The following is a 72,089-nucleotide window of genomic DNA, read 5'->3' as shown; positions in this document are numbered from 1 at the left end:
TCTCTCTGACAAATAAATAAAATCTTTAAAAAAAAAAAAAAAAAAAAGAAGAAGAAGATAAACTGGGAGAGAGCCTCTATAAGTCAGCTACCAGAAAGTGATATAGTGGCAAAGAGCAAAATTGGAACTTTTAGACTTCTTTCCAGTGGAAAACATCCCTGCTTAAAAGGTGCATAGGTGGCAAAGTGGGACAGAATCCTAGGTGGGACAGGGTGATCTCTCCGTGGGTCCCCAGGGTCACAGAAAGAACGGAGATGTGTGAGTGCAGCAGAGTTCCCAAGGATTGGAGCAGGAAAGCAGGCTACAATCAGCAAGCCCGGGGGTGGGCTTTCAGCTAGGCATTGCCATAAACCACAAGCCCAGGCATGATCAGGTGACTGCTCTCCAAGTAGGGGCCCAACAAGTGACAGAACTGCAGCAGCCCTCCTCCCTCCTGCAGGAAGATTGGCATGGGTGCACACCTCAGGAGCCTACAGCTTGGCACAAACAAATGTCACTGACTGCTTTTCCCTGAGGGTGCAATGAAGAGTGGGGACCATGATCCTTCAGCTCTGGGGCTGGAGATTGGGGCACTGCCATTTTTATATTTTTTTCATCCTCTAAAGTGGCATGGAAAGCCTTCAGGGAACAAAGCCACATAGAACAACATGAATCCACTTACACTGAGCCTGGCCTCTGGCAAGGGGTGGTGCAACTCCACCCAGACAAAGACACCTGAGAATCAGTGCAACAGGGCCTCCCCCAGAAGACCAGAAGGAACATCAGGCGAACACTAACTTTATGGGTCACACAGAACTAAAAAACTCCTGCACTGATTTCAGATCGCTTCAGATTTATCTAGTGTGTATTTTGCTGGATTTGTGGTTGATATTTTTTATTTTGTTCCTGTTCATCTATTTTTCTCTGGACAAAATTACTAGAAGGAGAAATTCACAGCCAAAGAACCAGAGGTAATATTCTCTGCCAGAGATTTAATCGATATGGATATAAGTAAAGTGTCTGACCTAGAATTTAGATAAACAATTATAAAGATACTTGCTGGGCTTCAAAACGCATTAAAGACACTAGAGAATCTCTTAGTGCCAAAGTAAAAGAACTAAAATATAATCAGGCTGAAATTAAAAATGCTTTAACTGAAACGCAGCCTAAAATGTATGCTCTAATGGCTAAGGTAAGTGAGGCAGAAGAGGGAGTCAGTGACACAGAAGACAAAATAATGGAAAGTAAGGAAACTGAGGAAAATTGAGAAAAACAGATAATGGAACATGAGAGGAGGCTTCTAGAAATCGGCACTACCATAAAGCAAAACAATACTGGAATTATTGGGGTTCCAGAGGAAGAAGAAAGAGAGAGGGACAGAAGGTATATTTGAGCAAATCATAGCCAAGAACTTCCCTAATCTGGGTAAGGAAACGGACGTTCGAGTCCAGGAGGTAAAAAGAAGCCCCCTCAAAATCAATGAAAATATATCATCACCCCAACATAAGATAGTGAAGCTTGCAAATCTCAGGGATAAAGAGAAAATCCTGAAAGCACTAGAGACAAGAGGTCCTTAACCTAAGGGGGTAAAATCATTAGACTAGAAGAATACCTATCAACAGAGACCTGGCAGGCCAGAAATGACTGGCATGATAAATTCAGGGTAACAAATGAGAAAAACATGCAGGCAAGAATATTTTATCCAGCAAGGCTCTCATGCACAATGGAAGGAGAGATAAAGAACTTCCAGGATAAACAGGGGGGGAAAAAGGAACTTATGATCACCAACCAGCCCTGCAAGAAATATTAAAGGGTATCCTGTAAGCAAAGAGACAGCTCAAAAGTAACAGAACAGAAAAGATCAGAGACAATATACAAAAACAGTGACTTTAAGGTAATACAAAAGCACTAAATTCATATCTTTCAATAGTTACTCTGCATGTAAATGGGCTAAATATTCCAGTCAAAAGATGTAGGGTATCAGATTGGATAAAAAAGGAAGATCCATCCATATGCTGTCCACAAGAGACTTATTTTAGACACAAAGTTACCTCCAGATTGAAAATGAGGGAGTGGAGAATAATTTATCTTGCTAATGGACATCAAAAGAAAACTAGAGTAGATATCCTTACAGAAAACAAATTAGACTTTAAATCAAAGACTGTAGTAAGGGATGTAGAGGGACACTATATCATGCTTAAAGGGTCTATCCAACAAGAAGATCTAACAATGGTGGTATAGCCACTCTGGAAAACAGTATGTAGGTTCCGGGAGAAGTTAAAAACAAAGCTACCCTATGACCCAACAATTGCATTACTAGGCATTTACCCCAAAGATACAAATATAATGATCTGAAGGGGCACATGCACCCCACTGTTTATAGCAGCATTGTCTACAGTAGCCAAACTGTGGAAGAAGCCAAGATGCCCACTGACAGATGAATGGATTAAAGAACATGCGGTATGTATGTATGTGTGTGTATATACATACATACATATGCAATTGATAATACTCAGCCATCAGAAAGGATGAATATTTGCTATTTACACTGACATGGATGGAACTAGAGGGTATTATGTGGAGCGAAGCAAGTCCATCAGAGAAAGACAATTATATGGTTTCACTCAAATGTGGAATAAGAAACAGCCCACAGGATCATAAGGAAGGGAGGGAAAACTGAATGGGAAATAATCAGAGAGGAAACAAACTATGAGATCCTCTTAACTACAGGAAACAAACTGAGAGTTGCTGGAGGGGAGGTGGGTGGGGGGTGGGGTAGGGAATGGGGTAAGTGGGTGATGGGCACTAAGGAGGGAACATGAGGTGATGAGCCCTGGGTACTATATGCAACTCAAGAATTACTGAACTCTACATCTGAAACTAATGATGTACTTACTGTATGTTGGCTAAATGAATTTAAATTTTTTTAAAGATTTTATTTATTTATTTGACAGAGAGAGATCACGAGTAGGCAGAGAGAGAGGAGGAAGCAGGCTCCCTGCTGAGCAGAGAGCCCGATGCAGGACTCGATCCCAGGACCCTGAGATCATGACCTGAGCCAAAGGCAGCGGCTTAACCCACTGAGCCACCCAGGCGCCCTGAAATGAATTTAAATTTTAAAAAAAGAATTAACATAAGTCATCTTACTGGGAATTATGACCCTAAATTGATATAAAACTTAATAACAGGTATAAAACTTCAAACAGTACCTGTCTAATGTCTCTGTCCAAGTCCCATATTTCTGGGAGTGGGGAGGACGCTGACTCCGAGAAGGGAGTGAAGGCAAAGCAGGCCAACGAACTGACCTGTCCACCTCAATCAGGCATCAACAAACAAAGCATAGCAAGATTAATGGCACAGCACAAGTGAGGAGAACTGTAAATGTCCACCTAGGAAGATGTAAAATGTAAAACTCAATATAAATATATCGTTACTTCAGAAGAGCTTGGCCATCCACTCTGTTAATAGGCAAGTTCTGTGGCAATTTTCTGTGGTAAGATTTTCTTGAGAGAAGTCCTGACATTCAGATAGTGGCTGCTTCCTTGGATGCTAACTTTTCAAAACTTTGCCAACAGAAGCTAACTACTCTAAGTTTGCAGACCAGTCCGATACTGGGACCAGTGTCTATCATGGAGCACATTTTTTAAAAATGGAGCTAAACAAAATTCTTGGAGAAGGCCAATCATCCACAGATCCCTTCTAATAGAGAGCTCCCATTTCACTTATTCACTAAAAAAAGGTTTATCTTCAGCAGTTTTGGGAACCGAGTGATTTGGTCTTCTAGGCAAGTGACATGTGTTTGTACAAACTGAACAGAGGTAATTCTGCCATTTCGATGTTGGGATGAGGCCTCATGTCCCAAAGTAAATGTAAAGATAACCTGAGGTGGCTTGTGTGAACCTACAGGGAGGGCACACTGGGTGCTGCTGCTTCTGGAAGGATGAGTTGGGACCTGCTCTTCACAAGCCTGGTCTTTGTTGGTGTCATCTTTGCTCCCCAGACAGGCTCTTGGACTCTGGGGTGCTGTACCTGCCCTGGTCATTTGAAATTAGGTAGAAAGGGTCTGCAGGTAGCCAGATACATCCGCTTCGGGCAGTAGCTGACAGGCCCTCTGAGAAGGTAGAGTTCTATCAATCTGTGCAGCTGTGGTCAATCAGGCATTTTGGGTTTTGCCCCGACAGATGCTTATTGTCATCTTGGGAGAGTAATAAAGATTAGTTTACATATAATTAATTTCGCAATTTCACACTTTCACTGATCACCAGCCATTGTAAAACACAGGGATCTTCATATGTATACATGATACCCACAGAACTTAAAATACATTGAGTTATTACATGATTTTGTGAATAGATGGGGAAGAGCCTTTGTTGGTGGTATTTTGTTGGAAATTTCTCCTTATCAATTGGCCCAGAGTTTAGTCTATTAAATTTTTCCTCAGGGCAATTATTTACTTACTCCTAATTTACTAGGTGGTCTATCTAACATGCATGTCACCTTCCTGCTTGATAAATTGTAAAGTTCTAGGACTCTTGGGCCAGTGCTCTACACGAAGTGAGCTGTAGGCATAGCTATTCCACCACTGATCATTAGTAAAGTCTTTATCAACCTTGTGGTACAATCTGATAAGAAAACCTAAGAGTGTTTGTAGCTTTTATTGATCTGTCCATAATCTTTGAGGACTGAAATCAGTCCAAGATCCTCGTGCTCAGTATTGATTGTCAAGGCCCATTCCCACCCTTAGTCACAAGGTTTTAAGGAACTTGCACTTCATGCCACCGTGTTTCAAGGTCAGGAATTACAGTCCCTTGATGGATCAGAAATGGCACCTTTTCCAATTACAAGGAATAGAGAAGTGGGCTTTCTCTGACACATCAATGCCTTGTTTTCCTTAGTATCAAAACCAGAATGGCCTTAATACACAGCTGATACTATCTGTTATTATCACAAAGAAAAACTAGATGTTCTGAATCCAAAATCATCATCTTTTATATAGTTTTATATATACTACATTTTTAAACTTATGTATACACTTTTCAGTATAAAAAGCAAGATGTTCTATGAGTGAGTTACTGTGATTTGCTTATGGATAAAATGAATATGTGGTTATAAGATTTAACTATTTTTCAGGCTAAAATCATTGAGGTTGTACTGTATCATCTTGTTAGAGCAAACACCAAATTAGTTCCTAAGGAGAATCTGAGCACTAACAGACGGTCCTTTCCTAGCCCACCTCCAAGTGAAGGAGCAGTGACCTTCTGTCCACCATATGTCCTTGTTAGGCACCTCAGATTTAATAAGAAGTTGCCAAGCACTCCCTAGCTTGCTTGATTATGAAAACATATGGCTCTGAGTTCAGCTGGCAACACAGAGGTTCTATGCCTTAGGAACTTATCAGGGTGTTTAATCTTGGAAATCACTACTGCTCCTTGACTATTGAAAACTTTGGGAAATGAGCATTATCTATGATAGATTATCTGAGGGATAGCAGTGACCCATTCTTTTATATCAGTGGTTTTCAAATTTCCTTTTTAGCCCTAGACACATTATTCAAACCATGTTTTTCTAGAATCCTAGTCAGAGAATGGGATACAAGGGAGGGATCGGAAGCTTGAAGTCCCACCTCTGATGGGATCCTCAGAGCACAGCTTGAAAACCATTGCTAGATCCTCTTAATACCCATCCACAGACACTGGGGCAAAGATCCACAAAGTGGCACCCAGTCTGGATCATAGAGCCTCACTCCAGAGGCTTCACTGAATTGTGCTTTCTCCAAACACCATTGTGTCTCCTCTTGGCAGATATTGTCATAAAGAGTCCTAGGAAATGACTACAATATTTACTTCAAGGATATTGTTAAAGATATTGTTTACCTGGTTTTATGACATCTTCTCTCAGAGAACCCCAAGGAGAAATACGTTTCCTGTTCTTTGCACCAGAAATCATTTAAATTCTTCTGGGCCAGTGGCTTGTTTTTTTCTCTCATGAATGCAGTGATTCCTCACTCTCCCTTTAGGCTGGCCACTAGAAAGCTGAAGAAGCACTCCTGCAGCCCACCCTGAGCAAGCCACAGGCTCTCATGGGCTTCATGAACCAATTTCTCCTCCAGAGCCTGCTTATTTTACAAAATGTATCCCTTTTGCCCTCATACTTTTGGTTTGAAGTATTTTGGGGGTGGTTCTATTGCATATTTTAAAGCCACTCTCAATCCTTTAAGAAAAACTACGATTTTTAAGTCAGCAAATTCTTCAATGAGAACAACCACTAACTCAAGCCATTTGCGAAGGAAGGAACCCAGCATGATGAGCGTCTAGATCCAGAAAGGACCATGACAAGGAACTAAGCGTATACGGTGTGGAAATAAAAATCTTGAGATGAACACAATAGCCATCTTCAGATTCTTAGAGACCGAGGAATAAGTTTATTCTGTATTACTGCAGAGAATGAACTTAGAATATATGATGGTCATTACCAAAGAAGCCATTGAGTACTTAGAACTGGAAAAGGAACGGACCTCAGAGAATGGTGAGTTCCTTGTTTCAGGAAGTGTTCACTTCCTGAAATAAGTTTCATTCCCAATGATATCCCAATCATTCCCAAATGATTCCCTCATGGGGATGTTACAAATATATAGTGGACTTTTTGTTTGTTTGTTTTGTTTTCCATGGGGGAGTCTTCTGGTGAAGACTGGAAAACCTACTAGACAAATTCTAAAAGAGCTGTAACATTTAGTGTACCTCCCTTGAGTGCTTAGCCAGACTGTATTTCCCCTCCTTTGGAAGAGTCCCTTCCACTTTTACTGAGGAGGTGGATATAGGCAACCATTTTGTGTGTCATGGGACCTCTCCCCACCCGTCACAATAGATTGAACCAAGGCCAGACCCCTGACCCAGCCTGGAGTCTCTCATGAACTGAAGAACATGTATGGTGGAGTGAGCAAGGGCGGTAAGGTGATCCAGCACTGGCACCTGAGTCAGAACTGTGGCAACCCAAAGCCATGCAAAGCCCAAGACTGGGAGGACCAAAACTAAAAGCCGTGCTGAAGAGGGTGGCCTGCCAAAATGCAGAGAGAAGCCATGACACACAGGACAAACAGAGAGAAGGGAGCTGCCTAATGACCTTCTACTCATGGGAGAGCCAAATCAATTTCCATCAGTTCCTTCCTTGTGCGAGATTCCTCATCTTTAAACAATAGCCGCCCCTTTACTAAAGCTGGCTTGGGTTTCCGTTCCTTGCATCGCAGAAATTCTTACTAAGATCAAAGAGAATTCCCCAGATGGATTCTGAGGCTGGAGTAGGTTGGTGGCTCCCAGCGATGGGCGATGATCAGATTGCTCTGGGTAAGCTTCCTGGGCACCAGCCCCTGGAGATTGTAACTTAGTGGCAAAAGGCAGATCGAATGTGTATTTTTTTTTTTTTTAGTAATTTAAAAAAATTTTTTTATAAACATACAATGTATTATTAGCCCCTGGGGTACAGGTCTGTGAATCGCCAGGTTTACAGAGTTCACAGCACTCACCATAACACATACCCTCCCCAATGTCTATAACCCCACCACCCTCTCCCTACCCCCACCCCCCAGCAAACCTCAGTTTGTTTTGTGAGATTAGGAATGTGTATTTTTAAACACTGCCCTCCCCCCTAATGATTTTGCTACATGGCCAGTTTGGAAAACACTGGGTAAGGTATCATCTAGGATCCTGGTCCCTGTAGAGTCCCAAACTTTGGTTTAGAATTTGATGCAATGCAAGCCATCCTCATGGTACTTTTTCCTACAGAAAGAAAACTAAAATTTTAAACACAGCCACAAGTTCAGATTTACTATTATGAGAGAAAGGCCAGGGATGCCTGCAACCCTCCAAGGATATACCCTCTCCCGGTTGAATATTAACAAGTCAATATTGATCAGCACACATGACAACTACAGGTTCAAGGGGTGTTGGGGCAAGGTATTTAAACATTTAAATCAGTGATCTGGATAACAGAATTCAACGTATGTTTGTTCAGTTTATTGATGCTATCCAGCAGAGAAGAGCATCTAAGCACATCTTTCTTGGGTACCTCCAGTTTTCCTAAGAGGTCAGCCCTCCCTCCCCAGCGTATGGACGTTAGGACATATGGCTTTGCCCTCTCATGGCAACAGACATCTACTTTATTTCATTTCACAATCTGGTAACTTTTTGAAAATTTTTAAGTGCTTAGCTATTTTGTCCTGATACCTAAGTGAAGGACTCCTAAAGTTTAAAACAGATACTGTCGCCATGTATAAGGGAAAGACAGTATGTGTACCATAGTCCTCAGTGAGGCCATCCCCAAACCAGTGAGTTTCATCCCCTCAGGGACAGGGGGATGGCAGAGAAGGGTGTCCCATAATCACCTCAACAGACACCCTACAAACAAACACCAACCACACAACTCAAGTCCAATCCCATCCTGGCTGATTTATCCACCACCTTTCAACATGGCCATCTCATACCTAAAGCCAATGCTGCTGAAGACCTATTGTCACCTAGCTCATTCCCATTTTTCTTCCATACTCCCCCCTGCAGCTCTGCACAGGACTGACCTCCATTGTTTCTCAGTAAGGTAGTGACAGGAGAATCCAAAACACCACAGCAAGGAGCAGAGAATTCTTTCCAGTCTTTTGCACCTCCAGTGCTTTTAGTAGTAGTTAACTGAAATTGCTTTGTATCTTCCACTAGGGGGTACCAACTCATAATTTTTGAAAACAGGAAATCTCTTGAATACAGTTTTTAATGAAAAATGAAGTCCAGGCACAGTGAATTTTTTTCTGAACATATGCTGTAATTTTATGAAGCAATTTAATTTGATTCCTTTTAAATAAAAGCTGCCCCATGGGCAGAGTAATAAGCAACAATACTCAGTAGTATAAACTTATGTAAGGAAACACCAATTAAAAATCCTGCCTCTATTACAGTAAGATATATAGTCATGAATTAAAAGAAATAAATGCAAAAACTGAATATAGACAGACAAGTGAAGTTATTTTTCCTTTAGCTAGAGAAATAGGCATGCTAAACAAAAGTCGGCCTCAAAACAAAAGCTTTTGTTAAACAAAAAGAAGGCAACTCAGATATCCTGGGGCTCTCCATCCAGTGGTGTGGAATTCTCCTATCTTTGTATAAGAGAAGAATGGCAATACCAAAAACTGGTTCACTGTTAAAGTGTTTGGGGTTCTTTTAAGAGAAAGCATGCCCAGGCATTATAGTGTCCTCGTTGAAAATGCAAGACATAAGAATTAAGTTGGCCTTCAGCTTCCTGATCGCTTGTTTACCTCCATGAGAACTTGGTCAGCCTCTACTTCCTGAGCCTAAATCTTAGTTCTGCATCAGCTCAGTGGGTTTAATGACAGTACTTCCCACCTAGGTTTGTGGTGTGAATTAGATGAGATAATGTATCTAAAGCACATAGAGAGTGACTGGCCCACAGCAGGTATAAATCCATAAAAGCTAACCAACCAATGAGTCAGTATGCAGGACACCCCTTGAGATTACCAGGAACAGAAATCTTTGCATGGAAAAAGACAGTCACTATCATTTTGGCAAATACACTCATACAGGTAAGCATTCAGATCAGGATAGTTAAGCAAACTGACCAAGGGGAACTAGATAGAACTTGGACTTCCTTAATGTCAAGCTGCATTCTTTCCCCTATGGTATACTGCTTCTCCTAGTATCTGGTAGCCTATTAGCATAGACTAAATATATTCTGTGGTTAACAATCGGTTTTGCTGGCAGTTTTTGGTGAACATAGCAAAGTTCACATTACTGTGGCTGTATCAGAGTTTCTAGCACTATGTACCTTTAAAGAGTTTGACTTTTTTAAAAGATTTTATTTATTTATTTATTTGAGAGAGAGACAGAGAAAGAGAGTGAGAGAGAGGGAACAAGTTGGGGGAGAAGCAGAGGGAGAATCAGACTCCTTGCTGAGCGGGGAGCCCAATGTAGGACTCTATCCCAGGACCCTGGAGTCTTGACCTGAGCCAAAGGCAGACACTTAACCAAGTGAGTCACCCAGGTATCCTAAGGAGTTTAACTTTTAAGTCTTTCTTACTCAGAAATTTATAGCTGAAAAGAAAAGTTACATGCAAAAGATGTCCACTACCATATTATTTGGAATACTGAAAAATTGGAAATAATAGAATACCCAACAATAAAAAGAAGTAGTTATATATGGTAGACCCATGAATTTTAAGACCATTTAAAAATTTATAAAGACCACAAAGAAATATAGAAAATATTTTATTCCTTATTCCAAAAGGAGGTAACTTAACAAGTAGAATGATGATAATAATCGTATTTTTATATTATTCCACCAGAGATTAAATATTTATACAGATAAAATCAGGAAGACAAAAGGGGGAAATGAAGTAATTTTGAGAGTATTGTGATTGAGAATTCATTTTTCTTTCACTTCGAGTTCTCTTTGTAATGAAGAGAGGCAATAAAGAATTGTTTAGAATGAGCTCATTTCTTCACTTTATTGGTACTGAAAACTAAGAATTGAGTTAACATGATCCAAGTGTCCTTTAATGCTCCATGACAACATGTATAATCAATTTAAAGACATAAGATCAGAATTTTCGTTATACAGTGCATTCGGAGGGACAAGGATGTATATCAATCCTGGACCTCTCAGACGTTCCAAGTTGGTGGAGGAAATAGGACATCTACCCAGAAACCAGTACAGCTCCACCTCTAACATCCCATCTTGTATCAGCACTTTTCCCCTCCCGGCTTTCATGCCACCTGCTCATGAACATCATTAGGACTCCCAGTGTCTGATTTCTATGTTCTCTTTTGATCCATAGGCTTGGTTTCATTTTCTTTGCCATTCAGCTTACATACTAAGGTGCATCCTTTAGCCACCCCGCCCCAAGAACAACACTAGCTTGAACCTCTATCTTTCCAACTCCCCTTCCCTGAAAGCCCCCATCCACTGGACATGTTCAATCACTCGCCATCTCTCAGTCCGGATGGAGGGGACTCCCTTAGACCAAGCCACTCAACATCCCTTCCTGTGTCCTTGGTCAGTTCCCTCTCCTCCTCCTCTCACGCTTTCCTTTGGAGATGACCCTGCATTTTAGTGCACGGAGGAAATTATTAAATTAAAACTTCCTTCTCTTGAGCTGAGCCCATAGTCCAGTTACATTCTGCATCCATCTTTATTCCATGTCATCTAATTTCTGGGGTGAGGTGACCCTGCACCTGTCCTCTGGACCCCCTGCCTGTTCCTGCCTTTGTGCCACCCAGGATCACCCATCTGCAACCTTGCCTGAATTATAATCTTTTTCCCTCAGAATAAACAGTAGTCTGTCCTCTATAAAGAAGCCTTTCCTCTGAAATATGTCCTCTTCACAATGACTACCACGTGCCTTTCTTCTTCCTCCCCATCCCCACATTTCTAAAGAGTTGTTCTACCTTGCTTGTCTCCATTTCCCCTTTCCTTCACCTGACAGAACCTGACTCTTCACACCCCAACACCCAAACTGCTCCCACAGAAGTCAAATGCCATGACTCCTTTTCATTTCTTATCTCACTTGAACCCTCAGCTGTGTTTCACCCTGTTGACCATTCCCTGTCTTGAAATATTCTCTTCTCTTGACTGTTGGAATGCTCTGGTTTCACCTTAATTAGAAGAATGAATGAATGGTTGCCTTCCATCCAGGGAAAGGCTCTCAGCTCAACAGGGAGGCTCAGACTTTTAGGGGAGTGGTGGTGTTAGATTAAGTTTTGATGACTGAATTTCTTCCTAGAGACTAGTTTTGTGTACTTTCTGTCAAGCTGACTGATGATTTTATGAGAAGTGTAGATGACACTCAACCATAATGATACAGAGAACTGTTTGTTCTTTTGTCTTATTGAAGAAAAGGTGTAGTGAAGATTGATTCAGACTTCAGGAACTTGTTGGCAATGTTAGAATATTCCTCTCTTGGGGTACAATTAGACATGAGGGAAGTGGAATTCAAGTCATCTGACTCTCCCTCAGTGACCTCTAACAGATAAAGCCTCTAACCTGCATTCATTCCATTCAACAAGATAATGAATTTGTTATTGTCAAAACAATATTACTTTTTAATTTTTAGTATCATTCCTGTAAAGTGCAATTTGGTACTTGACTATATGCTGTCTATTGTGTCTTTCGATTTTTTTTTACTTCAAAGTAATATATATCCCCTCATAGACTGCAAACGCTTTGAAGTCAAGGGTCCTTTTTAGTCGAATTCTCTTCTGTCTTCTATAGTACTTACCATAAGCATGAACACTTGGGTGATGCTTTTAAAAATTCTTGTTTAATTTTTCAAGAATTTTAACTTTCCAAATTTCAATGGGTTTTCATCAACTCCTGAAGGCAACCTGTTATTCTAGGTGCAAAAGTATAATATAGAAAATATTTAAGTTATTTGCATTTTATGAGCTGGAGGAAAGGCTGGAACCCCTCAACACCTAGGGAGAATTTAGCACAAAGCTGAAATGGCCTGATACCCCCTTGTGTAATATGGCACATAAAAGCCAGAATCCCAAGCAATGACCCAGAGCTCATTTGGGTTCTCTTTAAAATAAGTCCTATAAATCCCGATAGTTCACCTCCTTAGGCCAAACCATTCCCAAAGTCCTTGACTGTGGATAGCAGGTAGGTCTTTGGGGACCTTGGATTGGGCCTTTCTCCAGTCAGGCAAAGGATCTGAAAAGAAAAGGAAATCACAGGTAGTCCAGTCCGTTTTTACCCTTGTGTGGTTTTTCCAGCAGCTAGAGAGATATTTAAAGGCTTTGAACCTCTTGTGGTCTGTGATTCTCTTTTTTAAAGACCAACTTTATTTTTGGAGAACTTTCTACTTTTTTTTTAGCTTTGCACCCAGACTGCCATACCTGGCCGGAAAAGCATTCGTCTTTTAAAAAATATGCTAGAATTTGAATTGCTGACATTCAATGACTAACAGATTTGCTATAGTGTAATCTCTCGGTATTACAATTTGTGGTTAGAAGTTGACTAAAAGGGGGTCCATAAGTTAACCGACAAAGACTAAAGGGTCAAGAGTCACTCCTCCACACCCCCCAGATAAAAGAGGATTAATAACCTGAAACCTTCAAGTCACCGGTGCAATCTCTCAGTGAACTTTATGCTTGCTACAGGTGGCAGTTCCTGTGATCAACAGCAGAGACTGGCCCAGGCTCTCTACTTTCTTAGAAGGCGGAAGCGAAGGTGGTACCTGAGCAAGGCAGGAGCCACTCAGACGCAGCCTGGAGACGCCCCTCACCTCGGGGAGGAGGAGCTGGCGGCCGGACCCACCCAGACCGGGATGAAACGCGAGCCTCGGGCCCGCCAGGTGAGGAAACCAACGCCCGCCCCGCTCCGCTCGGGAGAAGCGGGGCGCCGCTGCCCATCACCAGCAGGGGCGGAGCCGGCTCGGCTCACCTGGGCAGAGGCGGAAGTGAGCGGTTCAGGTCACGGCAAGGAGAAGGCTAAGACTGACCTGGGCAGGGGCCGGAGGCGGGGCCAGCCCCCAAACTCACCTGAGCCTGCGGAAAGCAGGGCCGGGAGCAGCCCCCGGGCTCGCCCCGCGCGGAGGGGCGGCGCCCCCGGCTGGCCGCTCGTGAGCGCCACTCCGCCCGTCCCTCGTCCGATCCGGCGCGGCCGCCATGACCTGGAGCGCCACGGCCCGGGGCGCCCACCAGCCCGACAACACCGCGTTCACGCAGCAGCGTCTCCCCGCCTGGCAGCCGCTGCTGTCGGCCAGCATCGCGCTGCCGCTCTTCTTCTGCGCCGGCCTGGCCTTCATCGGCCTGGGCCTGGGCCTCTTCTACTCCTCCTACGGCATCAAGGAGCTCGAGTACGACTACACGGGCAACCCGGGCACCGGCAACTGCTCGGCGTGCGCCCTGGCCGACCAGGACCGCGCGCCGCCGCTTCGCTGCTCGTGCGCCTGGTACTTCTCGCTGCCGGAGCTCTTCCCGGGCCCCGTGTACCTCTACTACGAGCTGACCAACTTCTACCAGAACAACCGGCGCTACAGCGTGTCCCGCGACGACACGCAGCTGAGCGGGCTGCCGAGCGCGCTGCGCCACCCGGCCAACGAGTGCGCCCCCTACCAGCGCCGCGCCTCCGGCCTGCCCATCGCGCCCTGCGGCGCCATCGCTAACAGCCTCTTCAACGACTCCTTCTCGCTGTGGCACCAGCGCCAGCCCGGCGGACCGTACGTCGAGGTGCCGCTCGACCGCACGGGCATCGCCTGGTGGACCGACTGCCACGTCAAGTTCCGCAACCCGCCCCTGGTGAACGGCAGCCTGGCGCTTGCCTTCCAGGGCACCGCCCCGCCGCCCAACTGGCCCCGGCCGGTCTACGAGCTGAGCCCCGACCCGAACAACACCGGCTTCATCAACCAGGACTTCGTGGTGTGGATGCGCACGGCGGCGCTGCCCACGTTCCGCAAGCTGTACGCGCGCATCCGCCAGGGCAACTACTCCACCGGGCTGCCGCGCGGCACCTACCTCGTCAACATCACCTACAACTACCCGGTGCGCGCCTTCGGCGGCCACAAGCTCATCGTCTTCAGCAACATCTCCTGGATGGGCGGCAAGAACCCCTTCCTGGGCATCGCCTACCTGGTCGTCGGCTCCCTCTGCATCCTCATGGGCTTTGTTATGCTGGTCGTCTACATTCGCTACCAGGACCAGAACGACGAGGATGAGGACGCAGAGTGATACCCGTTTTCAAAGGACCCTTCCGGCTAGTTGTCTGAACTCTCCTGCAAGCTTCTTAGATTCTCCCAATCAATTCCAATTCCAGCCTTGCCTCACTTTAACTCCTGGTGTGATGCCTGGACCAGAGGGAGGGATTCCATGCAACTGGGGGCTACCAGAACCTTGCTGGGGTGTTTGGACCGCACATTGAGACATCCTTGTAAATTCTCCCCATCTTCACGATTTACACCGAGTTGACATGTTAGGTTCTTAAAGTACGCAGCATTTGAGTGTGGAAGGGACAGTAGAGATTCCTATTCAACTTCCATCTGATGAAGAGACTGAGACCTAGAGATGTTATAACGCATTCAGGGTCATGCAGCTCTTCCTTGGCTCCTGACTCTGACTCTGTTATCCCTACAACACCGTGGTTTTCTTGGCCGGGGGGTGGGGGGTGGGATGTTGGGAGAGAGAGTGAAGCCCACAAATGACTTGCAGAGGTGTGGAGGGGTGGGAGAGAATATACCTGTAAAAATGTGGACATCTTGTAGACACAGACCCATTCTGACGCAATAAGGCTGGGATGAGAGCCCTGTGTTTAAAAAAAAAAAAAAAAAAAAAAAAAGAACCGCGTTTTAACAAGCCTGTCTGGAGATTCCTCCTGTATTCCCTCAAATTCGGGAATCACTGCCCCCACCCAGGGAACAAGTAGAACACTGGATGTTCCCTGTTTCCTCATGTGTCTGAGGTTGGCCCTGAAGCAGTGACCTGCATTCAGCTCTTCAGGTAGTCATGGATTCCCAGGGACAGTGACACAGTCATAATATTGCAAGTTTTGCAATCCTGCCTTCAACATAGAAAGCGCTCCATAATTTCTGGAATGAGTGGGGAGAAAAATCTTGCTAGCTCTAGAAATCTGGCATACGAATTTGCAGGACAAATACTGGAGGATTAAAGTGAAAACAACAGTTTGCCCAGTACTGTATAGAAACTTGATAATGCCAGGTCACTTTGCACAGCTTGGAGTAAGTATTTTAACTTCAGAATCAGATAGATGGAAGGGGTCTCAGAGGAAAAATGATTTCCCTGAAGTCAAATCTGTTTCTCCTGATTCCTGACTCAGTCCTCTTGGTCATCTAATTATTTTTTATGCTTAGAGGAAAAAAGGTTTATTTCATGCATACATTTTCCCGGGAGTCAGAAAAAAACTTTTTAATCTATGTTCTCAAATGAAGCATGCTTATTTCTAGTAATTGTTTTAAAGGAATGCCAAGGAATACAGTCATGTATGTTATCTAGAATCTTAAGAAACGTCAAGATAATCTTAAAGTCTGCCTACTCTAAAATTACCCTACTGTATATAAAGTTATTTTGAGCAATAGATTTTTTTTTCAAATTAGTTTCAGAGGTAGAACTTATCAACTGATAAATTCTGATAAAAACCTGATTCATCAGTTGCATATAACACCCAGTGCACATTCCGTCAGGTGCCCTCCTTAATGCCCATCACCCAGTTACCCCATCCCCCACCCCACCCCACCCCTCCAGCAACTCTCAGTTTGTTTACTGGAGCTCTGCATCTCTTATGGTTTGCCTCCCATCTATGTTTTCATCTTATTTTATTTTTCCTTCCCTTCCCCTATGTTCATCTGTTTTGTTTCTTAAATTCCACATATGAGTGAAACCATATGGTATTTGTCTTTCTCTGACTGACTTATTGCTAAGCAATAGATTTTTTTTAAATCACCTTTTTATGGCAAAACAAAAACAAAAAACCTTAGTGATACCATTTTAACCAGTTTATTTCCTGAAACTAAATTATTTGGTATTCTGTCAGTCGTCTGATACCTACTCTCTTTTACAGCTGTTTTACTGCTGTTTTTCTTCATGGCTGGAAGGTAGTACAAGATTTTGACATACTTTTTTTGTAGCCAGAGAATATTGAATTGTATTGAATAATTTACATTAATGTTATTATACTCTATTCTAGTTCTTTGAAAATTAATAATTAATAGGCAGCATGCATGTTCACTGCCATCTGTCTCCAACATTCTGGAGTAGTTGTAAGTTAATATTTCTGCCCCATTATTTGGCATAAACCAAAAAATATTTTGCTCTTTCTAGTGTGCTAGCTTTCCAGTTCCTGAGTGTGACACAATTTTATTGTCAGACTGCATGTTGTGATTTTAGGCTATGAAAACCTGATCATTATATGTATATAGGATCATCTTTATTTATTAGGAATAATTGATCAAGCAGCTCACTAGCCTAGCTTTCTTTTTGTTGGATAAGAGAATTTACTACTTTTTTACTATGTGGCTGAGAGCAACCATGTATTTTACTATCCTTTTTATAATATTTAGTCCATTACTGTAGAATTTTTAATGAGACCACAAAATTTAAGGTATTCTGATTAAATCAGTGAATGTGGTTCCAGGTCCTCTTCTCTGAGCTTTTGAAAGAGAATAAAGGTTGTGTTTGTCTTACCTTTGATATCATGTTTGCTTAATTCTTTTGAACTATGATCTTAAAGGCACAAACGGTACCAGCCACTTTGTTCATTTGCAATTAGCAGGTTCTTATCGCAGCAAGAAAATCTTTCAAAATAAGGCTCAGAGTGAACTTAATCTTTCTAAAACAGAATTTGAAGTTACATGAACACCAGCATGTAATATGAATTAGCTGATCTTCAGCTATTACTTGAATTTGGTCAAATGTGATCAATTTAAAAAATAGTATGAAAATTTATTTTAAAATGTGATTATTGCAGCCTTCTCCATTTCTACATTTTACTCAGATTCTAAATTGCAATTATTTGTTGGATCTTTTGGACTGCAAAGCCTCAAAAACTTTATAAACAGAAATATGAAGCATTTTCTTGTGATGATCCCTGTGCTATAGCATTTTGTTTGATAACTCGGGTTTCCAGCCAGGCTTAAATTCTCATGTTGTCTAGTAAATGCCTGGAGCTAGATCTCTGTCTTCTGGAATGAGACAGAAAAGATTGAACCTCAACAAATGGACTGGAAATGTGCTTTGATTTACCTTGTAAACTAAACCACAAACAAAACAGAAACAAACATGGTTGGTGGGGAGACTCCCAAAACAATTACAGAACAAGAAAAAAGACTCTAGGTATCTCCAGGATCAGATCAACTAAGTAAACAATTTGCTAATTATGCAATTGCTAAAAAAGAAAAAAAAAAAAAAAAACGACACTACCTTCCCAAAGAGATCTTACATGAGAGCAGCACTTTCTATAAAGAATTTATAAAACTTGGGGCTCGGAGGTGGCTCAGTCGGTTAAGCATCTGCCTTCAGCTCACGTCATGATCCCGGGGTCCTGGGATTGAGCCCCGATGGCTCCTTGCTCAGTGGGGAGCCTACTTCTCCCTCTCCCTCTGCCTGCCATTCCCCTGCTTTTGCTCTCTCTCTCTCTGTCAAATAAATAAAAAAAAAAAAAAGACTTTGTAAAACTTGCCAACAGCATTGACTCTAAGTACACAACCATCCTGCATCATTGCCCTGGTAAGTAAGACTAACAACAGGTATTCAGGAAAAACCGCTTCCCTGCTGGTTTGCCACAAGGCTATCTATGATTCCCGCCATGTAGGTTCAGTCCGTGCAGCTGTCTGCACTCCTTATGGCATGGATTTGGCCAAGCAGCTCATCATTCGACAGAAAAAAATCTTGGAGGTGATGAAATCCCGCAGAGACTACTTGTAGGCGCAGAGAGCCAGGAGAGGGGGAATAAGAGGGCAAGATGAGGTTTAGAGCATGAGATATTTTTCTGAGCCAGCAAGGTGTCCAGAAGATAGGGACGGGAGCCCACCACAGAGGGCAGAGCTTATGAGCAGGCTCATGGCCCACGAGGCCCTTGAGAAATTCAGTAAGCAGTGGCTCACCTCCTTCTGAACCCCTCAACTTGTCTTTTTGATCAGTTTGAGTGTGATTTATTTTTTTTCTTAGAAGTGAAAAGTATTACTGTCAAGAACCTTTGCTAATAGCCTTGCCCGCCACATTGAGCTCTTAAGTTCCCATTAGAGTGGCTTAAACTTTACATTGCTGATGAAAACTGGAAGTGATGTGTCATTAATAACGATACTTTGTTCGTCTAAAAGACCTTTGTTCTGAAAGTCCAAGGTGCTTAACACTATGTGGTCTCATTAATCTTACCCATCAAAATGCATGAGGTTTTAGAAAGTCATCAAGACTGACGAGGAAGAAATATATTCCTTTCTCATTTCTTTCTTTCTTTCTTTTTTTTTTTTCAGAACTCTCTAAAAGTCAATAGTATTCTAAAACAAAAGCATAAGTTCTGGATGTGGCAGTGATAGTCATTTAAAAGGGCCACTTGAGTATTTCCCAAGGAAGACTTAGTTCTTGTTATGATTTTAAGAGGTAAAAGACAGTTCCCATTTGTGTTAATCCAAAATGGAAGATGCAACACTTCCTAGTCATTGTCATTGAATGTTAAAATACTTTTCACTCTTTTCCCAAAAGGCTTTAGGGATTAAGACTTATGTTACATTAACATAATTTGCAATTAATCAAATTACAGTATTTCTCAAATTTTACTTAAGGGGTTAAATTAGCTCATACGTTCACTTTCAAAAATCTTTAAAATTAATTTTGAACATCACATATATAGATGGCATCGAACCCTGCCTTTGATCCAAACTCACATTTCCAAGGGTCTATGGGACAGACCCAGATGTCTTACAAGTAGCATAAGCTCATCATGGTCAGCCCTAACTCACGGGCCTCTTCTCCAAGCTCATTCTTCCAAAAACAGTCCTGCTCGCTGAAAATGACTTCTCTCTCTCTCTCAATCTTCCAAACCAAAACTTTGAACTGCTTCCTTGACTCTTCCCTGTTCCCTTTTCCATCCAAATTGTTATCAGATCCTGTTGCTTCTATATCCCAAAAGCACTTTCAGTGAGGTCTCTCTCTGTCACTGCTCTGGCCCAGGTCTTTGTTATTTCTCATCTGGAAGTGGGAGGAGCCTGTTATTGGGCTCCAGTTTGTTCTCCACATCTCAGCCACAATGAGCTAACCAAAACATAAATCTCATCCTGTTCCCCTCAACTTAAAATCTCCCATGTCTATACACAGCCTGTGGGCGGGAGTCCCAGTTCTTTAGCATGGTCTACAAGGCCTTCGTGGTTGGCCTCATTCTAAATCTTGATCCCTTTCTCCTCGAGGCCCCACCAAATTCCACCACATAGAATGATTCTAAGAGGCCTAAACCCAACATTCCCTCAAATCTTTGTGCCGGTCTTGCTTGTCTACCCGACCACCCAAATCTCTCCAATTATCCTCAAGACTACACTGTGTCCTCTGTCCTCTGTGAAGTCCTCCACAAGTCCTCCTTGTCTCCTCTACTCCCTGCCTCCAGCCTGGTCTTCCCTTTGTGCTTATCCATCTCTCAGAGCACTTACTGGTTTGCCTAGAAATGGCTTATTTGCTTGTCTATCTCCATATCTGGACTATTAGCTCTTGGCTACCTGAGACTTTGTTTTCTGACTTATTCTTGCCAGTGCCAAGTTGATCTACCAGCACATGGTGGGTCTTCAAATATGTGTTGAATGATGATGAGGAAACCAATGATTCCCTTACTTTACTGCCACTGACCATGTTATCTCCTCCAATCTAGTTGAGGAATATTCCTCCAACATTCCTCAAAATAATTGAGGAAACAAATGAGATGTGGACACGACACCCTCAACATCTGAAAATTTAAAGCAAGGAGTGCTGGGAATACACATATATTCTTAACACCACAAACACGCTAAGCTTCAAGTTCCCATTGGGGTGCAAGCAAGTCTTCCTCCATAAGCTAATTTGCAACAATGAATAACATATGGGTTACCTTAGTCCATTGATAGTGAGGACAGTTACTTTATACTCAAAGGTAATCAACGTCTTTCCTATTAAACTGAGTAAGCTAATGGAATGTTTACATTTCTGCAGTGGTTCTTTATGGAGGAGAACGTTTTACTTACTGTAGCGTTCTATAATAAAATGTAAATGAACATTGCTTTCCTCTGCCAGGTAATTACCCCCAGAATCCATTTAAGTGAAAATAGCATTTGTACAGAAATATCCAAAAAGGAAAGCAAAAATAAATGGAACTGCATTTTGTCCCATTTGCCAGCTCATGTTTGGTTTATAACATTTGGCACATCTTGATATCTACATAATAGTAGTTTTAAAACCATAAATAATATTTTACAGAGGTCACACCACCGTTATTTAAGTTCAGGGGTTTATTTCCCTGAGCACTAAGTAGCTATGAATGAATTATGTTTAGTCTGATCTGCCACAGAAGGGCCATAAACCTCCAAATCATGGCAAACCGTGGAATATTACTTCAATACGTCAGGAAAATTGTACGTGTAAAAGAATAATGCATGATAAGGGAAAGGTATTTCTATTTTTTAAAAGTAATATATGTTACCAGGCAGGAGCTATAAAATTTTGTTATTACAAACTTTCCTCTGATTCTGGAAAACAAGTTAAGGGACAGCTTTGCATTATCAGCCCTAAGCTGACGAAGCAGACTGTGGAACCAGAGGAAGGGCCTAGGAAGGCAAGCTTGGCCGTGAATCAGGAACAGCTTCTCCTCCTCGGTGCCCCATACCTCAGAAAGATGAAAACAAAGAAAAGCTGCCTGAGCTTAAGAGATGGGTTTACAAAACTTCTCTTTGCTACAGGCATTTTCCAGTGATTCTCAGGCAAGTGCTTTTGAAGACGCTCAGCCATGAAAGTAGAGAGAATTCCTAGCATCAAGGCACAATTCACTCTTAAAATTAAGTCTCTTTAAAAATGCTTAAGTGAGATTGTTAAGTATTTACAGTATACCAGACAACACGCTAAGTCATTTCACTGCGTTTTCTCGTTTAATCTTTACAGCAACCCTGATGACCCCCATTTTGCAAATGTAAAAACCGTTCTGGAAACACAAACAAGTTCAGGGCTACAAGTTAGGTGGGAAACAGCCAAGAGTCTAGCTGAGGTCAGTGTGACTTCAGAAGCTCCCTATCTATTCAAAGTCAACAGGGACACAATCCTATGAAATGGATGCCATCATCATCCACATGTCACAGATAAGGGAGTGGGAGCAGGGAGTGGAGGCCCAGAGAGGTTAAGTCACTAGCCTCAGGCAGCACAAACAATAATGGAGGGTCAGCTCCTCCGACTGAGAGGTTAACCACTAAGGAACTCAACATCTCATTCTCTATTTTTCTCTTAGTTTTTTATTAATGATGGTTAATTATGAATATTAAAACTCATTAAAAAAAAAAACACAAGAATAGTCAAGAAACCCCTGAAAATGAAGAACATGGGTAGGGGGAATGAGGAGGTGGAGAGGGACACTGCTTGACCCACCAGAAATGAAGACTCAGGACAACGCATCAGGAATTCACAGGTGATTTTAGTGCAGGGACAGACAACAAGATCACTGGGACAGAATAGAGAGAGATTTAGATAATGAAGAAAAGCAAGGAAATGATTATCACCCAGGGGAGGGCTTCCCCCCAAGAGAGAAAGAAGAGAATGGAAGCAGGGAGGGGCAAACAGGGTACTGGTAATATTGTCCGTAAACATTCTTAAACGTTCTTAAACCAGGATATCCTGGACATTTTGCTATTCTTTCTGAAATTGTGCATGTAATAGAGCATGGAAACAAGTAATAACAGCCTGGGCAATGTAGCCTGTCCTCATGAACAGCTGGGGCAGGTGTTCCGACTGCAGGTGCATGGCGTGTTTAGATTCTGCCGCTTTCTGTGGTGGTTCCGGTGCTTCTACAGACTCAAGGATTAGAATAAGTTAATCTTAAGCATTTGTTACCTCGTGAAGGAACTTGGAAAAAAATTTTAAATGTAACATTTTCTTCAAATTGAATAATAAAAATGACATTAGATGGACTATTGCCCAAAGCACTTGGTTTTAACTGAGAGTTCAAAGGAACAAGGGTGCCCCTGTTGGTCAGTCTCCGGGAGTCCTGGCGGGTCTGATATTCTCAGTTTGACCAAATACTGTATGGAGGAAGGAAAGCTTTAGGCAGTGCTAGGAGGGGGAGGATGGGAAGATGCCCCCTGCAGGAACGCTTGGGTGGCTCAGTCAGATAAGCCATTGCCTTCGGCTCAGGTCATGATGCCGGGTCCTGGAATTGAGTCCCGCAGGCATCCAGGCATCCGGGCTTCTTGCTCAGCAGGGAGTCTGCTTCTCCCTCCGCCTGCCGCTCCCCCTGCTTGTGCCCCACCCCTCCCCCGCTCTGGCAAATAAATAAAATCTTAAAAGAAGAAAAAGAAGAAGAAGATGCTCCTATAGGACCCAACTCTCCACGTTTTCTCCTCACTATCTTTCATCAGAGCAGAAAACAGGAGGAAATGCGATCTAATCTAATCTAATGCAGATATCATGGGGAGGGAAGGAGTCGTATTTTAACCACATTTCCTTCAATTTGTCGCCAAAGTTGAATTTGTTACTCAAGTAAGGGCTGGGGTCCCAGACCCTTTGCATGCCATAGAGCTCCCTCCCAGGGCTGGGACACAGTCCACTGAACTGGGAAGATGAGGTTTCAGTTTTGCCACCTTCTCCTCGTCGTGGCCCTGCTGTCCCTGCCAAGGACTGTGACCAGAGCCTGACTCCGGAGACACAGAACCTGGTATACGGTTTCTCAGATGGGTGCCTGTCCAATCCGAAAAGGGAATCCCGCTTCTAAAGGTGTGCACTACTGCCCTCCGCTGGACGGAGCCAGAATCACCAGCATTTAACTACCTCTGGGCCTAACCCAAGTGGGGAGGGGGAAAAAAACCAGCTTTTATGCGATGTGTACGCTCGTGTGAAATACTAGTTTCAAAAATTAAACTTCCTGAGATTAAATAAAATACAAATGCTCTTAAATTGCATAATAATTCCATGAGTTTTAATACATTCTATTTAACTTATTGAAGAAGAAACTGGCACGTTATTTTTTATTCAAATAATATAGAATATTGCCTTCACATCTAATTCCAGTCATTACTACTGATTTAAAGTTTTGTCTCTTAAAACCTTTGTGCTTACTTTAGAGCTATGTCATAAAGGAAGGATTTTTTTTAAAGATTTATTTATTATTTGAGAAAGAGAGAGAGCACAAGCAGGAAGGGCAGGGAGAGGGAGAGACAGTTCCAAGCTGACTCAGAGCTGAGTGCAAAGCCTGAAGTGGGGCTTGATCTCACCACCCTGAGATCTGGACCCCAACCCAAACCAAGAGTCAGCACTTAACTGACTGAGCCTCCCAGGGGTTCCTAAAGGACACAATTTCTTGACACAAATGTCGCAAAAGTACACATCATCTAGTTTGTTGTAAGCTTAGGCACAACAGATGAAAACTGTTACTATTCTTTTTTTAGCAAATAACTTTGTTAATAGGCATAAATATGTCATTTTATATTAGAAATGGTGTTTTGTTGTTTTTAATGAAGGACTGGGAAATATTGGCAGGCACTTTCCCCAGGAACTATATAAAATTATGTCCCAGGCTTGTCCATAGCCATGTCTTTCAAGAACAAAGCTTCTAGAATCTCTTCTTTTCTTTTTTTTTTTTTTTTAAGATTTTATTTATTTATCAGAGCGAGGAGCCTGATGTGGGACTCGATCCCAGGACGCTGGGTCATGACCTGAGCCAAAGGCAGCTGCTTAACCAACTGAGCCACTCAGGCGTCCCTAGAATCTCTTCAAAAGCAAAAGAAAATACCTTCACTTAGGATTCTCTGAACTGGTTACACCGAGACAGTAATTAAAGTGGGGATGATTTTAAACTCCATATATTTTCCTGAGGTTGATATTAAACCTAAGAACTAGAGATAGAAATACTTGTAAAGTATTTTGAAATTTTGTATACATGAGTCTCATACCATGCTTTGATACAAAACCATCCCATATTTCTTCCACTGTAAGATGCACCTTACCCCCCACCACACACACACAGTTTAACACCTCTAAAATCAGAATGTGTCTCAAGCTCCTGGCTTCTCACTATTCATAGCAACTCACATTTGTGTCACTCAACACACTCAACTCACTGCATTGTGAGGCATGGTCACAATGCAGTTGTCATTGTGCTGCAGTGTGGTGTTTTGGGACAAAACACTGCATAACACAGACCTTGACGATTCTATCTCTAGAGGGATTTGGAAGAGTTGGACTCTGAATGTACAGAAGTTTTAGAACCTTAGCCAATTTATTTTACATATATTTTCCTTTTTATGTATGTATAAGTATGACACATACCAAAAGTCTATCTAAAGAAGAGTAAAAGAATCCTTTTAATAAGAATAAAAGACGAAAGTTTAAATGTAAGGAATTATTAGGTCTATTTTAATCGGCAGCATTTTTTTTTTCCTAGTGGTACATAAAATAATGGTCCACGTCATGGTGGATGGCATCTTAAACCAATAAATTATACAATATAATAACAGGGCAGTGGAAAGAATGCTTCTGAATTTAAAACCAGATGACATCAGATGACATTAACTGAAAAGGCACATTCACTCAATTTCCACTGCTTGCACCCTCGATCAATTAAAAATTCTCTCACTCCTCTGATGTACCCATATATTCGTAGAATAAAACAAGGTGCCAGCTGCCAGCACAGATCAGCCCCTCAGCCTTCAGCATCCCATGACAATGATTGGATAGAGGCCAACTAACCTTCCAGACCACAAAGAGGGTAGGTGAAAGGCTCTGAGATCAAAGCCAACACGTAGCTCATCTGACGCCCATGCGGTGTGCCTCACTGGAAGGATGCACAGGGGATGGAGTGTCAGAAGAGTGAGAATACTGAAGGGTCTTTCCCAGTCCCTGAGGTCTCCTTTGGACCAGGAAGCTTCGCTGGATAGACATACATCACAGCTCTCTATATTACATCTCTCTGTGTTCTTTCAGTATGAGTCGTACCTGAGTGTGTGAACTTGAATGACCCAATATAAATCAGAGTTATTTCTGTTGACAAGAAATAAAGTTAGACCATCAGACATGCTCAGAGCCAATATCTGCCTTCATGTTTTTCAAAGTTATAGGGAAAAGATGTCTTCCATTATTGTGGCTGTCTTGTCAGAGCTCAGACTGAGCCAATTCCATTCCACCTCTGTTCTTGGCCAAGAAGAGAAACCATGCTGTGATAAAACATTGCCAAGGGAGAGCTCCAAAGAAAAGCTTTCCCAGTCAATTTAGACTCCGCTTGGTTAAAGATTCACTTTAACCCCACCCTCTGCGACCCTGCCTAAGGAAACAGGTTTGGGCTTTTTTCTTTCTTTCAGAAATCGTGTTTCTAGTTCCTTACCACCCATCCCTGTCTCTTTGCTTCTTTTTCTAGACTCTATTTCAGAAAAGCTCATAATATCAGATTTATTTAAATTTAGTTTTATTTTTCAGAGAGAGAGAAAGCAGGTGGGAGAAGGAGGGAGGGGTATGGAGGGGAGGGGCAGAGGGAGAGGGAGAGGGAGAGAGAGAATCTTAAGCAGGCTCCATGCCCAGCCTGAGGCAGGGCTTGATCTCACCACCCTAAGATCAGGCTCTGAGCCAAACAAAATCAAGAGTTCCTTAATGACTGAGGCCCCAGGCACCCCTATCAGGTTGTTGTTGTTTTAGATTTTTTTTTAGTATACATAGATTCTTGTGCCAATTTTCGCGTATCCAGTAGTACAAAATTGCACACAAGTAGGTAGAATAGCGAATTTACAACTAAGTCAGGCTATAAAGTCGTTTCTAGTTGTGCATTCTTAGGAGATGATTCAGCCCTTCAGAACATATTTCCATCTGTCTTCGCTCTTGATCCCTGTCTCAGTGCTGTGGAAAGCCACTGGCTGTAGAGGCTGGCGGACAATTCTCTCAACAGTGTTTCCCCAAGGTGAGCTCTACCTTTTCTGCACCTTCAGAAGTTCCTTGAGTTTAAAAACTTCCTTACCTGCTTGTTTTATGGAGCATCAGGGTCAAATTGGCACCACATACATTCTGGATCTACAATTTGTCTAAAAGCCTTAGCAGTCTTTCAAACTCATCCCTCAACCTCCAGCACCCGCTTTTCGAGTTCTTGGGGGCTCTCATCTTGGAGTTCTCTCTTGATACTTAGTTGTTAGCCTAGTCTCATCCTAGACAAGCATTAGCACAGAACGGCAATGCAACAACTTTTCGGTTTTGTGTTTTCGAACCCAGACGAAAATTATTCTGAACTGACAGATGATTCAGAGTAGGGAAATACTACTCTGGTGTGTTGAGTGGCACAGTGGTGACATAGACCATTACTGCATTGGGAGGTGGAGGTCCCCGGTATGGTCAATTTCTGTAACTGCATATGACTTGGATAAGTTACTTAACATTTTGTGCCTCCTCCTCTGTGGAATGAGGCTTTCGACTAAACCGTTGGATTCCTTCCAGTAGTAGAATTTTCAACTTGGGATTTAGTTGGGAATTTGTACGGTGGGCTAGGCATAGGACTGATTTTTTGTTTTAATGTCAAAGGACTGAACATTTCCCTGAAATGTCTTCCATAGATTATTTCTGCTTTCATGAGATAGTATATATAGTTGTTTTACTACAGTGTAGGCGAAGTCCACAGTCAAACAAGTTTCAATAAGGTTTCTTTCCTACAGCATTTCTAGAATTTTTTTTTTTTTAATTGGAGCGAGAGAGAGAGATCGGGATGGTGACAGAGATAGTAAGAAGAACACACGCAGGGAGGAGAGGGAGAAGCAAGCTCCCGCTGAGCAGAAAGCCCAATATGGGGCTCGATCCCAGGATTCTGGGATCATGACCAGAGCTGAAGGCAGATGCTTAACCGACTGAGCCACTCAGGCACCCCCTAGAGCCTTGAACAGGCTACTATGCTTATGAAGCTCTGGGAAGGAGAACAAATGTTGCAAAACTATGTAAACACATTTAAACACCTACCTTTCGTTGTTGTTCAAACACCAATTACCATCTTGTAGACATAGGGTTCCACATAAGGCGTCTTGGAGAATGGTGTCCCAGGGATGGTTTCTGGAAGAAAAATGCGGTTGTCAAAATTGCAAGAGTTCATAACAGAGAAGAACCCTCCTACTTCCCACTGAAAAAATTTAGAAGATCATGTTGAGGTTTGTTTCAGACTTGATTCCTTCCAATGTCAACTTGTAACCTTTTTTTAAAAAATGAAATAATGATATGCTTATTTGGTTCCCAACATGTACTTGGTGTCTTAATCCTCTTCCTACTCCACTTCCAGCCCAGCCCAGCCTTCTCTTCTCTCTTTGCTCTTCTCGCTAACCACATGGACTCTTCTAAAATGTAAACTGAGCTGGCATCTTTGGAATAACTAAAATCTCAGGAATCCAAGCCTCTATGTTTCACTGCCAAGTACTCTCCCAAAAAGTTCACTGATCTTTGAAATCAGCCACCCCCGAAACCTGCCCAAGGGGGTCAAGAGAGTTAAAAGATTCCAGATGGGGCCAGAGCAGCCTCTCCAATTTCTTCCACCTCTGTTGCTCATTCAGTGTGTGACCTGTACAGGTCACTAAATCTCTATGTGCTTTCAACTCCCCATTTATAAAATTTGGCCAATACATATTGATTTCTAGGATATTTAGAGATACTTGAACTAAAGTCACTACAAAGAACAAATTCCATACCTGATTTTTCTGTTATTACCACTGAAGACCATAGGCACAACTCAGCAGTACGAAAGCAGCAATGTACAAGAAACTGCAGAAATTGACCACATCAGGCTTTCTAACGGCTCTGGAGCCTTTGCTACTCAATTAAATCTGTACATTTACATTGGACGACATCGAGTTTATAAAGGCAAATATTTAATTAGTCGGACCTGAGGACTGGCAATGTTACTTCTAATGCGTGTAACAAGATACTCGAAGCTTGAGAAGTAAACCCTGTAAACTTAAATTACCGCAAAATTATAAAGTTTAACGTAAAAATGGAAAATCTTTAAATAGCTGTTTTGTGCAATGTACTTAACAGACAAGACTGCCTCACAATGGAACTGTGTAACTGCTAGCAGCAGGCACTCCAGGAAGATAAAATAAACTGGCTTTATGGACCCAAGGAATTGATTTTTAATGAGACTCTGCTTGGCCGTAATGGCATCCTGAGAGAGTGCTCCGGTTTCCCTGGCCTCTGGTACACAGTTATAAGGTGCGGAGCAAGGGCTTGGTTAAACAGTGCCAATGCATTTGCCTTTTTAGTGTATGAGACTAAATGAACTAAGGATGTTGTTCTAAGACACACTCCAGAAAATGCATGAGCACGGGTGTGCACACGTGCACACATGCACACTGCCATGCCTTCACATGTTTTCTGAAGACCTTGCCTACTTGTATATTCTGAATATTAGGAGACTGGAACTTTTGAAATCATATGACTATGTTCATATTTCTCTACCAGAGTTTAAGAACCCATATACTCTAAGATAGACCTAATTCTTTCATATTCTAGCACATGGGCTTTCTGCTGACATTATGTAGATACCGATACAGACATTAAAATAGATTTATCTACAAGATATATAAATTTAAATATATGTATGCATACATAACAGCAGATATGATTAAGGATAGGTATGGGTAGAGGCAGAGATATAACATAGATAAGAAGAATGGAAAAGGCAGTACAGCAAATTAGTTAGGAGCTTCAGCTTTTTATCTTGCTTCTACTTCTTTCTAGCTGGGTGTCTTTGGGCATGTTAATCAACTTCTCTGAGCCCCAGCTTCACCTTCAACAAATGCAGATAATAATACCTATTTTTTACAAGGTTGTAAAAAGATTAAATGACGCAGAGACATATAACAGTTACGATGAATCTTAGCAATATAATATCAAGTGAGAAAATTAAGACCCAAAAGATTATATAGAACACATTTTTTTCATAAATTAAAGCTAGGTAACATATACACCTCTAAGTTTAAGAATTCACATAACATCAATAAAATTGCACACAGAAAGGAATGATAAGGGGGGAAAGTGGGAGAATGCACCTATTCTCACCCAAAGAGAGGATTATATAGCTAGATAATAGGTTATAGCTAGTGTTTGGGTGGCTTGTAAGTACATATTATGAATGAAAATAACTAGCTAACTAGCTAGCTAACTAAAAATAAAACTAGCCATGCATGGACCAATGATAAGAATATACTATTAACCAAGAAATACGACTAATCTAATTCTGTACACAGGAGGGTCAAAGAAAACAAGAAGATTAAATGAGATAATGCATCATAAAAATAATTAGCACAGGGCTTGGTACATAGTAAACACTCAAGAAAATATTAGGTAGCTGGCTACATATCTCTTCATCTTTGCACATAGATTTTCATCAGTAATAGGATCAACTTCTCCAGTGTGATCAATTCCCCTTCATCTTCTCTTTTTGCTGATTTTCTCCAACTATCTTCTCTGGTTGCATCATCTGTTTTTCCAAAATCCTTGACTTTATAATTTTTGAAACCTTTGAGGTATAATCTATATAACACCAGGTATAGGTCTTAAGGGTTCAGCTCGATGTGTTTTGTCAATTATATTCACAATAATTTCTATTTTTAATAGAAATAATCTATTACAATAAATTTCACAATAATTTCACAATAATTAAAATTAAATTCACAATAATTTCCATCACCCCAAGAAACTTCTTTTTTGACCTTTTCCAGTCAATTACCCCCCTGCCAGAGGCAACCTTTTGACTTCTAACTTTTATCTCATTGTAATTTGGTCTTGTCCATCCATGGACTCAACATAAGTAAGTCATACAACCTATGACTTATTTAACAACCATACAACAACTCTCTCATATCTACCTTCTTTTGATTAACTTAAAGTTAAGATTCTCCATACTGTTTTGGATCAATGGTTCATCTCTTTTTGTCACTGAGTAGTATTCTCTAGTATGACTAGGCTACGATTTGGTTATCCTCTCTCTTGTGGGTGGACATCTAGGTTGTTTCCAATTTAGAGATATTATGAGTAATGCTATAAACATGCTTGTACTATTGTTTTTGTAGACATATCTTATTATTTCTCTTGGTAAGGAGAGTGGAATTGCTGAATTGTAGGGTAAACACCTGCTTATCTTTTTGAGAAACTACCAGTTTTCCAAAGTGGTTGAATCATTCCACATTGTTAAGTTTGTAATCTCTAGCTCTTAAGTAACGCCATGGACAATGACCCATTTGTGTCAGAGCCATGTCTTTTATCAACTCCAAACGGATTCCCAGACCAGGATAATAAAGAAAGAAAAAAAAATAGATGAAATAAATGGAAACGGTAATTTAGACTTGTCTGATGGTAAAATGGACAAAAATCAGAACAGCAAGAAAGAGCTCCCTGCTGATTTAGACCATGAAACGAATCATTTTTAAGAATACAACTTAGGTGAAGTGAGCCTAAATCATAGATTCCCCAGCAGTGCGGATGCCCCTTTCTGTTCTTGGCTGAAGAATCTTCTTGGGGGAAAGAGGTGGGTGACCGATGGTAGGGACATTCATTGACTTCCATTGGCCTGTTGCTCTGGCAGTGAAGAGAAAAGCCTGCCCTGGCCCCAAAGAGCTTACATCTGTTTCTCATACAGCTTAGCCACCCATGCGGCTTCAACCATCCCCTTCTGCTGTCCAGGCTACCACTTTATTGATTTTTTCCCCCCTGCCCTTTTAAAAAGATGAAAGTCCCTAAAAGCTTTTGCATGCAAATATGTGTGTTTGTACTCATGTGCATTTTGGTGACAGCAATGGCTGAGTTAACAAACCAAAGCAGCAGCTAGGTGAGCCATCCTGGTGTGTGTGTGTGTGTGTGTGTGTGTGTGTGTGTGTATGTGTTAGCCAATTACTCTGGGTTGTGCACCCCCAGTGGTGGAGCTGGCAGAAGCACAACAATTAGAATGTGTTGACAACAACTTAAAGATAATTAGTTGACAATGACTTGAGACCTCATTAACCCCTTTAACACCTCATGGTTTATAATTAAAATGAAATATTTAGAGATTGTTGGAAGGATGATCTGTTTTACCAGCAGCAATTGTTCAGGTATGGCTAGCACCGTTGATATTTCTTTGACACAGCATTCCTTATTCTCTCACGATCATCAATGATTACCCAAAAATGTTACCATTATTCTGTGGAAATCAATGGACTAAGGATTCGTCCATTTACTCAAAGACCTGTTATTTGCTTCTTTCCCCAGCATCCTCTCCCTCTCGTCCAGCCTTTTTAACTAAGTGAGGTTCAAACTTAATTTTTAAGTGAGCTCTTCCGTTCTTAGACATTACATGGGTTGATAAAGTCAACTGTGACTTTTCCTGAAATCACTATGATTGGGAGTATAACATCTACAGAATTCCAGCATGAGAATTCCCAGGTGTTGCATGTGTTTTGATGGTCCCACCATATTTCACAAACCTGCTAGCCTCACACTCCAAAAAACAGAGGAATAGTTTTCATTTTTCTTGATGGGTTCTCAGTAAATGTGTAGTAGATAGATGGACTGATGGAGAGATTCCCCAATCTTCCAGAATGTATTCAGTTTTAAACCACCAGAGGCGAAATCCAGTGGTTCCTTTGTTCCTAAATATTTCTTCGGCAAGAAGTGTCAGTGTTTCTGGGCCAATCCAATATACTACATATGAAACTGCAGGTATTAGACAACACTGTGCTATCTGAGAAAGTTTGAAATAAGCTTTGTTTTGATTTTTAAATGTGAATCACCTCTAAAGGTATAATCTTAATATCAGTTGCAGTGTTTAAATATGCAACCTGTTGTCTGTTTAAGTATTCCAACCATTTATTTGATAGGGAAGTTTCATATCAATGAGGCCAATACTACTAAATTCGTTCCCTTCCAGGACAATGGTCCTTTACCTTCTTTGGGCCATAGACTCATTTGGGAATACGGTGAAGTCTACAAACCCTAGAATACAAAAAAAAAGGCTCTAGTCACTTCTATACCAAATGAATAGGTTTCCAGGGATTTATGGATTCCAGATTAATATTCTTTTCTCATCCATAACATGGATGATTTTAACCTCCCAGACACGTTGGTGATAATTAACCTATAAGACAAATGAAGGGAAAACGGGCCAACTGTGAAAAGATCATATTCAAATTGGAACTATGATTTGAGAGAACTCTCTTAGTTAGAAATCCAAGCAGGCCAAAAAAAAAAAAAAAGAAAAAAAAAAAAAGAAAAAGAAAGAAAGAAAGGTGTCTTGTTATAAAATAAGGGTGAAGCATGCAGTGGACTTGTATTGAAAAGATTGATTGACCAGAAGTTCTAGGCAAGTGTTTCTCACGATATAACTTATGTGACTCCTTCAGCAGAATTAACAGAGATGTTTATTTAAAGTGTATATCTCTAGGTCCCACATCTAGCCAACTAAACTGGCATCTCGTCCAGGGGTGCTGAGGCCCTGCACTTCAGTTTAACAAATTTCCAGGTAATTCTCATACACAGTTAAGTTGCAGACTCTGTCTCTTGCATTCTTGTTCTTAACTCCCCTTCTTACATCTTCTGCAAGTACTTTCTTTATATTAGTATTGTTAGTCATTCACTGTGAATTCAGCTCTTCCATAAACATCCAGAAAATGCTTTTGATAACTCCAATTTGGAGAGTGGATGTCATTAGGGAGAGAGCCCTTGGAAGGCAGCTGCAAACAATTGTCACTCCACTCACTTACCATCAGACCCAGGGCACTTTGGATTGGCCCATCACATTGTTTCATTTTTTGGTACTTAGTCATTTGTTACAATAAAAATTAAGTTACAGGGAAGGAACACTGTGACAGGATAATGGACTCCTGCTCAGAAGAAACCAGCCTGCCTCCAATTCATCACGGCATTTATTGTGCATTAGAAGACATCACAGTGACAACATCATTCCTTTGGGGCAGGAGGAAAAACCAGATTGAGTGGGAAAGAGGGAATTTACTTCATGAACTTGGCAAAAGTGAAACAAAAATAGAATTCAGGGGTCGTTTAAATTGACATGTTCAGCAAAGGACGAGGAAAAGGCTAACAATATCTGAGACTAACCTTCCAATATGTTAAAAAATTAGCTCATTTCACCTTGCATCACAGGAGCAGTCTGTGGGTAAAAAGGGAAAGGCTGCCTGAGGAATAACAGAGAGGCATGGAGAAAACGGGCAAAGTTAAGGCAATTTAAAATGATTAAAGCCCACAACATATTTTGCAAATATAAAATCCTGGAGAGAAGCTTAATAATAATATTTGTCCAACGAATGGGGCCAAAGATATCTATATTGTCTAGGTATTTTAATTGGAGGCCTGAAGTATCATTATAAAATCATAAGAAATCTATGTCTGTGTTCTCATAAAAATAAAAATGGCTGTTTGATGTTGGAAAGTACTGTTTTGAGACGTAGGAGCTAAAGGAATGTGGTGCTGCGTAGGCATAGCTGCCAATTTTGACCTGGGAACTTAATAACTTTATAGTATTTTTGCTAGTATACCCTACACTATGTTAAGCCTGAGGGGGGAAAAAAAATGAGAGGCAACTTAGTATAATGGGAACAATGTCTTAATTCTGGGAGATTTTTAAGGTAACATTTTTTTTTAAACTCTACTTTTTATTAAAGCGACATTATTTCATAGACCTCAGATTTTGGTTGAGGGGAGGGTCCAATGGTCTCCTTAATAAAATCTTTAATTCACTTAAGAATCAATTTGAACAAAAGCCTGTGTGGTCTCATTTTCTTTCCCTGTCAATCTGTGTTATTTCCAGGTTGAAAGGTAATTTTGACCATAAACATGGTTTCCATCACACATTTCTAATTTTAACCTATTTGTCTCCATTTGATTTACATTGGGTCTAGAGCAAATTAACTATTGTGAGCTTTTATTGAAAATTAATTAGGTGGCTAAAGTGCCCATGGCAGACTCTGCCGGTAGATGTTTCTCTCTGGGTCGCCAGCCTTCTCTAGTTAAAACACCTAGCAACTTAAAAAAAAATCCATAAAACGAATGATATAATTAGTTCCAGAGTGGAACTCCATCTCTTTGAAATCAGATGCTTTCTTCTAGTGCCGAAGGGCCATGCTATAGCAAGCATTTTATGGTATCAGGGGATTTTCCTAGGGGTAAAGAGTAGCTCATTCTAGCTGAATCACCTCCCATGACTTACAAAAGGTGTCCTTGTGGTACTAAATATAGCTGCCTCCAGGATTGGATTCCTAAGTCACAGCAAGGAGAAAGAAGGAAACTGGGTTTACAATACCATAATGAGAAAAAAATAAGCTATCCAGGTCAGAAAATAGACTCCCTGAGTGTATGTGTGTATGTGTGAGTGTGGGTATGTTTGTGTGTGAGAGAGAGAGAGAGAGAGCACAAGACAGAAAGATCTTATACTTCAGAAAAACCAGGAAGTAAATGTGATTTATTGTAAATAGTTCCACAACATTAAAATGAGTTTTTATTTTCTATGTATGCTGCTTCAAAGAAGAGCTCTGTGGGCTCATAAAAATGCAGAGAACAAATAGGGGCCTCTAAGTCCAATTTATATGCCATGCCCACTGTGCACTGAGACACATATAATCTGTAAAATGTCAGCTTCAAAGTTCCACCGAGATCGGTGTTAACCCTGACCTCTGGCCTCGCCGCCTCTGGCTGGGCCTGTGTGCTTTCTTTACCAGCTGTTTTAGATAAATGTGTTCCATTTTTAAGAGATTGTCTCAGCGTTTTTTACATGAATAGTGGTAATATTATTAACTCTCACTGGAGAAACCACCTTTTCCAAGAGGGCTTTACAGAGGAACCGATCGTTTCATGCCTCATGCAGAGAGTAGTGGATTAATAAATATGTCATTGTACTGAAAATATGTAAACAACACTGGGAGAAAAGAGCAAGGCATACAACAAAAGGGAAGCGTATTCGTAGTGTTTCCTGTCAAAATACACAGAGGAAGCACTTTATTTGGACCATTTTCTCCATAAAGAGACATGGCGGGCCAAGATAAACACAGTGAAGGAATCTGGTTTATCCCACTTTGGAGATTGGAGACCATCAGCTCAACCAAAGTTATGAGACCAAAACCAGGTTTTCTCTCTTGAGGCTGCTAAGTAAAGCCATCAACAGAGGCAGCAGATAGACTTAGTGGATCAATATTACAGAGTTAAGTGGCATATACAGTTTCTTACATGGTTTTGTGAAACAAGTCACTTATTAGGATCCATAAGCAGAAAACGCAGATCAACATATATAAAATTTTGTGACGAGGATTTACCCAACCAAGACTATAAACAAAGGTTTCAGTCAGAGTCCAGGGACATTTTTGCATTTCAGCGGAACAAAGTAAACCCTAACTTTATGTTTGCTGAGCGCTTTCTGAATACAATGTAGTTCTTGATGCAGAGTGAGTTTAAAGACATAGAAAAAAATTATAATTGCTACTAACCTAGATAATTAACTTTCCAGGATCAGAAAAGCACTCAGACTTCACAAAGATGAGCACTGTCAGGGAAGAGGGAGCGCCCACCGAACTGTGATTATGAGGGATGGTGGTACACACGTGGTGGGCTTCCCTGAGGGAGAGGGACCCTGACACGCACTCTGACCAGCAACAGAGCAGACCCAAGGGAGATGGAATGCTAGTTTGTTTGCTAGGGGAGACAGAGAATGGAGAGGAGACAAAATAAAAATAGACCACCTTTGGGTATGAACCATTCAGTGTGAATATCCTGAAGAGAGGTCAGGGTGTGGGGGGAGCAGGGAAGCTGAATGAATGCATTCCTGGTCAGTTTTCACCGACTGTCAGTGTATCTCATCTAGAAATCCTGGCTGGTACCCATTTTGACAAGCTAGGGAACTATGATTTATGATACATTCAAAATTTAAGATGATTACAGAGAACATTACAAGATGCTGAAATGATCACAGCCCCCTCCAATCCACATGCATTGGAAATAGGATCCTAGATTCTCACCATTAAACATGATGCTCTAAAACAATTAGAAATTTTTTTCATGTACGAAGACCGACATCATGTAGATTGAATCAGCCACAACTAGTACTTTTTTAACATGAAAAGCTTCCTCAAAACAGGTAAGACTGTCAAAAACCACTGGAGAAATTATTTTGGGAAGGTGGATGTGCTCATTCTAGGATATCATATTATTAGTGAATTTGGCACTTCCATATGTGTTACCCAAAAGCATTAAGTCTACGCCAGGTGAGAAGGTTGTTTTTGAAATTGATCTTGTAGAATTGTCCCTTTTAAGTGGCTGCTTTCATGAACCAGCCAGTATTTATATATTATTATAAAGATAATACCCTTACTTACCTCACAAGGGTGTTTTGAAAATTAATTAATGTTTGCCAAGTACTTTGAGTTCTATAGATGAAAGGTGGGGTGGAAATGCTAAGTAGTATTATTATTTTCATCTGTATTTGAACTTGCCTCTTATAAGACAATCTTTTTTTTTTTTTTTTAAAGATAATGATCTCTCCTTTGGGGAGAAAAGGCAAAAATTGCCTTATCCACAATCAAACCCTCATAAGGAGGACAGGTGTAATTATTAGGATTTGGCTAAAGAATAGATTGAAGCGGATGGCAAACTTCAAAAGGTTGTATTCCAATTCCCAAGACCTCTTCTGGGAGTCCTAAATGTATCAAGTTCATCTTGTGATTTCTGCCAAGATATGGCCAAATGTAAAGGCTGGGGCCAGTTGGGTATTTATGTGGCATATAAATAACAACCCAAACCCTTTCAATTAAGCTCTTGGCTGTTAGGTGTCCATAAGGTTCACAATCTGCTTCCTGAAAAGAAAGATGTTCCCTTAACCCTGCCAAGAGATTAAAGGACAGCATGGAGGAAATTGGTTTGGCTAAACCAGTTGACTAGACTGACTTGAGAGGAACTGATTTTGCTCTGCTCTGGGTCCTCAGCCCTAACTTTAGTTCTGGTCAGTGCAGCGAGAACAGCTGCCACGGAGCTCAATGGGTCCATTTGAGAATGTGCAAGACTGTGTGAAGAAGGAACAGTAAAAATCTCAAAGAGCCCCCAGAGCTCAGAAACTGTCCCTTCCCCCTACAGACTGTGCATTTCTCACAGGTAAGGGATGGTCTGGGTCAACAGCACCCTTTCCAATACTTGGCAGGTTCAGTGCTAGTGAAGGAGGAAGCCATGTTGTACCAGTGGGTGGGGATGCCTGTCGACAAGAAGACCAGATTCCCTTTGAGAAAAGTGGTTTGAGATTCCCTGGAGTTTTCTGACTGTTCTTTGGTAGAGACGTTCATATAGCCAGAGAAACATTAAAATAGTCTCATTGTTATTCTTGCCCCAAATTAAAGGTTTGCCTACTATCAATGGCCTCCCTCTCCAAAACTGACATATGATTGTCAATCTTTTGGATTTTTAAAAAAATCATGATGTTTCTATGTGTTCACCTCTAAGATTGGACGTTGTCATTTAAGCTAATTTGTATTGTTCCAGTGAGTTAGCAAACAAGTTTTAGAATCACTAAGGAATAGTCAGGTGATAAAACGTCAAAGAGACTGAAAGCTCCCTGAGGGAAGGAAAAGTGCCTTTTTCAGCTTCTTATGCACCTCAGTGTCTAGCACAGCGGTCTGAACATAATAGAGACTCCATAAGTATATCTTGAAAGAGGAAAGTAGGAAAGAAGGGAGGGAGGAAGGAGAAATGGAAGGAAGAGGGAACCTGTCTGTGCACAGGTTTAGTTTACTTTCAGTAATTATATCCTGTATTCGTTGAGCAATTACTGGGGGCAGGCTACCATCTAAGCACTCAGCATCCATTATCCTCCCAATAACACTGTGAAGTGGGTACTATAAGCAATCCCATTTTACAGAGGAGGAAACTAAGGCTAAGGAAGCTTAGAAAACTTACCCAAAGTTGCCCAGTGAGGTAGTAGCAGATTAGAAACCAGTGTGATGAAGCATTTTGATTTTGAAGGTCAGAGTTACCAACTCTCTTCATGATGTCCCCAAAACAGAGTTAAAGAGGACTTTGCAGAGCAAAGCAGAGCTTAAAGCCTCAGGATGGATGTTACATACAAGGAAACGTACTCTTTTGAAAAGCACTCACCCTCCCCCCTCCATCCCTGCCAAATTAAGGACCTAAGGATTCTGAAAATATCCAAATTCCACTGCAGCCCAGGGAAAAAGTTTAGCAAGATGCATCACGTTCTCTTTGAATGTTTTTGACCCCACTGACCTATCTCAAACACACCCATTTTCCCCAGGCAGTCTTGAAGTCTACCACATGCTTTCAGGTTTCTCAGAATTACTCCTGCTCACGAAGCAGATAAATTCTGGCCTGTGCACAAGTAAGCTGGAGCTCTGGCAGACAATTAGTTGGAAAAGAAACTGTTCGGCTACAGGCCGATAAGCTGCTTTTAGAACCCATGCACAGAATAGGCGGAGCTCTTTACAAAACTCGTTACCCTAAGTATCAACGTACCTACCGTAGAAGTAGCAAATACTCAATAGAAGTTGTTTCTAGAAATCTAAAAAAGAGTAAGTCTTGTGGGTTTGTTTTTTAAATCAATAATTTTAAAAGGTGACTAAAAATTTTTTAAAAACCTCTTTTTTAGAAATCTAAAAAAGAGTAAGTCTTGTGGGTTTGGTTTTTAAATCAATAATTTAAAAAGGTGACTAAAAATTAAAAAAAAAAAAAACCAGCACAAAACATTTTTCCTACTCCGCCAGAGAAGGAGGAGTAGAACATTAAAACATTTAAAAACATTTTCCTTTTTGTTAGTTCAGTGTTGTGCTAGTTTGTCCCCATTTGTCCAGCAGGGGTCACTGTTGCCCACCATACTCTCAAAAGACTCCATTGCTTGTCTGTTCTGTACCAGGGGCTTTTATTTCCAGCAGCAGCGTGAGTATAGGCAAGGACATCAGCCCCAGAATATTGAAGAGAAAAGAATCTGTGGTTCGGAAGGTGGAATTGCGGTATTGGGAAAATAGATACTTTTGTAATGATGGTGTATGAACAAGAGGTATCAAGTCTGACATTAAACTTGTCAATTTATTGGACAATTTCGTCAGTTTCTATCGCAAAACTATAGCTTAGTTCCATTCTTGCTCCTAAATCTGAGTATACGTGGGGTCTCTCTTCTCTGTATCAGTGTCAAACTGGGCGAATAGGGAGAGGGGAGTTGAGCTGATGGTGTTTGCTTGTGTCCAGGCCACCCTCAGCCAACGGCCTCATCGGTGTTCACTTGCGCCTCCGTGATCGCTCCAATCTTGTTAGAACAATGGATGTCCAGCCTGCTGTGTCCTCAGGGATCCTCCTGTCTTGGATGGAAGTTAGTCCTTAGCTGTGGCACCTTCCTCTTCAGGAGCGCAGGGCAAGTTCAAGTTCACACCGGCTGTCTGGGGCAGATCTGAGTCTATGGGTACATGTGAAAGATGGGTTGGGGAAAGGCTGACCTTTCTGCCTTCTCACACATTGGTGTTTCTCTTGAGGCCACAGGCGCAGATGAGATAGCGAACTGCCTGGCATGGCCACGTCTAACACCACAGAGGGCAAGGAGTGGGGTTTCGATACTGAGGAAAGGAGTTCAGTGAGGACGGAGCTCCATCAGTAAGGACACATCACAAATAAAGCACAGCTTTGTGATTGCTCTACGTTGGTCAGTGGGTGAACACTGATATTTAAATCAAATATTTAAAAGACTCATATTTATTCTGCTTCCTCTATCTCCTTTTCTTTTTAATACTCAAGACTTAAAAAACAGTAGACCTTCACTGTAGAGCAGTTTTAGGTTCACAGCAAAATTGAGTGGAAAGTGCAGAGAGCTCCCAAATACCCCTTATCCCATGCACCCCCCCCCACACACACAGCCTCTTCTACCATCAACATCTGCCACTACAATGGTCCATGTGTTACAAACAGTGGACCAACACTAATGCATTGCTATCACCCAACGCCCATAGTTTACATTGGTGTTGTACATTTTATGGGTTTTGACAAATGTATAATGACATATACCCACCATAACGGTGCCATACAGAATATTTTCACCGCCCTAAAAATCCTCCATGCTTTCCCTACTCATCTCTTCTTCCTCTCTAACCCTTGCCAACCATCAATCTTTTCACTGTCTCCATAGTTTTGCCTTTTCTAGGATGTCACATAGTCAGAATCACACAGTATATAGTCTTTTGATATTTGCTTCTTTCACTTAGTAATATACCTTTAAGGTTCCTCCATGTCTTTTCATGGCCTGGTAGTCCATTTCTTTTCAATCCTAATAATATTCCATTGTCTGGATGCACCACAATTCATCTATCCATCTCCTAAAGGACATCTTGATTGCTTATGGCAGTTGTGAATAAAGCTGCTAGAAACATCTATGTGCAAATTTTTGTGTTAATAAAAGTTTTCAACTCATTTGGGTAAATACCAAATACAGTATTTCTGGATCCAATGGTGGCCCTGACACCTTCTCATTCTGGTCTTCACAATTGTTGTGTAAACATTCTACCTTCAAAATTATAGAACAAATGTTTTCTTCCATTTGGAGCTTATATTCTGGTGGATGACTGACTGTTCCTTCTGCTCCAGGATTTCAGCACCAACTTCTAGAGAAGGGCCTGTGTCTGAGCAATAATTGTCAAAGGAGAAGCAACTACACAGTTGCTTGTTGATGCCTCTTCAGCTGGAGACATAGGGTGGATAAATGGTTTTATGAGTGGTTTATCCAGAATTAGACCAACCCATATATGATTTAAAAAAAAAAAAAACACTGCTTATAATTCTGGAATTTCCAATTGCTTGTTGTTCATATAAATTGCGCTCCCGAATTAGATTAGCTCTGATTTTACATTCTGGGAGGAAAAAAGAAAATATTGTGTTGCAGCAGTGGCCATGGTGGTAGAGGTAGGAGCAGGAGGGGGCCCTTATTGAATAATTTGATGCCAATTTTAATTCCCAGCATTGGATACTTGTCAAAAGGGGTTGGAATTTCTGTGGTATGTCCTTGTTGCTTTTCACCGTATGAGCTTTCCTAGTTTAGACCTCCTAGAAGGTTCGCGGTTATGGCCTTGGTAGGCTTCTATGTAGACTGAGAACTGTTAGCTGCTAAGCACTAGCCCTCCGTGTGCACCTTCTACAGGTTGAGTGGTACCAGCCAATATTTTTGCTTTGTTTACACTGCTGTGGTCTTTCTGTCATTCACATCCTTTTCATCTGACTGACAATTTTCGGTTTGCAGCAAATAGTTTTCCAAAAAATAAACCAACTCCAGATTATTTTGATGGTTGACGTAACATGCTGAAAGTAAAAATGCGAGTCTCCCAGTAACTCCTGGGGGGTGACCCCCAGCTGGATGGAGGAAGTCATACTCTAGGTGTGGTCCAGCCCATCAGCCCAGGAGTTCCAGAGAACACCAAGAAGATAAAGACCCTTATAGGATATTGACTTTAGGGGAGAAATCCTGTTGTTAGAGGATAAACCTCATGAGGACTGGGGTAAGTTTGATGCATTTCTTTGCAGCAGGTCCCCAAACTATAGGAGGTGGTCCTGTAGCCACACAGTTGTGAAACAACACTGAAAGATTGTCTCCACTAAGCAGTTGATAACATTTTTTTAGAATTCTAGAAAAATAAGGTGTATGGGGGCATGGAGTTCAGCCTATCCAGGCTAGCACCTCCAAGTGATCTCTACTGTTGTCCTCAGGCAACCATGTAACTTCATTTCTACTGGAGGGTGTTTTAAAGCCTCCCTAAGTCAGATGTCCTATGGTTTATTTTTTTCTTCCTTCCAATCATTTCATCAAAACATCCTTTGATCACCTTGCTTTCAAAATTATCTGGATTTTCATTTATATCAATTCTTAAGGGGCTGAGCTGTGCATAGAACATATAGAGAGGATTATTAAGGATAATTAAAAACCTATATACATTGTGTTCCTACAGGATTTTGAAAACATGCCTAATGCCCAGGGAAGTTTGTACCTTGGTGGGGCACTTTCTTTCTGGCAAAACATCACTTAGTTTTGTTCATCACAAAAAAATTTTTTATAGAGAGAGAAAGAGAGGGGGGCAGAGAGAGAGAGAGGGAAAGAATTTTAAGCAGCCTCTATACCCAGCCTGATGTGCGGCTGGATCTCATGACCCCGGATCATGACCTGAGCCAAAATCAAGAGTCAATGTTTGACTGAGCCACCCTGAGGCCCCTCATCAAATATTTTCTAATGATCACTCTTGCCAGATGTTGCAGTAGGAGAATAAGACATCGTCCCTGCCCATATGGTGCTGCCAGTGCCAGTGGGGAGATGGGATGTTTCTATGTGATGTATGTGATGTAGGGGTCCTGGGTCAGAGGATGGTCAGGGAGGCAACATCTCTCCACCTCAGCCTGGAGGTCTACCTCCTGAACTGCTTCCCCAAACCAGAAGAAGTCAGGCAGATTGACAATGGGACAGAAGACTGAGAAGAGGATCTTACGTATCAAATGACATGAGCCAAAGTATTCATGTGGCTGCTACCTGAAGGGCAAGCAGGAGAGTTGAAAAGAGATGATAGTCAAAGGGATACATGCACCCCAGTGTTTACTGCAGCATTGTCTACAATAGCCAAATTATGGAAGCAGCTCAAGTGTCCATTGACTGATTAATGGATAAAGAAGGCGTGTGTGTGAGTACATACACACATACACACACACAATGGAATATTACTCAGCCACAGAAAAGAAAGAATCTTGCCATTTGCAACAACATGGATGGAGCTAGACAGTATTATGCTGAGCAAAATTATTAATACTAAACATAATACTAGTATTAATACTAGACATAATACTAGGCAGTATTTAATTATTTTAATTTTAATACTAGACATAATACTAGACAGTATTATGCTGAGCAAAAAGTCAGTCAGAGAAAGACAAATACCACTTGGTTTCACTCATATGTGAAATTAAAGAAACAAAACAAACAAGCAAAGGAAAAAAAAAAAAGAAGAAAGAGATAAACCAAGAAGCAGACCCTTAACTATAGAGAATGATGGTTACCGGAGTGGGGGAGACGGGGATATAGCTGATGGGGACTAAGAGCTGCACCTGCTGTGAAGAGCACTGGGGGACGCATGGAGGGGCTGAATCACTACATCGCACACCTGGGACCAATACAACACTATATGTTAACTATGCTGAATTAAAACTAATATTAATTTTTTAAAAAGAAAGGAAGGAAGGAAAGAGAGGAGGCTGTGGGAGTGCCTGTGAGTACATCATAGGATTTGGACCCTACACTGTGGGTAATGTGGAGTCCCAGCAGGCTTTTAAGCAGGAATTCATTTTTTTTTTTTTTTAGACAGAATATTCTGACAATTAAGTGGATGATCATGGCTTGGAGGGAGCAAAACCAGAAGCAGAGAAATTATTGAGAAAACTTTATCGAATTTCAGGACTAAGAAGAGAGGCACGAATTCATGACTCCCAAACAAGTTGAATGGGAAAATTCTTTTAAGTACAAATATGTTGCAGTGCATTTCCTTTTTGTCCAGGGGACAAAAGCGCTTTAGGAGGGGGAAGACTAGTACCTGCCCCACAGGTACCCAGTCTTACTGGAAGCTCTCCCTCACGTCACTGAGCATCCCAAGACCAGAGGCCACCAACTACTGTGTCTAATTTTGGAAACAGAGGCAGGCCCTTCTTCCTCAACCCCTTCCAGATCCACTCACTGATATTCCCACCATTAGGATCTTTTCGGACTAAAAATAAAATAGCACCAACATAAGCTTATCTTCTCTTTCATACTTATTAGGTTTGAGATGCTAAAAAAAAAATCTGAGCACTGTATTAGGTTGGATAATCTGATGTGAGTGCCCGTGCGGTTATTTTCTGTTTGTCCTTCTAGATGTGTTCTCTGGCCTTCCATGGCCTATTCTGTGCCCCAGGATGCCGACCCCTGGCAGGTCCCCCCTCCCCCAACCCCTTGGCATTGGTACTGGTTATGGTCGCTCGTGCTCCACATCTCTCACTGACTCCCACTGCCCACACCTCCACAGCTCCTTCATTTCATTCTCCTCAGTCAGCTCTGATATGAATCCCTTCCTATGTTTGCACTTTGTAGGGTTAGGACTCTGAGCCCCTGAGCATAAAGCTAGCCATGGAGGAAAGACGAGACTAAGAAGATTCTAGAGTCTCCTAGGACCTATCACAGGGCTGCAGGACCGCCCACCTGCCAGACTCCTCCTTTGCCTCGTGCTTATGCTGTCTAAGGGAAAGTTAGCCTCTCAGATCTGGTTTGAATTTATGTTAAAAAAAAATCCGAATTGATTTGTGTTGCAATCTGTAATTCATAACCACTCCATCAAGAGGCATTTCTTGTCTAAGCGTGTAACTTAGCAGACTCATCACATGGAGAGGAACAAGAAACATACAGATGTCATCTTACATTGGGCACCTAACAGAGTCTTCAAGGGTTAAGAAACAGCCCCATGCTGTACCTCAGGTACAGTAGGTTTACCAGAGGTTTCCTTTTGTGTTTAAACAATAAACTAGCTGGTGGTCTGCTGGCTACAAGCTGTTATACATTCCTTGGTTTTATTAGGATAACCATAAGCCTCCAAGACCCACCCTGATGTCAGTGGCAGGTTTTATAGAACACTCACAAGTTTCTTCACGTTGTGTTTGGGGGTATATAAAGTGTAAGGCATAATAGGTAACAGGTTGGAAGACCAGTGGAGGGCCGACAAAAGTCCTGGTTCCTTATGTGAATATTTAATAACTCCTCATTACAGGAAAGGGTCGACTACCAGATGCCTGTGACCAGCGGCTCCAGAGCCCACTAAACTTTTGAGTTACTCCAGGAGCAGGAGTGTGTTTTGGCAGTTCCCTCTGCCATTCCAACAGGATGGAGGTTAGGATGTGCCCAGTTGATTTAGGAACGCTGGAGGCGAGCATTTGCTAGAAACATCTCGTCTATTGTCCAGCAGCCAAGTGGATAATTACTTCTGATATGGTGATTTCCCAAGGTGATAGAGCACAGTAGGTTTAAAAAAAAAGTTGTGGCTTTTTTTTTTTTTTTTAAATAAACTCAGAAGCATTGGAACACATAGGATCTTCACATTGGTGTGGATTGCTAATTCACCGTTTCAGGACGTACGTTTATAGAGGCCCCTGAGAGCATCACCTGAGCTTGAACTTTGGTTAATTGGCATGACAATGACCTAGTTCTGCACTCCTGAGCTGAAATACACACTCACAATTTGTCAGGTCCTAGATGGTGTCATTTGTCCAGCTGTGTTTTGACCACAGCTGGCCTGGGAATGGAATCTTCTTGCGTTTCCATGGCCCATGAAGTTTCGTGACAGAATGCTCATGGGGCGGCCTCCTGCCTCCCTCTCCGGGGCACATGGGAGGAAAGGGTCTCTTGCCGCTCAGCCCTCTACCACATGACAGGCCGTCTCTCCCGGAGCACTCCATGGCCCCAGACTAACAACAGAGAGATTCTGGGCTGCAGGGCTGTGTTCCTGTCCCTCCCCAGCCTCCCTGCATCAAGGAACCACTTCAAGAGCAACCGCTTATGATAGTTGCTTTTTAATGGAGGATGTGTCTATGAATTGGCCTTAAAAATCTGAATCTGAGCCATAGGTAACAGGTTATTTGAAACACTTTTGTTGTTTTCTTTCTTTAAAAAAAAAAAAATTCCAAAATGGACATAGCTATGGGTTACTATCCTGCTTCAAACCCTGGCTTTCTCTTCCTCTTAAAAATCAAATGCAAAAACCATTAACACAATGGTTAAGGCCATGTTCTCTCTGGCGCTTTGCCTTATCTGGATGTCCTCTTTCCTCCAAGCTGCAATCCCTCTCGCCTACGTTCAGCTTCTTGAGTTCACCGTTCTTTAGGGTCTCTGCACATGCCATTCTCTACATCTGAAATATTTTCCTTCTGTCTCCCTCTCTCTCCCTTCAGATTTTAGCTTTAATATGATTTCTTCAGGGATGCCGTCCCAAACTCTAGCTTAGGTCAAGTCCCCATTGACTTCATAGTCCCCTAGACTTCTCTATTGAGCCTACTGTCATTGGAAGCAATTAGTTATTTGTATAATTACTTATTCAGTGTCTCGTTCCCATCTAGACTGTAGATATATCAGGAGATAATGGGGCCTGTACTCTCAATGCCTAGTAGAGTACATGGCATATAGGTGAATGTTGAATTAATTATTTAAGCCATGCATGCTTATTACAAAATGAATTACAAAAGTGCAGAAAAATACCAAGAAAAAATAATCTATAACCCCACATCTCAGGTATAATAACTCTTAACATTTGGGTGCGTTTCCTTATGGCCTTAAAAAAAAAAAAAACACAATGTATGTGGCATATAAATAAGCATTATATAAGGCAGGTCCTCTGGCCATTTAGAAAAGTCTTCTTGAAACACACCAGGCACCCTGGTGTTCCAAACTGAAGTCAGTCGGGGAGAGCTCTGTGCAGTGATATCACCATTCATGGTCTCTAAGGCTAGAGAGGGATTAAAATCTAGCTCCCAAGAGCAAGTTCCAGGGTCTTCCTTCTATACTCCACTGTCGCTCTAAGATTTTCTATTTAGATTCTTTTAGTAAAGGAACAATTTCTTAAATACTCGAAATATGTCGCCTCCATGTTTAGTTTTTGTTGCTGCTAGCATCGTTCTTTCCCCTAATTCATAGGATAAGGGATGTTTTTCAGAATTGTGGTTCCAATGGTCCATTCCTAGCTCTTTTGCAAAGGGGAGGTGTCTGGAAATAGACTGGGTACAACTGGATAATTCCTCACTTCCAGGTAACAGTGTGACTTCTGTGCCCCAATGACCCAATACAGCTTATCCCACAGAACCTATTTTTGTTGATGGGCTAAGTCCACCAAGCAGGTACTGCTATTATCACCATTTTAAGTGTAAGGAGACCTGGCTTAGAGATGGCACAGAACTTGCCCACGGCCACGCAACTCATCGGTGGCTGAGTCAGGTTAAAACCTAAGCTGGCCAGACTCCAAAGCCCAGCCTCTGAGCCACGACACCAGGCTGCCCAAAGTGGCTCTCTCCAGATTTTACCAAGAGGATTAGCAAGAGGAGTAGACTTCACAGAGCCTTGAAGACCCCTAAGTGTGTATTAGATTTCGTGTGCCTGTACACATTTGTATTTTTTCTAGGGAGAAGATCTCTATATTTCATCAGACTTGTTTGGAAAAAAAAAATAAAGATTCATCTGGATTAACAATTACACTAATATTTGTTGATCGGTTACCAAGTACTGTTCTAAACACTTCACTTGTATTAAACCTTCACAATAGCCCTGTGGGATAGGTACTATTATCCCCGTTTTATGGTCAAAGAAATAGTCACTGAAAGCTGTTATGTGCCAAGGTCACACAGCTGACCCGTGGTGAAGGGATCTCATCCAAGCAAGTACTCAAGCCTGCACTTGTATTTAACCACAGCGAATAAATACCTCTTTTGTAGATGTCTCAAGGCTATCTGCTATCTGAACTTGGGGTGCATCTCCCCATTAATGTATATAATCCATGTGGTAGTTTTTCCTTCCTATCCCTAAAAACTACTAATAAATTAAAGTGGTGGTAGCTCTTACAACAGAGGTTATTTTAGAAGAAATTAGTAACTCTCCTTGGCAGGATTAATCATATTAGGGAGTTACACCTTTTAACAAAATGTTAATCCCTCTGGCATGGAATTTGGACAAATTCCTAATGGAGTCAGGCTTCTGAATTAGAAGGGGGCTCTTCTGGAGGAGGCGGGGACGGAGAAGTGACCAGAATTAAGGGGGAGCCTGAGGAAAAACACTATGCTGTGTAGGGGGGGTGGTGAGAGTTCATGTACACCTTCTCTATAATGTGTGCACGTGGGAGTACACACTTCCATTACACTTATAGCCCACAATACATCTGGCTTGTATATGATTGATTGATTATGATGAATGCACTTTGAATTATCTAATACTTTTCTCCACACCTTTTGAGATAATGAGACCCAACCTAAATTGTTCCCAAATGGCTTTCAGGGATGAGTGCGCTTGAGGACAAAACACACTTCACAGCCTTTCCCTTTACAGATGGAAAAACAGGGGTAAGAAAGTTGGGCTACTTGTTCAAGAGATCCTAAGGGTTTTAGTATAAAACTAAGAAGACCATTATGACTTTATTCTCCCTGCTGAGGAATTAGCATTTTCCTGATTAAGTGACACTGAGACCAGAGACTGAAAAAACAGAGTCTAAGAGATGAGAACTGAGTCTACCCCAGGGTCCAGATGAGGTGAGAGACAAAACAGGAAGCGGCTGGGCTTACAACACAAGGCCTTGGCCGCCACCCGCATGGCCTCCATGGTTTCGGCTGCGTGGGTGTGGGAGACAGGCCTGGAAAATGCGCCCCAGGTTGGCTTTGGAGAAGAAGATCATGTACCTTTTTTTTTTCCCCTGACTGTTAGAATTCTGGCAGAGTCCTATTTTCAGACCCATTAAAATTCAGGAAGGAAAAAAGGAAAAAAATTGAAATAGATTTCAAAGAGGAAAAAAAGAAAACAAACACACCCATTCTTACAAAAATTAGATTCCACCCCAAAAAGCCTTTATGAAATGTTTTTGAGTTTAGAAACAGAAAAGGCGGTTGGAACGCGGATGGGGCACAGGTCATGAAATGACCATTAAATGTGGCCTTGCCACCGGCTCCTTTGCGGGGGCGTGTTCGTCTTGTTCAGCCCTTGGAGGGAAGCAACCCCATCCCGTCCCCTGGAGGAGGAGTAGAACCCAACTCTGTCAGCGAGCTAGATTCCGCTGAGTGTTCATGTGCTGAGGGGGCAGTGTGGGGAACAATTTGTTCTAATTCACTGCCTCAACGTGAGAGCCTCTCACTCTGGAAGCTTCCTGGCCAACCCACCCTCCAGTGCAATCAACAGTCTCAGCCAAATCCTTCCTTCAGTCTCAGATTTCGGTTATATAAACTGTGCTAATCAAACAGACGCCTTCCAATTCAGAACAAGGCAAAATAACCATTGACACAAACAGCCAGTGGCTTATGTAACCTGAGCCAGTACACAGGTCTGGAGAAATCTGCTCAATCATTCAGGTGCCTCAGGTGCGAGCGGCAGGCAGATTGCATAGCTCTGGGCTCAGGGACTAAGGCAGGACCTTGTTCCGGCAGATTTTTTTTTTTTTTTATCCCAAGAAAAAGGCTACAGGTCCTTCCTGTAGCCTCTCTTCAGCTTCAAGGCGCCCATTGTTCGATGCACTTTCCACCCCTTACAGGTTCTTATTCTTTATAGAAAATGGATTTAGTATTTTTTATATCAGGGTTTTATCTGATGGGTTTTATCTCCTGGGGGTATGACTTTTTCTCATGGCATAAGCCATATATATTCAGAATTCTAGTTAGAAAAATTCAGAAAAATCAGAAAATTAGTTCCACTCCCCAGAATTGGTTACTTTTTAGCATTTGGTGTATATCCTTCCAGTCTTTTTTCTATGCATATCATATAGATACACACACATACAACATACAGAACTATCTACGTATTGAAGACATGCATATATATAATATTTAAATAAATAATAAATTGTGACTATACTGAGCATTCTCTTTCGAAGTATGCTTTTTGCCCAGCCTCCTCCTCCTCCTCATCACAAGGATCTCACCTTCCCTCTCAATTTTAGAAACTTACCGGGGCTGTGCCAATCGCTTTATCTTCCTACCTTCAGTTACCCCTATAACACCCCAGTGGGGCTAGTATCATGACCCTCACATAGCCGCTGAAATTCAAGGCCTCTGAAGTCTGTGGTCTTAGCACAGCCTGATAGCTCACTGCTATTAAAAGTCTTATCTAAGGAAGGTTTTCAGCGGCTGCTTGGTTGTCGCATTGTACTCTATTCAACACATCCCCTATTTCTGACTATTTAGGTATTTTCCATTTGGGGAGCCATTATAAATAATTCTGTGAGGAACATGCTCTCATATAAATATTTATACTACTATTCTCATAGTATAAGTTCCTAGCAATAGAATTTCTGGGTCAAGGATATGTTCGTTTTGATGGCTTCGTACTGCCAAATTGTTTTCCAGAAAGGTGAAATGAATTTTCACTCCCACCAGCTACTGCCCAATACTCTAACCAAAGTCATTTAATAATTTTTTAAAATGATTTAAAAATGAAAGAAAAAATCTTTCTCAAACTGCTCGCTTAGGGAAGATAGAATACATATAGAAAATGTTTGACGATCCAGTGATTTTTCACATTTAACTACTATAAAACTTCCAGAAAGAACCCTTGGGAGGACTAAAACACAACTGTTGGCTGTTCCTGGACTCCTGTGATGGGTTCACCTTCAAGCCCTAAAATACAAACCCTCATATTTCCCCTTTCCATTTCCCACTGTCCTGCGATCTCCAGCTATTGCTTCTGATGGCCAGTCCTGCAAGGGCTGATGGGAGTAGATGGTCTCAACACCGCAGCAGAAGGGAACTTGCTTGGGTGGGAGAAAAGGGGATCAGGTTCCATGCTGTCAGCAAAAAGCTCCAATAAACAGAGTGCAATACATTAAGCCCTTGCTGTTAATATGCTGTCTAGACTTGAAAAGATTACTTTTCTCTCTGTCTTCTAAACTTCGACTCTTAACCTTGGGTCTGTCCTTGTCTGTACTGGACTCAAGCATTCCTTCTCTCCCGGAAGCTCAATAGTGGGATGCCCTGCCACTCAAGCTGCTATATAGTAACTGAGGGCAGACATGATTCTAGCCACTTCTCCGCTATGAAATGAACAAAAAACTTGACAACACCTGACCCAGGAGGCAGAAAATGCAGGGCGTCCCCCTCCTGCTGGCTTCAGGGTAAAATGATACTCCCTGCAGAAATAAGAGCGGACAACCCCTTTGTTGGCTGTGGGTGGAATCCCAGAAGGTATTTGAAGGAGGGTTAAGAAGAAGAGCCTGTGAGTTCCACACTTAGGGATAGAAATAATTTGTTAGCAAACTGGTTGTCAGGCCTTCTGTTTAACTATGTTTTGCTCAGAGATGACAATTCCCTTCCCCATCACCAGGGTTCCCAGTGCCCTCATGCTGACATCTGGGTGCTCAAGTCCCACTCCAAGATATAATATTTATTAGGCACTTTAAATGTTAGGCATTCCTAGGCACTATCCTAAAAATATTCCCATTTAGTCCTCACAGCTGCAATCTGATGAGGAAGGTACTCATTATTGCCATCACTCCTATTGTACAAAGAGAACAAATGTTGTAGAAACAGAAGCAGTGAGCAGTTCTAGAGCTTGAAACTCAAGGAGTGATGGCGGTAGTCTGATTCAGAATCACATGATTAACCACTATTCTATACTATTTGTTGATCTAGAATTTTATTTTTGTTCTAGATTTTTCTTCTTGGTCATCAAAAGAAAAAAAATCATTGTCTCTCATTCCTTCTAGGTCTTGCTGAGGTGGGTAAATTAATCTGACAAACAAATTTAGTCTGTTCATGGCTGATTCTGGGGCAACAGTATGCCTCTTGGTAAATTTATAGTTCACTAAAACATTCACTGGGCCACCAGTGGTGGCAGCCAAGGGTCTCTGAGAAAGATGCTAGGACAGTGGTTATTGGGTGAGGTAGGGTGTAGAGGACAGAATATTTGTGGGTAGGGGAGGCTTTCCCATTTGTCAATGGCTTGTTCAGGCTATAAGATAAGACAAGCCCCTGATATAATAATTAGCCTTGATCAACAATGACCAAAAGCTCAGATGTTTACCAGCATGAGGGCACTGGGAACTCAGAATCTAACTCAGAAGTCTCAGAGTTGACCACCATCTGCCAACCACTGCTCTATGGGAACCACATAATTTCACGGTCTATCTACAACATCCAGTCTCCTAGCACATTTTTGTGATTAAGGAAAGCAGAAAGAGTATGACATCCATCCATCTATCTATCTATCTATCTATCTATCTATCTATCTTTCATCCTCACAAATCTATCTTTCACCCCAACCTGGTCTAAACCAACTGAAATACCCCAGATCCACATCAACTTGTCACATCCGTTTTGTTTGACTGACCCACAACATCCCACACATACCTTTCCTCTCCTGACTCTCTTTGGGGCCGGAGTAGTTTGTGGAAGAGAAAAGATGACTTGCTGAAGGGTGTGGCCAAGGAATAATATAATCTTTGGCCTGAAGATGTATGTTTTGGTCTTGGGCAAATGTATTTGAAAGAGTTTAATGAGTCATGGAGGTAGTGCTGACACTTGGAATAATATTTTTCAGTTCTTTAGGATGAATAACACAAAGCCTGGTCCAGAGAGGAAGCCAATAAATGCTCATTGGTTGAAAGAGTGAGTGAGTCCTGAGAACTTAGAATTCACCACAATTGGGATAGCGCTGGAGACAAATCTTTAACAATGTCTTGAAGGGCTGCCAGGCTTTTGTAAAATGAATTTTCATTTTACCCGTTAGTTCTGCAAACCCCCTCAGTTGACCTAGATATATGGCTTCTTTCTCATTGAAAACATTCTCCACTCTTGAAATTATATCTCTTTCTTTCAAAAACCTTGACGTTTCTTTCCTCACAGTAGGTTGGTTTGTTTTATTTTTACAAGCTGAATTTAAAGATGGGGACACTTTTCAGGTTACTGCTACAGGACTGGCAGACCATCATGGCTCCTCTGTAGGTAGGACACGGGCTCCCAGCAGCCAGGAGAGCTGGTGTGCCGTTTAGCACCCCGCACGCTCCTTGCCCTGTGAAGGGTTCATGGATGCCGGAGGGGAGTGTCATGCCCTACTGTCTTTATGTCACATCTCTGGTGTCAAGCGCTGTTCCCCTTCAGTCCATCCCATCCAGGTGACAAAGTGGTTAGTGGTGAGTGAGATATCCTCCCAGGATGGGGAGCGGTCCTCTCCTCTTGGCAGGTGGCGACTCTGAAGTCTCAGGAGGCAAAAGTGACTTTCCCAAGCCTACAGCGTGGGAGGCTGTGGTAAAAGAGCACTAGGTTCAAAGACTTATTTCCCAACAGGAAGCTCCAGAGCTAGAACTACAAAACACACAAGCAGTTACAAGCTGGGGTGCGTGCTTTTCCTGCAGACGCTGGCCATCCTGGGAGTCACACATGCTTTTTCAGGACTCAGATAAAAAAAAAAAATCCAATGCAAAGCCACTGAAATTTAATGGAGAAAGCATTTTCCTAGTGCGTACAGCGCTACAGTGTTCACCCTTGTAAAAGCTGGTTGGAGGTAGGGGTTCCCTGTAACAGCCTGATTAAATGACAAAGTGAAAGTCCCGTAATCTGGTAAGTGTACCAAGTACTTCTGAGAATGTTCGAGTCTGTCAGGAGGTGAGGTCCTGTTTGGATCCACTGAGGGGAACAGTCTTAGCACAAGGTTTGGTGTCCCTAAGGGGTCCGTCAACATACCAGATACAGAGTAAGAAATGCTGCAGGCCCGTGGGAGGCTGACTCCACTTAGGGACTTGCTTCCTAAGAGCAGAGGGTGGAGGAAAGGGGGAGAAGTTAACTTCACAATAGAGAAATGGGACACACACCTCCTGAGCTAGGTGATCAAGGTCATAAGTCTCAGTCGTGGTAACCACGGTTACCACAGTTACCTGCTGATACGCCATGATGAGAAGAGCAGTACTCCTCCCAGTCTTATCATGAGAAAAACACTGGTCGAATCCCAAATGAGGGACATTCTACAAAATACCCGGCCCAGCGCTCCTCCCAACTGACAAAGTCATCAAAACCGCAAAATCTGTGAAACTGTCACAGCCAAGGGGAGCTGAAGACGACATGATGACTAATGCAGCTTCCTGGATGGGATCCTGGACCAGCAAAGGACATTAGTGGAAAAACTAGTGAAAGATGGATCAAGTGTGGAGTTTACTTCATAGAAACATGCCACTGTTCATTTCTTAGTGGTGACGAATGTAGCTTGGTGCGGTCAGATAATACCAAAGGAGGAAATGGGGTAAGGAGTCTATGAGAACTTCTGGCATTATCTTTTCAGTATTTCTGCAAATCTAAAACTATCCAAAAATAAAAAGGTTATTTTAAAAAACAGGTGGAAAGTGAAAATAAACAGGGGCACTGAAAGGATATATAAGAAACTAATAAAAGTGGTTACTCAGAGCACGTGGGAACACAGGGTCAAGGGTGGGAGTTAGATTTCTCAGTGGATTTTTTATATCATTCTGAGTTATGGACCATGTGAATGTATTTACTAGCTTTAAAAAAAAAAAAAAAAACACACACTCTAGGTCTGCAGCCTGCTTACACATACTGAATAACAATGACAAAGACTAAGCTTACTAGGCAAAATGTTAATTTTTAAAAAATATAGCTGGTGTGCTAAATGAGGGCCAGACATGTGGGTATAAGGTTGCCAGTTGCAAAGGCACTCCCCCACGAGGAGCTGTTTGTGGCTGCCCGTCTGCACTGTTGGATTGTGAGTGTGAAGTTTGGAAAAAGCAATTTGGCTCTGAGGGGCCTCCGGAGGGTTAGCTCTTTTGCAAGGCTCTGGCCCTTCCTTTCTGGGTGCTGACTTTCCATGACTGTTTATGACAGGCTGCGCCTCTCTTTCACTCTGCTGTGTAGATACTGTGTCAGACAGGAAGTGTAGGGTTGTATATTACAGATCTGAGTCCTAATAAATAAATTCAGAGGCAGATATCATGCTGTATAATGGAGTGTGGGAAAAGAGCAATAAAGATCAGGCAACAGAGTCTTCCCAGGAGGCTGGGAAGGAGGGCAGCGGTTGCAGAGAAGCTGAACTTGGGCCAAATGGTAGGAGCCAAAGATGAAGTTGTAGGCTGCAGGCAGTGGAAATTGTGCTAAGCTCATCTCAGCTGGGATCTCAAAGGCAAGACACTCTAGACTGTCTGGAAGCTAAAGAAATGGGTCACAGAGAAACACTGTCACTTCATTTAAAATCCAAACTGAAATAAATAAATACAATCCAACCCAAAGTCAAAGCTTTAACCTGCACGTACGCGCGCGCGCGCGCACACACACACACACTCCTTCTTGTTCTTTTGATGTCAGCCATTTTAGAGAGCTTGATGGTGGAAAGCATCTGGAATCTGAAGATTCAAATATTCTTTTCTTTCTGTGTAAATTCTCCCTGGTTCTGTAGGATTCTTTCTCCTTCTACCTGGATCCCTTCCTGCCCTGAAACTGTTTAAATGGGTGAGACTAAATGACCTCTGGGGTCTCTCTGGCTTCTAAAAGGCTACAAAATATCTTTGTTTAGAGGGAACTGGATTTCAGAGTTTAACTCCCCTGGGATGATCTCAGAAGACTAAACTGGACTGGTTGGTGCAAAATTAAAAAATGAGAGTCATTGGCCCTGTTTAAAAGTTGAAGGGGAAACAAACAACAAAAAAAAAAAAAAAACAAAAAAAAAAAACAAAGAAAAACACACAAAAAATGAGGGTGTCCTGACAGGCTGAAAATACCTCCCAGGCTTTCCAGGTCTCCTAAATGTTATGGGTGTGAAACTGGCCACTGGGAATAAAATGTGGAAACAAGAATGGATTAATTAGCTGAACCTTTGAGGTTCAAATTTCATGAGCTCATGAGAGCTCTTTGGTCTTCCGAGAAGACAGAATATATGCAAGAAGCTGAAAGGTTTTTGTCCATGCAGAGTTTATTTTCTCAAACACTGCTTATCCATTGTAAAACTAACAGTCTTTGCTGAAAAGACCATCTCATGAAACATTTCAGGTAGAAGCAGAATATTTTATGCAGTCCTATCTCCCCGTGAGGAAATCCATCCAAAGCTCAAATGATTCACACACAAAAAAAGTTCACGGAGTTGTTCATGTCTGAACTCAAAATTCTCGGGAGACACATTAGCTTGTTTGATAAACCAGAAAGAACAGTGTTTTTGTGCAAGTATTTTTAATACAGGAAATACAAGTCTAGTCTGTATCTCTCCAAGTCCATGTGTATGAGTGGGTTTTGAAGTAAAATGCCATTTATTGCCTTAAAACATGGTTAAAAGAAATACACATAAAAGAAATACACATGGTTAAAAGAAATACTACCAGTGAAAAGGCTTCTTTAATCTGTACCATGCTGAATAAATACCAAGAGTGCACACAATCTAATAAGGATAACAGAAATAAGCGAGATGCTTAGCAACGAAAAATCATTCCAAAGCTCCTTCCCTGTGAATATCTTTTTCAATGGTCCTGGATACACAATTTTATAATTAAAACACAATACCGCACATCAAATTCTGTAGCAAAGAACACTGCCTACGGGGAGACTCAGAACCAGTCTGACAACTTTTCTGAGATTAGAAAAGGAGAAAATATCACTTTACAGAATCTACTTTTCAGAAGGCAGCATCAGCGCTTTGTTGAGAGGAAGGCAAGACCAGACAGTGCTGGGGAGGGAGCACTGTGGGCTGCCTCCCCCTCCCATCTTGGACCCCAGAGAATGCTCAGCTAATAAGTCCAGGGCACCAGAAGACAATCTCTGCGGACCATTTGGATTGTAAATATTCTCCCACGCTACCTTTTAGCAAAAAGTCACTTGGGGAAATAGGAACCTGACTGCAATCCTTCCTTCTCCCAAAGGGTGAATGTTTTAGAAAAGGATCCTGCAAGGCTGCAGCAAGAAGGAAGAGGAAGGGAGTCTGGAGGGCCCAGTTTGGAGGAAGGATGCCGCCCTCCTGAAGAGCAAGAAGCCCCAGAGAGTTCGGCAGCCGGCATTGAGGTTCTCCAGTGGAACCTCTGGTCCTAATCCTGGGCACAGAATCGGTGTGGGAAGAACGTGGGCGGTAGCAGCGCAGATCTCAGATAGGTGGCGCTCTAACACGCTTCCGTTCACCTAGCAAAAAAGGTAAGAGAGGCAAGAGAACAGCGGGCAGGCACCTGGGGGAAGTGAGATGTGCCAAACTTTCCTGAGCAGATGAGGGCAAAGAGAAAGAGAGACTTAAAACAATAATAAAAAAATTTAAAAGCAGAGCTAAGCACGACAGTATCTAACATCCAAACAATCCTAGTGATTTTGTCTAAGCTTGTGGCTAAGAATGTTAATTTAATGGAAAATCCCTAGAGAAGTAAGCATCCCAAAAGACAAATTCTAGGAAATAAAGGTCTCTCCTCCATTAGGGATCTGGAAGCTGGGTTTCTCTTACGGGTCACTGGAGGGTTTTCCAGCTGCTGCTCCCCTGGCATCCCACCTTTCCTTTGCTTCTGTCCCAGTTTCCTTCATTTCTGGAAGCCTCACCTTTGTCCTAAATTTAAAGTTCAAGATTCATTTTTTTTTTTAAATGACCTGCCACTAAGCATGTAATTTTTATAAATGTCTGCCCAACACTAACAGCACCAAGCAATAAGATTCAAATCCCCAAAGCAACATTATTCTGCCAACCCCTCCCTTTTCTCCAGACTTACCAGAGTGTGGGATGTCTGCCAGGGAAATACAATAAAATGTGGGAATAGGAATAAATAAAAATAAAATTTTAAATTCTGTATGTTGCTTGCTTTGTTTTATTTTTTAATTTAATCCTTTTCTTTCCCTCCTTTTCTCAGACATTTGTAGTATTTCTTTTTACCTAACTTTGTTTCTGCCTCCTGGGTTGATGATGCTAATATATTCACCCCTACCTTATGGACTTTCTGGGCAAACAGGTTGCCTGCACTATTTGAACAATTCCCTCCCTTGCTTTGTCTTATTATATCTTCTGAGTGAGTTAGTCCTGCCCAGTCAGGTTCTTCTTTGTCTTTTGTGTTCTACACCATGATTTTCACTCTTGGTCCCCTTGTTGCTGGCTCTTGCAAATCTTACCTGATCTGTTATCCTCACAGCATCTGCTTTCCGGTCACTGTTTGTAAGGCCTCCCCCATTCAGGGTGTCCTTTTCCTCTGCTCGATCTAAGAAGCGTTGAGTCTTGTTTTGTTTTGTTTTTTTTTCCCCTCCTGTTTAGTCCACTAACTAGATCTCTGGCTAAGGAGATCAAAATGTTCCCCTCTTGGGTAGACACCTCCTAGCAGGACTCTGCCTCCTGACAGAGGAGACATTCTCAGTTGGGGGGAGGGAGCAGGGAAGGGGGCAATCAGGGGCATTCATCACGGGCACAGCCATTTGGGGGTGATGTCCACGTCACCAGAAGTTGGGAGTTTGCTGTGAGAGTAATTTGGTTTAGGAGAAAAGAGAGATGGTGGGGGACCCACAACTGTGCCTTTCCAAGGGTTCTCTAGGACCATGGCAGCATCTCCCACCACTAACTACTGACCTAAAAAATACAGATGCTCCTGCGCTGATGCATTTCTTTCTTTTTTTTTTTTTAAGATCTTATTTATTTATTTGACAGACAGAGATTACAAGTAGGCAGAGAGGCAGGCAGAGAGAGAGAGAGAGAGAGAGGAGGAAGCAGGCTCCCCGCTGAGCAGGACCCTGGGATCATGACCTGAGCCGAAGGCAGAGGCTTTAACCCTCCAAGCCACCCAGGTGCCCCCACTGATGCATTTCTTATTCCCTTAGGGAAAATAATGTACTTGGAACCCTCCTGAGGAACAAAGTCAGGTGGCAGCTTCCCAAGTCCTACGTAGTGAATCTATTTTTTTTTAATTATTAACATATAATGTATTATTTTCTTCAGGGGCACAGGTCTGTGAATCATCAGGCTTACACAAGTCACAGCACTCACCATGATAGTGAATCTCTTCTAACATCACCAGCTCCGAGAGTCTCCTGACTCCTTTCTCAATCTTACGGCAGAGGAGCTCTGGCATGTCTGCCTCATTCCTCATAAGCCATTTTTATGTCGGGCCCAAAACAACAATGACACATAGGACTTATAGAGAAACTCTGTTATAAAGTTGAAAGCTATGACACAATTCTCTCAATTATTTTGATCAGAGGAAGTTACAGCAACCCAAATGTAAATTTTGCATGTTTCTACTTTTTATTTCATTATGGGTAATGATTCTTTTGAGTTACACCAAGTAATACACCTCTTTGGGTAATGAACCTCTGAGATACAGCCCGGATCCATATAGTAAACATTGTAGCATTCTGACTTCTGGCACAGGGGCTTATCAGCAGCACCTTCCTTGCTTACTAGTGAGGCTAACTCTACCTCCTCACCTAGGAGAGAGGGACAGGAAACTGATGTTAAGGACAAATCACTGACCAACAGAAACAAAAATGACCCAAGGTTTTCGGATGGAGGCTTACAGAAGCTCACGGCCCTTGCCCTAGTGGAGAGAGAGAGGTAACATGCAGCCCATCGTGGCTCCCTTATTCCTGGCATGCCAATAACAACACGGTTGCCTTGCATTATTTGGAATATTGATGCTAAAGTATTATATGTTATTTTTCTCAAACTTATCCTGAATTGAGCACCCTGTGTTTTAGCTGACAACTCTAATAGTACCCAACCACCACATCGACCATGGGGATCTGAAGACAGCTATCCATCGGCTATGGATAAGCTAAAACACACCTATGAGTGACTCAACTCGGTCTCAGTCCCAAAGCCAAAGGAGGTTTGTAAAGTCCAATTTTAGGCCATTTCCAGACTCCGTTTGGGACTGTTTACTTCAGGGACACTGATTAAGTCATATATTACAAGGAAGCCTCCCATTGCCCCTAATTCAAAACAGCTGAGCCAGCTTCTGCCAGCAAAGCCTCATGGTGGAAGCCTTGGGAGGGGACAGGGTTTGGGAACAGGGGGAGGGCAATAGGGGGACAGGTTCAATATTAAGTGAGGACACGTCCTAATGCTGTTGTGGAAATGCTCTTATGGAGCATCAGGTTACAAAGCCCCAGTTAGGTGGGGGGCGAGCAGGAACGGAGTGGGAGGGGGCACTGGAGAAATCGCTACAACACTGGAGGATCAAAGAATCCAGCCTGTCAAGGGCTATGATATTTTTTCAATGAGGAAACAAGCTCACATTATTCCCCCGAGGGCTCAGAAACAAAAGCCAAGGTTCAACCAAAAATGTTTAAGACTTTTTTTTTAAGCCACAAATTATGTCTGTGTGTGCTTTGCTTCCACTATTGCTTTTTTTCCACCCCCCCTTGAAATTTGGGTGGGTGGAGGGGGGAGCAGGAAAACACTGTAGTTGGAATTTGGAAGCCATACTGACAACATGTCTGGTGAATGTGACCATTTTGGAATGTACAAAAGCATTCACTGGGTACCCATAAATCTGGCGATTGTGTTCATTTACTTAACAAAGCTTAGCGTTCCAAGGGTGAAGGATGTTTTACCTAAATCTACAAGGTGATGAAGGGCTGGCCGTGGGCGAGTCCGTAGCTCAGCCATGCTTCCTGTTTCGTGTTTGCTTATTTTTCTTCCGTGAAGCGTTTCTGCACGGCGCAGGGCTGAGGAAGAGAGTCGGGGGTTCGAGGATGAGGGGGGAGGACGGATGAGGGCAAAACGATGGAAGGTGATTGTGATGAGTGAATTAGCTGTACTTTCCCTCCCTTCAGCATATATTTCCAACTTTTGCTTTTTGGAGAGAATCCAGCCTGTTTTAATTTCATTTTCCAGTAGATAATGCTTCTATGAACTCGATTGAACTAGAGAACAGAAAGGAAAGAGTGTCCAGGTAAGCATGCTGAGGACTGAAATGTCCTGGTTCAGAGTAGTTCAGCATTCATGTCTGTTGACCATAAACATAACATTAGTTATGCCAGAGAAATGAAGAGAAGATAAAATCGAAATTCAATCTTCACAGGGCTCCAAGGCAGGCCCTATATTTGCCTTTGCATAAGGTTGACAATATCGGCTCTGGCTTGATTGAAGTTTGGAAATGTATAAAACAGGGATTCCTTTAAAAAGTAGAAGAGGGATTTTCAAAGAAGTTGCTTGTTGAAGATCACCGCCGAGATCTGTCAGCTCTGTACGTTCAGAGGGCACATCTGTGATCTCAGTTTTCGTTCATTTAAATGCCCATGGTTGGCTGCTGCTAGCCTTTCCCACGCCCATCAAGAGGATTCGTGGCAAGAGAAAAGGCAGTGATGCTCCTGCTGTGGTTGGGGTGCTATGGTGGAGGGGTCAGGAAGACATGTGGAAGCAGTAAGGGGAGAAGCTCAAGAACGAGACCCCTTGTGCTTCTCTAAGTGCTCATGGGAACTCAAAATATGGACTCAGCACCACTACACCCTCTACACGTAAGGTTCTTATTTCTTGTTTTCTTTAAATGGAGTTAGAGCCATACCATTCACTTTCAGTAAAGGGCATGAACCATAAGCATAGGGCTTGATGAGTTTTTACAAACATGTGTGCCCATATAGCCACTCCTAGATGAAGGGTCTGGAGTTCCCAAAAGAAGTATCCTGGACCACAGCATTCCATGTGCAAGAGTTTCATACTTTTACATCCCAGAATAGCTTTCTTACTTAGCCTGGCCTCTAGTCTTTCCCAGGGAGAAACAGCCATATTAAATGAATTATGATTTTTAAAATTATTTTTATTTCATAACACAAGGCTGCACGAAACAACAGAAAGCTTTCATTCTCGCCATTGAGCCTCGTCCAACCATCCACGTGATAACATCTCAAGAACCAGCCCTTCAGCAGCCCAACTTCTGCTAAGCCTAAAGGAAGAAAAGGGCTCTCCCTGTGAGGGTATAAAACACCAATGATGAGCTTGGAGAAGTAGATGTAGAATTTGCTAGGTTTTCCATCCTTCAGAAGGAGGAAATGTCTCCCTCTTTACCACTGCTACTTATTTATTGGGTAAGGCTTGCTTTGTCTAATTTTTTTTAAAACCTGTTTTTTTGTCAACCTGACAACAAAAGGCACTTAGGATCTGGAATAGAAAATAAATGTGGAGAGAAACAGCCCAGAAATGCTTCTAATTCTGAGCCATACATTTAATGGCCAGCTACAATGTGTGAAATCTGCCAAGAACTTGGGGCTGTGACCTTGGACAGAGTAGATTGTGTGGTCCCAGAGGCCTTGGTTGTTTTCCTGGATGTCTCTTAAAACCTGTATACATTCAGAACAGTGTTTTCAATTCTGAGACTGGCTGAGGTCTCCTGTGTCACACAAAACTGATCACAGGTTAAGAAATTTAGAAGTATCTCCCAAAGCGTTATTGCTCAATGGAAAGTGAAACATACCAGAAATAGAATTATACTCTTTTATTAAAAATGGCAAGCCCAAAAAGGGCGGCAAAACTTAGCATAGAAGCTTTGATAAATCAAGCAAGTAAATCACAAGCACTTATTAAATATATTTTATTCTTAAGTATGCTTATTTAATAGTTATTTATAAATACTTACTGAGCATCTGTATTAGTTAGGATTCTCCAGAGGAAAAGAAACAATAGGATATATTTATATATATAGAGAGATTTATTTTAAAGAACTGATTCACACAATTGTTGGGATGGTAAATCTGAGATCTACCAGGCAAGATGGCAGTATGGAAATTTAAGTAAGAACTGATGTGACTTTGAGTCTGAAATAGACAAGACACACCGGAGGCTAGAATTCAGGAAGGGAAACTGCTATGGTCTCAAGGCAGAATTTCTTCTTTTCTGGAAAACATCTATCTTTTGTTCTTCAGGCCTCCAACTGATTGATAAGGCCCACTCCACCTTATGGGGGGTAATCTGTTTTACTTAAAGTCTATTGGTTGTAAATGTTAATCACATCTGAAAAATACCTTCACAACAACATCTAGACTGGTGTTTGCCCAAACAATCTGTCACGGTATCCATGAGAAACTGACACATAAAATTAACTATCAGAGCATCTAATTGTTTAAGCACTGTGTTAGGGACCTGGGAGGATACTCATGGAAGATAAAACACAAAGGCTGATTAGAAAGAATTCTCCCTCAAAGAGCTCAAAACCTAGTAATGTAGTGAATATACAAATGCCTTCCTTCACTTTCCGGAAATATGGTCAACTAGATTGTCTGAAAAGCCCCTCTGATGAAGTACTTAAAAATTATGATTTAAACAATGATTTTAAATGATTTCCTGAACTAAGGGAGAGTAATGAATCTGCAGATACCAAAACTGTATGGAAAGCAGGAACTCTGGGAGGCTATCTGTCAAACTCTGGTGACCTTGGACTTTGATGATGACTACTCAGGACATGAGATAGATAAAGCCCAGGACCCAGCCAAGGTAAGGAACTAAATAGAAGACTTTTATAACCTGAGGAACTAAAGAGAAGTGTTTTCTCAGACTTTCACTGGGATCACAATAAGACACATGTCTGAATTAGAGTAGACTTAAAAGTAAGCCCATTGGAGGGGCGCCTGGGTGGCTCAGTGGGTTAAAGCCTCTGCCTTCAGCTCAGGTCATGATCTCAGCATCCTGGGATTGAGCCCCAAGTCAGGCTCTCTACTCAGTGGGGAGACTGCTTCCTCCTCTCTCTCTGCCTGCCTCTCTGTCTACTTGTGGTCTTTGTCTGTCAAATAAATAAATAAAAATCTTTAAAAAATAAAAATAATTTAAAAAAAAGAAGTAATCCCATTGTGTAGAGGGGGACTTCAAGGAAATTTGGCATGGATGGAATCAGTCTTCATTCAGGTTTATGACCTGAATACATAATACCTCTATGGCTAAAAACTGCAAGAACCAAATTTAGTTAAAAGTAATTCCAAGCTGTAATTTCCCCTAGGCAACTGACAGAAACAAGCACAGATCTTTTCTGGAGTCATCACCCTCAACTCAGATTTCAAAGAATTCCTGTAGACAAAGTATTGAGAATATAAACTCACAGCCACAAATGACAAATCATAAACAGAGCTCCATGAAGGAGAGCCAGCAGAATTAGACTTAGGGAGACTTCAGGTACTAAAATGACTAGATACAGAATATAAAAGGGATTTAATATGTTTTAAGAAATAACAAAATTTAAAATATGAGCTTAGTACAGAGACTTATAAAAATGGAATTTCTAGAGGTAAAAAATCCAGTGCATATGTTAACTAGCAGATTAAAACACAAATAAGTCTAATAGGAGTTCCAATTATTTCAAGAGTTACCAAAAAAATCTTAAATCTGATATCCAAGAAGCCAAGGAATCTTTATTAAGATAAATAACCAGAAAAATGTATCTACACACATCATAATGAAATCAAAGACATAAAGAAAAGTTGAAAAAACACCTGGAGAGAAAAGACAGGACAAATAAAAAGGAGCAAGTAGTGCTCAGTGGTAAAATGAAAGACAAAAGACAATGGAATAATATTTTTATTTTTTTTAAAGATTTTATTTATTTACTTGACAGACAGAGATCACAAGTAGGCAGAGAGGCAGGCAGAGAGAGAGAAGGAAGCAGGCTCCCCTCCCCACAGAGCAGAAAGCCCGATGCGGGGCTCAATCCCAGGACCCTGAGATCATGACCTGAGTTGAAGGCAGAGGCTTTAACCCACTCAGCCACCCAGGCGCTCCCTGGAATAATATTTTTAATATGCAGAAAAAAATTAAGTCAATCTCAAACTTTTATACCCAGAAAACCTATCTACTAAGAACAAGTACGAAGAAATAAAGACACTCTCATATTAACAAAAATAGAGAGTTTAATACAAAAGAATTCCTATTCAAGGAAAAATCTAAAGGATATAAATTCAATCCAAACATAAGGTTATTAGGAGGGAAAATAAAGTAACAAAGAAGACAGGACAAATAGATGGCACAAAATAAGGTGATAAAAATAAAAGTAAGTATATTGGTAATCAAAATATATATAAGAAGGAAATCCAAGTACACACAGTTCATAGAGATTCATAAAGACATAAAAAGGTTGAAAGTAATTGGGTATAAAACATCTATTGAGCACATAAGCCAAAAGAAAGTTAGTATGTCTGTTTTACTATCATACCAAAAAGATTCTCAGGGGGAAAAAAAGATTACTAGTAAAAAGTAGGGTCATAACAAAATAACAAAAGTTTTTTGTTTTTTGTTTAAATATTTTATTAATATTTAATAATATTTAATTGTCAGAGAGAGAGCACAAGCAGGGGAAGCAGCAGACAGAGAGAGAAGCAGACTCCCTGCAGAGCAGGGAGTTCAATGCAGGACTCGATCCCAGGGCCCCAGGATCACAACCTGAGATAAAGGCAGACATTTAACCAACTGAGCCACCCAGGTGTCCCAATGACAGAAGTATTGATACATTAATATATCAGATATATAAGATATATACCAGATATTTAAGATATTTAAGATCAGATATATAAGATATAAAACATCACAATTCTAAACTGGATATGCATTTGATATATAGAACAAAAATTGAGATGATATAAATGCAGACTAGTATGCTTTTTTAAGTGACAAGTGTTATAGGAGAAAAATGAATAAAATGCTATGGTAATTCAGAGGAGAAAAGGGATATTAGTTGATAAAGTGGAAATGTATGGTAGAACTAGATTATGGAGGATGCTGAAAGTCAGAGAAATCTGAGTTTAGCATGATCAGAAATTGAGAACTACCTATATTCTTGAGCAGAAAAGTGATGTGATAGAAATGACTTCTTAGAAAGAAATGCAAAAAAATTGTGTGTAAGATGAATTGGATGGGAGAGCTCAACACCAGGCTGTAAGCAAACAGGAAAAGTCACAATATTTGGGATTTGGGAGATAGAGGACATGAGAAGGAGGGGTAAACCCAAGAGATATTTTCATAGACAAAATCAATGGTAAATACCTGCACTGTGCCAGTTAGTGGATTATTTGTCTTAGGAAGTGACTGCAAGAAATACATTCCCCCAAAATAACCATATGAGAAGAGACCTGGATGTCAGCTGACTCCTGGATGCCCACTGACTCATCTCTATTAGCCTCAGAAAGTAAGGACAATAGCCCCAAATCTATGGGCCACAGGTCACTCCCTACATGGGCCATTACAGATTATTTTAAAACACTGATTAGGGGCCCCTGGGTGGCTCAGAGGGTTAAAGCCTCTGCCTCGGCTCAGGTCATGATCCCAGGGTCCTGGGATCAAGCCCCACATCAAACTCTCTCCTTGATGGGGAGCTGCTTCCTCCTCTCTCTCTCTCTGCCTGCCTCTCTGCCTCCTTGTGGTCTCTCTCTGTCGAAAGAATGGATAAAATATTTAAAAACAAAACACTGATTAAATGAGGGATCATGGGAAGACTATAGCTCCAGAACCATTTAAAGATCAGTCTAAATTTATTCACCCATAATTATGGTATAGGTAGGGCACATCAAGCCAGACCCTGAATCAATCATGGATTGCTTATAGAGATGGACTTCAGAATATACTTCCTCAAAAATGTTTTTCCAGCCTGAAACTATGATAACTGTGCCATAAGGAGTAGAGACTTTGGCCTTGGTAGCTCATCAGCTTACGCATTAGCATAGATTCAAAACCATGTCTGAGGACACGATGCCTCCCAAACTGCACTCCCCTGACTCACCTCTAACCACAGGTAGTATGGCTGCTGATTCATGTCATCTTTATTTGATCCCTCAGTTTTTACAAAGACATGTTAAGGCAAATGTCAGAACAAATGTCTACTAAGTCACAAAGGTCTGTCTTCAATAGGAAATAGAGAGTGAGTGCAACCAAGACTGAAAATAAAGAAGGAAATTCAAGTGCACTGTGAGTCAATACTTAGCAGGCATTCAACTGTAAGGAGCCAGGAGGACATCTGCAATGGAGGGAACATCTGCGGTAGAGGGGGACAGGTACAAAGGAGGGGTACATCTACGACCAACCATCAACAGGGGGACATCTACTGTCTCTCAAGCAATGGTTTATAAGGTATTCTAAAATCTACCCCTGGATCAAGCAAAAGCAGATGAGAACTAGTGCTGAATCTATTACACAACATATCCATCCCCCCACAGGTGGACTGTGCTAAATTGCATTTTTGGCAATGCGCCATTCGTCTCTTTTGAGATCCTTATTTTTAAAATACTCATGAAATTTGGTGTTTTTTTTTTTTTTCCTGAAGAAAAAGCTTTTTTTTTTTTTTTCCCCTGATGAAAGGTTACTTGTAAAATCCTACCATGACCTCTTTATAAAAACTCTGGAAGAATCTCCCACCCTATGCTAGTGTAAAAAAATTGCACTCGTGAAGCTGGCATTTATTTTCTGCATGCCAGATTGCGTAATTGACCGAGTTTCCCTTTCACATTATAGCCAAGCATGTGGCCCACGTTGGGGAAGCATATTGATCAGAGCACACATTTTAGCCCTAGTCCTGGCTTCTTTCTTATGCTCCTCTTCCATTTTCTTTCTACTTTTCTCAGATATTTATGCAATCTTATTGTATTTTATCTATCTTTAGAGTGTACCTTAAATCCTATATGGAACAAGTTTGGGATAAATAAGTAAATGAACTATAATGGCTTGACATAAGTTAGAATTTCCCCATGGGGTCAGGACAATGTACCCTCCGTGGGATTTTGCCTGAAAGTTGTACCTGCTAGCTTCTTTCCCTTCCCTGTTCTTCTGTTCCCCCTCAGGAGTACTTCCTTAATGAAGCGCTAGCCGGTAAATCGTTGTGTCAGGGTGGGCCCCTTCAGGGAGTTTCCCTCACCCCCTACCTTCCAATATTACTGAGTCTCCCTGATTTTGCCTCCTCAAGGTCTTTGGGGCCCATCCGGCACTTCTCTTCCCCTCTGTCCCACACTAGGCCATCTCGTCTCCACCATCTCATTCCCATTAGACCACATCGGCAGCCTCCTAGAACTAGAATTTTTCTATAAGTTCATTCTCCACACGTAGCCAACAGAGATCTTCCCCCAAACAAAAAGCTGACCATGTCCTCTCTCTGCTTAGAATTCTTCAAGGGTGTCCCCTGTCTTTAAGATAAAGTCTAAACCTTTAACTGGGCGTACAAGACCCTCTAATATGAGGACCAAACTTCCTGTTCATCCCCCACCTTAGGCATGAACTCTTCGTTCCTCCCAAACACTCTCCCTCTCTCATCTGTTTAACTCTCCTCTTGGCATTTGTTTGAAGAAGCCATTCATCAGACAAATACCTCTTGAGGTCCTGCCCCGGTACCAAGCATTGAGATTGGCTCTGAGGAGATCAGCCGCCGCCCAGACACTCTGAAGGGCTTGGCACAAAGACCACTTTTCTGGAGACACTCCTTCAATCCACACACACTCAGTTGGTGACTCACTGGGCTGCTTTGAGTTCCCACCACACCTGGAACAACCACCAGGTTCAGCGTTAGCTACCTGTGTGACGTGTGCCTTGAGGTTGTCTCTAAACTGCAAGGCCCAGAGGGCAGGGTTTGGGTCCTTCTTGCTTCCCACAATATCCCCTGACACTGGGTATCCCCTAATATTTACCCAGTATAAGAGCTGGCTTTTAGTAGGTGCTCAATAAACAGTTGTTAAATGAATTAATTCCTCTCACTTCTGCTTCACAAAGATCGTGGCTCACATGATCAGTCCTTTTTGCTCCACTGCTATTTGCCATAGCCTCAGGTACTGGGAGAAGCAGGAGAGCGGCCTCAAAGGGTCCCCATCTTAAACCATCGTCGCAGACACTTTGGGTTCAGGAATAACTCAAAATGCCTCTGGCCAGAAGATATTTCTTTGCCCACCAATTTTCATAACCCTGTTTGTTTGAGAGGAAATTTGATCCAGATGTTTCAGATTCATTTACATTAAACTCATCACCACGTGACACTCTAAGAGCTTGTGATGGCCATGAAGTCCTTTTTCACAAACCAGGCTGCTGCATTTTGCCAGCTATAAATGAGTACAGGACCCTGGTTCTTTGCACTTAGGTCCAAATTTAGCAGGGATTGGGGGAGTGTGAAGTTTGGCAACTATATGTTCTCCTATCCCTGCTGAGGCACGGATGGGATCTTATGGACTTTGGAATGTAGATTTCCTAACAATTCAGATGAATGTCACAATATGATGGTTCCATCCACCAAAAGGATACTGAAGCAAGACCCCTCCTCGTCTTTGTGATTTCTTGTTTTAAAAAGAAGTGGGAGGGAGAAAAGAAGGTAAGGAAGGCGTTTTAGCAAAGTCAACAATTAAGCACACATACGCTCACACACAAATGCACACGCATCCAAAATTCTTAACAACCTAATGATTCACTAACAGCGCCAGGGAATATAAATGTGCTAGTCCCTTGGCAGGCAAGAAGCCAAGGTCCTCCTCCCCTCGCCTCTCTCCCTGTGCTTTTCTCTATCCACCCCCCTCTCCCTGACATAAGGGTAAGCTTTGGCACAGAAAGACACCTCCTCATTCCACTGAAAACTCAACGCTGCAAAACTAACTCAGAGTGAACTGAAAAGATATTTTATGGCTCAGAAAATATTTATACCAGGGTGGTTCTCTGAAACAACTGGGAAATGTTATCTCAACACAGTGAGTTCCTCCCTCCTCTGCTCACGGAGCACTTGACTCTGTCTTTGCTCTTAACATGTCATTGATCTGTTAGAAGACTGTTCCCATCACTATATTGGTAAGATCCAAGGACAGGTGCTGTATCTCCTGTATCCTTACATACTCAGAACTTAGCACAGTGTCTGGCAGGTAGCAGCCGCTCATGAAATGCCTGCTGAATGAATGAATGAGCCCTCTACATTAACCAGAGCTTCCAAATCACCATGCTACCTACACAGATAGACACACATCAGTGGATGTAAAGAGACAAATGGACATAGACAGAATGAAGAGGAAATATGGAAAGAAAGGAAAATCTATTTCCCCCAAAATCCTGTGCCTTGAACTAGGGAATTTTAAATAACTCAAACAGGTAGCAGCCATACCTAGATTTGAGCATGCTTATCTAATACTGTTTCCTTTTATTTTTTGTTTCCTCTTTTTTATGGCTTTTCAGGGAGGCAGATCCCTGAAAATGGACACTCCTAAGCCTTCTGAGGATACCATAGTTATATAGTCTCTCTGAGAAAGGAAAAGCCAGGCCTTCAACGATATTGAAAAACACTCCACGGACCCTTCAGTGAGGCAGGACAGTTCTGCCCTCGCTTGGAGCCACAGCTAACGACATCCATTTATAAAGGGGAAAAAGAGATCATAATTTTTAAAATTGTGTTTTTCCATGTGCGGCTGGGTTTTCTAAGTCAGTCTGAAAGCCCCATGCTTGCGAGACCACAACTGCGCTCTCAGGCCGAAGTGGCGAGCCGCTGTCTGAGACGCAGGAACAGATGATGTCATCTTGCAGCAGTTAAGGACTGAAGGGATTACAAGATTTGAAGTGGGATTTGGAAAAAAATCTGGCGCTGTGAATATCGGGGGGCGGCTGGCTCTCTCCTCACCTGAGCAGAAACGCCTCGTTCTCGCCCCTCGGGTTAGTGGCTGGGTTGTAATAACCACCGGCTTTGGCTAGGGCTGTCATGGGTTATTTTGTGTCAGTTTTTCCACTCCACGTTTCAAGAGCTTTTTCTGTGGATCTTAATTCTTTCCCACTTTTCTTCAAATCTTTTTGACAAGGTTTCAGATCAAGAGCAATGTGCAGTGCGGAGGGATATTAAAAGATTTGTGCACTTGGCAGCTTAGGCGCAGGGATGGGGGGAGGCTGTGCGGGGTGGGGGCTCCGGGGTACTGTGGCCAGCTGAGGGTCACCTCAGCACCCTCAGGCTGCACAGCTGTGTTTGGCTTCCTTGTGTGAGACTGCAAACTAGCAAGACAAATATTTAGATTATTTAATCGAAACGGAACATACCGGTGGAGCATCTACTATGTGCAAAACATCCCATTGGATGTTGTGCATGATGATCACAAGGAAGAGCACTTTCTTGCCACCAATGCATTAGTGATCCAGTACCTAGAGATCAGTGTAGATAGTATGGTTGGACCCCCATTTCTTCGTTTATCAATTTTAAATAGTAGTTACTGACCCTCTAATGCAAAAGATGAACAGGGTCTCACAGCTCTTCTTCCCTCCTCCTCCTCCTCTCAGTATTTAATATTCACATTCTTATTCATTTGTGTTTCTTTGAAATTTTAAACTTTATACAAAATGCTACCTCACTATTTCTTATTCTAGCAACTTCACTTTGTATCTTAAATGTTTATTATGAAATATAAGAATATGGAGACTCTAACACCTCTGTTACCTCTTAAATATTTATATATATGTGTGTATGGATTCATAAATAATATGTATTATTGCCTTTTTAATGTACAGAGGCCATATGACTACTGTGAACGTTTTATTTTATAATTTGATTTTTTCATTCAATTTGGTGTTTTCAAAATGTATCCATTAACATGCATAAGCTATAGTCCTTTCGTTTTGCCTGTTACCTCCATCCCATGAATTCGTACCACAGTGTCTTTGTTCAGGTCTTGTTGATGGAAAATAACGATAGCAATAGCAACACCCAACATTGAGTGCCTACTGTCCGCCCGGCACTACTCTCAGTCCTTAAGTTTACATTGCTTAACTAATACGATCTGATAGTGATCTCATTTTCTATGGGAAAACTGAGGCACGGGAGATAAACCACATTCCTGAAATCTTGACAG

The 72,089-nt window shown here is 41.8% G+C and overlaps 1 protein-coding gene and 1 non-coding gene across 2 annotated transcripts; one reads left to right on the top strand and one right to left on the bottom strand.

Annotated features, from left to right (window-relative positions):
- Window positions 1-6,647: 6,647 nt before the first annotated feature.
- On the bottom strand, window positions 6,648-6,709 carry LOC132000461 (U7 small nuclear RNA). Its single transcript, XR_009399321.1, has one exon. It is a non-coding gene; the product is annotated as a U7 small nuclear RNA (small nuclear RNA).
- Window positions 6,710-13,554: 6,845 nt separating this feature from the next.
- On the top strand, window positions 13,555-17,174 carry TMEM30B (transmembrane protein 30B). Its single transcript, XM_059373335.1, has one exon. It carries the CDS (start codon window positions 13,641-13,643, stop codon window positions 14,700-14,702), a length of 1,062 nt encoding a protein of 353 aa, XP_059229318.1. The 5' UTR covers window positions 13,555-13,640; the 3' UTR covers window positions 14,703-17,174.
- Window positions 17,175-72,089: the final 54,915 nt, after the last annotated feature.

Source organism: Mustela nigripes, chromosome 13, assembly GCF_022355385.1.
Source record: "Mustela nigripes isolate SB6536 chromosome 13, MUSNIG.SB6536, whole genome shotgun sequence".
NCBI classification, from domain to species: Eukaryota; Metazoa; Chordata; class Mammalia; order Carnivora; family Mustelidae; genus Mustela; species Mustela nigripes.
This window is presented reverse-complemented; position numbering and strand designations above follow the sequence as displayed.

Bases quoted from the DNA above. Each gene is read 5' to 3' on its own strand.
- TMEM30B (XM_059373335.1), top strand. From the start codon at position 13,641: ATGACCTGGAGCGCCACGGCCCGGGGCGCCCACCAGCCCGACAACACC.